This window comes from Lontra canadensis, unplaced genomic scaffold (assembly GCF_010015895.1).
Source record: "Lontra canadensis isolate GAN:19392208 unplaced genomic scaffold, GSC_riverotter_1.0 scaffold8, whole genome shotgun sequence".
Taxonomy (NCBI): domain Eukaryota; kingdom Metazoa; phylum Chordata; class Mammalia; order Carnivora; family Mustelidae; genus Lontra; species Lontra canadensis.
In genome coordinates this window covers 736,090-804,618 of record NW_022631002.1, presented here as the reverse complement: position 1 = coordinate 804,618, position 68,529 = coordinate 736,090, and the positions used below count along the sequence as shown (strand labels likewise).

General features: G+C 60.2%; 1 protein-coding gene across 3 annotated transcripts; it reads left to right on the top strand.

The window, feature by feature from the left end:
- The first annotated feature begins 18,667 nt into the window (after positions 1-18,667).
- ACSF3 (acyl-CoA synthetase family member 3) lies at positions 18,668-67,907 on the top strand. Of its 3 annotated transcripts, XM_032853761.1 has the most exons (10): positions 18,668-18,684; positions 23,972-24,655; positions 25,834-25,989; positions 37,882-38,036; positions 38,996-39,141; positions 44,515-44,627; positions 54,743-54,869; positions 63,160-63,294; positions 63,888-63,999; positions 67,337-67,907. In XM_032853761.1, the coding sequence occupies exons 2-10, from the start codon at positions 23,990-23,992 to the stop codon at positions 67,503-67,505; spliced, it is 1,779 nt and encodes a 592-aa protein (XP_032709652.1). In that variant the 5' UTR covers positions 18,668-18,684; positions 23,972-23,989; the 3' UTR covers positions 67,506-67,907. The 3 variants fall into 3 exon arrangements, with proteins under 3 accessions (XP_032709652.1, XP_032709654.1, XP_032709653.1); XM_032853762.1 differs by lacking the exons at positions 18,668-18,684; positions 25,834-25,989 and having other exon boundaries at positions 23,874-24,655; XM_032853763.1 differs by lacking the exons at positions 18,668-18,684; positions 63,160-63,294; positions 63,888-63,999 and having other exon boundaries at positions 23,868-24,655.
- Positions 67,908-68,529: the final 622 nt, after the last annotated feature.

Sequence of the window (68,529 nt, the reverse complement as noted above, 5' to 3'; positions counted from 1 at the left end):
CCTGGGGCCGGCCCACAGGTTACTCCGCGGGGCCTGCAGGGTGGCACGCAGCCCTGACAGGAGGTACAGGCCTTGCAGTGGCAGCTGCGGAAACGAGGGCGCGTCCAGCTGTGCGCCACACCCCTGCCTGGTGGCCTTCACCCCGCCCCGGTTCTCCAGGCCCCTTCGCGAGGCCGCCACCGCCCTCCGCCCGTGGGAACACCGCTGCGTAGAGACGAGGCGCCCGCAGCGTGACCCTGACACAGCCCTCGCGGCGCGGCGGGTGTGGGCACGTGCACAGGTGGGCCGCGTGGCAGCCTGCGGCCCAGCACAGGCGCCCAAAGCACCGCTTGGCAGGGCGCGCCAGCTTCCGTGGCGCGGTCCCTGGGTGGCGGACGCCAGGCCACCAGCGTAAGTGCAGAGCGGGGACGAGGTGAGCACCATGGCGCCCTGCCCTGCGGCCCTGCCTGTGCCCCAGCATGTGCGATGGCCGCTGTGCGCGTGCGGGTGTGGCCGCCACTTCTAGAACTTGGGGCGAGTCGGCGAGCTCACGTTGTGCCCGGCGGGGAAGTGCGGCGGCCCGACCGGGTCCGCGTCCCGGCCCTGCTGGGAGCTCGCCGCGGAGGGCGAGGGAGAAACAGGAAAATAGTAACAAGTAGGCAAATGGGGTGAGAGGCCCACGCCCATCCCCTAAGCTATTCCTCCAGGTTTTCTGTAAGTTTGAAATTTCTGAACAAAAAGCTGCAAAATAATGCACATTCTGCCCCCAAAGGACGTCGTGGGTGAGGACGTCCTCCCGGAGCCTCCTCCGCGCGCGGCTGCTCGGAGCGTAGAGTTTCCCGGCATGGAGCGGCCCTTGGGTTTCCGAGCGCCGGGACGGGCCACGTGCACCGTCCACTCGGGTTCAGGGGGTTACTTCCTGCGGTCACTGTCACCGCCACAGCCACCGCAGGAGCAGTCCGGCTTCCTGTCCTTCTGGGTTCTCCCGGCTTGGTTTTCATACCAGGGTGAAGCGATCTCCGTAAAACCAATTAGAAACCTGTTTTCCTTGTCTGCGTAGGAGAGCTCGCCGGTAAAGCCTTCAGAGCCCAGAGCCCTCCTGAGTAACTTCTGAGTTCTGTCTTCACTTCCTTCCTTGGTTGTGATTATTTGGATTTTCTGCATTTTGGGGGGTCTGTTTAGATAACATACGTGTTCTAGAAAGTCCCTACGTCAGGATCGAGCTGCGTGCGCTGTCTTAGCGGCTCGTAAACTCCCGTGATGGGTGCTTGTGCGTACCGACGTCACTCTGATCCCGAGTCCCTTACCCCGTGGTCACTGATGGCCGGGACTGTGTCAACATCTAGAAACCTCATTGTGTTATGTTTCAACATTTTGTAATGACAGGTTTGCTTTCCTCTACTCAAGAAGGTTACGTTTCAAATTCCAGCAGGGAATTGTAACAAGCCGTCACCTGGTGATTATTAATTGTGACATACTGCAGCCTGTGAGTCCTGCCTGGGTGATGTCTGAGGTGTCCAGCCGTCCTGGGGGGTGGGACTGGGGGGCCGCCTGGGACACACATCCTGTGGTGCCAGGCCGACCAGGACAAGCTGGCCACCGAGGCTTTCTGTGTCACCTAAAGTGGGATTTGTCTTAGTACTTGCTATAAGGGAACTTGGCAAGAACGTGTTTCCTGAGTGTAGGTCACAGAGTTTAAATTTAGATCTACTTAATTAATTTAATTAATAATATTTCTCAGTTCCTCTATGTCCTTTTTTTTTTTTTTTTTTGCTCATTTGACTAGCCAAAAACTGAGGGAAGTGTGTTAACGTGTGGCCACTGCTACTGTACGTCAGTGTTCCCACGTTTCTCAGGCCAGTCTACCGTATAGCACTGCTCTTCCGTGTGAAAGTTCATGACTGTGACACGGACAAGCCTTTAGTAAGATTGACCAAGCTGGAACGAAGACAATTCAAATGCCGACACCAGGATGGGTGAGGGGCCCTCCACAGGCCTTCCACCCTCTCAGAAGCTCACCCAGGAATCGGGGTGCCTTGCGGCCTCGGTCGGTTAAACGTCTGACCCTTGATTTCCGCTCAGCTCATGATCTCGAGGACAGGGGACCGAGCCCGGCCTCCAGCTCCCTGCTGGGTGTGGAGCCTGCTTGGGATTCTCTCTCAGACCCCCACCCCCACCATGCTCACACTTCTCTCTCTCTCAAAAAAAAGCTTATCAAGGAATATTATGAAAAAATGTCATTCATACATTCGTCACCTTGGAAGAAATGGACTAGTTCCTTGAAAAGCACACACCGTCACAACGCAACCAAGATGAAAAAGACCATCTCAACAGCCTATAACCGTTTAAGCAATCAAATTCATAACCAAAAGATAAATTTCCAAGTCCAGATGCTTTCACTGGAGAATTCTATCAAGAATTTAAAGAATCAACACTAAGTTTTCTCAAATTCTTTTGGAAAACAAAGGAAGAGACATTCTCCCAACAGATTTTTGAGACCACAATTACCTGGTTATCAAAACCAAAGACCACACAACACAAGAACAATATCGCTTATGAGTTTAGATGCAAAAATTCTCTACAGACTATTAGCAAATCAAATCCAACGTATAAGAAAAACCCTCAGGTAGGGTCCGCTCAACTCCACAGGTTCAGCGTTAGAAAGCTGACCAACAGTCCAAAGAACCGTGGTTACGTCAGTAGAGACAGAAAAAGCATGTGGCAACCTTCAGTACCCACTCACGATTAAAAAAGAAAACTCTCAGGAAATTTGGAGTAAAGGGAGAAATACCTCAGTGTCGTAAAGAACATCTACTAAAAATTTACGGCTGTCAGCACAACCCATGACGAAACACTGAACCTTCCCCTCTGAGACCAAGGACGAGGCAAGGCTGTCCACTCCCCGTCCTCTCTCTCAGCACAGTTCTGGAGGTCCTAGCTGGAGTCATACAGCAAGAAAAAGAAAAGGCACACGAATTAGGAAGAGTTAAAACTGCTCTTACTTGGGGCGCCTGGTGGCTCAGTCTGCTAAGCACCTGCCTTCGGCTCAGGTTGTGATCTCTCCAAAAGATGAAATGCTAAGGGAAAGTTTGACAAAATATGTACGAGATCTGTTTGCTGTGTCTTCCAAAATGCTGCTGGAAGGGATCAAAGAGCTAAGCCAATGGAGAGACGCGTCCCGCTCGTGGATGGGGAGCTCCAGCCCATCAGGGCATCGGTCCTCTCCCACATGAAGCCTTAGGGTTAGCACGAGTCCATTAGAACTCCAGCAGGGTGTTTTATAGACATAAAATAGACAAGATTATTCTAAAATTTACGTAGAAAAGCAGAGGACCTAGAGAGTTAGAAACAGTCCTGAAAAGGAAGAAAGTAACCTAAAACCCTCACATAAGCGACGGAGTCCGGACTGCCCAGCGTTGGTGTAGGGGCCAACGACGACAGGTGAACAGAGGAGACCCACATGGACATGCCCACATGGTTGCTGAGCAACGTGTGAAGGCCATTCGTGGGGGGCGGCAGGCTCTTCCACAGACGGAGCTGGAGAACTGGGCCTCCCGGGCACACATAGGAGCCTTGGCCTAAGCCTCACACACGCTATAAAAATTAACTCAGATCGAGTGAGAATAGGCCCGTCTGTAGTGACAGAAACGGGACGTTTGGTTCCCAGGGCTGGGGCTGGGGCGCGGCCGCCGATGGGCACCGGGGGGTCGTTTGGGCACCCCAGAAGCGGGCGGCGGCGGTGGCTGCACGTGGTGAAGGTGGGGAGAGCCTCCGAACTGCGCACTTTAAAATGGTGACTTCCATGTTGCGTGCGTTTCATCAGAATAAAAAAAATGACTCCGAAACGGATCACGGTCTCAAATCCAGAATGTGGAGCTCAGACTCCGAGAAGGAAGCACGGGAGAGGATTTCCTCGGCTACACGGAGGTTCTTGTTCTCAGAAGCGACAGCAAAGCACGGCCCGTTAGTGGGGAAGACTGGCAAACTGAGCCTCGTCGACATTAAAAGCCTTTTCCCCGTGGACTCTCGTTGGGAGGATGACAGACTAGCTGCCCACCGGGAGGGGCCTCCGCAAAGCAGGCATGTGGCGGAGGGCTGGTGGCCGGGCATCCGGCGGCCCCCGGACCCCACGCTCTGAAGGCAGGTGGGCGAGAAAGTGGGGGAGAAGGACCAGAAACCTCCTGGGAGAGGCCGTGGCAGGTGCGCCCACAAGAGGACATCCAAGGTCACTAGCCTCAGGGAGAGCAGAGTACTGCTGCGGTCACATGTCCCTGTTCACATCCCAGCGGCGACAGCAGAGGACCGATGGCCAGAGTGCAGACGCGCCGGGCTCTCCGACGTGGCCTTTGGGACGGGTGGGCGGCGACTCTGGGTGACCCTGCCCTCTGGGGCGTGTGTCCCAGAGGGACGGACGCGTCCGTTCACAGCGAAACCTGTGCCCTGATATTCCGAGCGGCTTTGTTAGAGTCAGAAACCGGGGCCAGCCCAGAGGCCCTCTGGCAGGGGGTGGTCAGACCGGCCGTGCCCCGGCCCTGCCAGGAGACACTCCCTGGCACTCAGAGGAGCGGCCGTTCCCCCGCGCAGGCGCCCCGGTCACGAGCGGGGTGTGCTGCGTGAGTCCCTCCGTGTGTCACTCCTGAAGGGACAGAACTGGAGACATGGAGTCGGGCCGGGGTGGCTGGGGACTACGGCGAAGGCCACGAGGGCGGACGGGGTGCCGCGGCTTGCAAGGGGCAGCTGGGAAAAAGCGGAGAGAGCGCGCACGGGGTCTCGGCGTGACTCCTGACAGCCGCGTGCGGGTCCCCGCCGACCACAGCCGCAGGGCCTCGAGAGCCTCTGGCCGCCCGGGGGCCCCGTGTGTAGGCCGAAGGCGTGTGAGTGTGCGTGTGAGTCCCGAGCCCCCGCTTAAGAGTTCCCGGTTGTGACGACCCTGCCGTGCTTCGTTCCGACTCCCGAGAAGAACCGGCCTCTCCTCCCCTCATAACCCTGTGTGTGGAATTCCGCTTCTACCCCGAAACCTGTATTTCCTCTGCTGTCTGTCTCCTGGCCTGTCTTACCCAACTTAAATGTTAACCTTTCTGGATTGCTTTCTCTTAGACCTTTTCTTACAGATTTGAGTTTTTTTACTTTTTTACCAAATCTGAGAGTGTTTGTCTTTGAAAAGGAGTTAGATGTATTTATAGTCACTGTCCCAGCGGCCGGTGACGAGCGCGTTGTCCCCCGTTGTTGTGGGCGCTTGCCCTCTCGGTTCCGTCTTGCCGCAGCTGCCTAGAGCTGCTGGGGAGACGCTCCCCGAAGTCCGCTGATTGCAGAAGACACATCTGCTGACCCGTAGCTCTAATGAGCTGCCCCAGGGACGGGTCCCCTCCAGCCACCGCAGCAAGTCCCCCAACCCACGCAGCTCCTGCCCCTCCGCCCTCCTGAGGCCAGCCTGCAGGATTTTGGGGGAGATCTTAGGAAAAGGAAGACTCACTTGGCTGATGCTGTTTTTTTAGCACATTGAATTCTCTTTTGTGAAATCGTTCGTGGCTCCGGGGGCACCTGGCGGCTCAGTCCGTGGGATGTGCGGCTCTTGGTCCCGCAGTGTGCGTCCGAGCCCCACGTTGGGGGCAGAGAGGACTTCAAGATAAGAACTTTAAGAAGATTGTTCATGGCCACGGCGTCCTGTGTTTTAACCCCGTCGGAGTGATTATTCGGATTTGCTTCTGGGTTGGAGCTTTTGCTCTCAGACTGTCCTCAATAACCCTCCCGTGTTCTGGTGGGATTTCCCCCCAGTTCATCGCCTGTCAGGTTCCAGCTCCCCGAAGGCATGATTTCTGACTTTCTTATTTGTGTGTAAAACCTCGGAATCGAGTCCTTTTCTCTCAAAACCGAACACGGCCCTACTGTTTCCGGAACTTATTTTAAGGGCACGACAAATTTAGTGTAACATTTAAAATGTTTCTCTGCCTAGAGAATTGATAGAATCCTTTCTTCAGCCTCAACACCTAAGATAGTTTTTCCTCTGATAATTATCTGAGATTTTTTTTTTTCTTTCATTGAGCTGGTTCATCTTTACGTGAGAAGCATTTCCTTCCTACCGTGGCGTGCTGCCCTGTCCCACCGGCCTCGGCTCTTTGGGGGAACGTCGGCCACCCGTATGGGGACTGCCTGCTGCCCACACACTCTCCACCTTCTGTCCTGAGGTTCTCGTGGCCTTCTGGCTTGGCTCCCAATGGTTTGCTCCCCTGGGGGTGCTAACACCATTTCTTACTAGCTTTACTGAGCTGCGACTGACATACGATAAAATACGCGTAGTAAAGCTGTAGGGTTTAAGTTTTGACATATGCATTCAGAAATGGACCCATAGCCACAGCTGAGACACGGGATACACCCACCTTTTGCAGCCCCTCCCCTCACCATCTCCCACCCAGGGGCAGGCTTGGAGCCTGGGGGGCTCGTGGCTCATGGGCGAGCAGGGGAGGAAGGGCCCCAGGGAGTGCTGTGGACACAGATGGGCGGGACCAGAAGGACAAAAGTGACCCGTGTGTGTGGCCAGAACAGAGCGGCCGGTTTGTGGCCTGAGCTGGTCTGTAACCGGTCCGGGGGCGCTGAGCTCCGCAGGCGCTAGAGAGAGGGAGGGTCTGCAGAGCACATGCCAGGGTCTGAGGACGTCTGTAGGGACTCCTGTGCCCTGAAGAGAAGCTGTGACAGGCTGGCCTGCGGGTAGCCCCTCAGAGGCCAGGCCCCCCAGAGGGACGGCACTGCTTTCTGCTGAGGTCGTCTGATGTGGTCGTCTGACGTCCTGCCACGTGGAGGGCTGTGGTCCGTGCAGGGTGGAGATGAATGTTTCTGCGGAGGGACGCGCTGGGGACCCAGCCTGGAGGACATGGGGGTCCTGAGCCTGGCGTCGTCTTCAGTCCCTTGCAGCTATGAGGTGACCCAAGGACAGTGCCAGGACCCCTGGCGTAAAGGGTCAGCTCCACACACCTGAGGAGGACGGGTCCCCAAAGCCCAGCACTGTCTGAAGATTGGTCATTATGGGGCCACTCACCGGCCATGTGCCTGGAGGCAGGTGTTGTCCCTGCTCTGGGCCTCAGTCTCCCCCTCTGCACCACGAGGAGTACTGGGTGTCTGAGGGGTCCTCACCCCAAGTCCCTTCTTGGGGTGGGATGCTGGGGCATCCATGGAGCCTCCAGAGGGAAGACTGGGCAGGAAGAGGCTGAGAAAGGCCAGGTGTCGGCACTGTGACCCCCAGGTGTGGTCTGGCCAGCCCAGGCCCGGGCCAGAGAAAGAGGAAGGGAGACTGGGGATGGGCAGGCTCGGTTCACGGGAGTTTCCCCCATTAGATACCCAGTGGGGCCCCGGAAACAGAGGCTGACCTTCATTCAGGCCGATCTTGTGACTCGCCCGGGCCCATCCACCCTAGATCATGAGACCTCGGGACAGCTGTCCACAGTCTGGGATCACATGTCACCGGAGGGCACCCACGGCCCCAGCTCTGACCCATCTACTCAGCAAGGGGCCTAGAGCTGGGGGAGGGGTACAGGGGCTGCCCTGGGTCACAGGCCCTCCTGTGGCTGTGTCAAAGGACCCACGTTCCTGGCTGCACCTGGGCCCGAGCTCTGCAAGTGACCACAGCCCAGCCCCGTCCACTCCGCTGCCAGTTGGGGTGGGGGTGGGGAGCAGCCAATGGCAGGAAGGCAGGACCTCAGAGGCACCAAGGGTCCTGCTGTACCTTTCTGGCCCTAACTGGGCTCTGGGCAGTGTGGGGCTCGTCTGGGCTGGTGGTGATCAGAGCCCGTGACCTGCTGCCCACTGTCCGCATCTGTCTCTCTCTGCAGCTGGCTGGGACTGGAGGTCCCTCGCGCAGATGGCACGGCTGAGACGGAGCCAGGGCTGGTCCCCATTCCTTCCTGCCCTGTACAGTCACGGTGGGGAGGTTCTCCCTTCTCTCCCCTCCGAGTGAACTCCCTCCGGGGGGCCCTGTGGCGATTCAAGGAGAAACTTACCCAGTGGTAATCTTCTCTGTGTCTGCTACGCGTGGCCCTGAAAGCTTTGCACACCTCCTAGTGCGAGCCCAAGGCTTCTAGCGCGGGCATCACGGCTTAATCCTAAGACCACGGCCTCAGAGCCCTTCAGCCATGCCCCTTTGTGGGTGGGGCAAATGCAAGAGCCCCCACCCCCCCCCAGGTGCCCAGGGCTCGGGCCACTGCCCTTCGGGCTTGCGGTACCAAGGCCTGGGCACGTTGACCTCTGGGTGGATATCGACCTCTGGGTGGACACTCAGCTCTGGGAGCCCCTGAGCCTGTGGGGACATCAGAGGTGCAGCCTGACCCCAGAGGTCCCACCACTGGCCCTGGTGACTCCAGGCCCAAGGCACCCAGCCCTCAGGGAGCCTGCCCCTTGCTACCCTCCGTGCATCGTTCCCAGCCACCCAGAGAGGGCGAGGGCTTGTCTGGGGTCCCCCTGCAGATCCAAGGCCACACCTGACTAGGACCAGGCCTTGCATCCCACAGAAGGAGTTTCCCTCTGGGCTCTGAATCCCTCCATACGAAGCCCAGGGAGGCCTGGAGACTTCGGGGGCATGCAGTAACTGCCCTGAGGATGGCCAGGGCCACATCCCATGAGAGGGCTCAGCCTCCAGCCAGGCCGCTCTGCCCTGCTTCTGGAAATGTCTGTGAACTTGAAGGCATGCTCCTAGGAGTCACTTGCTTTGCTCTGCACACACTGACCCTGCCTTGTGGCCGGAGAAGTGGGTGGTGGCTTCCTAGGACGGCTTCATGCGGCTGTGGTGGCTGTGCCACCCGTCCTCGCCCTGGGGAGGAAAGGCTGCTCTGCCTGTAGCCCAGAGGGGCAGTCCCAGCTGTGCCAGCGGGAGCACCGGCGGCCCCTGCACTGGAGCCCGTGTGTGCAGGGCGTGGGTGCTGGGGTGTTCTGCCCCCCACCCAGGACTGGGAAGTGAAATTGCAGGATGTGCAGGCCACAGGTGGGTTTTTCAGGACGGACATGGGGGGCTGGTCTCCTGCCCAGGCACCGGCGTGGACTCAGGTGCCCTCACCAGGGGATCCTGCAGGGCTGGGCCCCAGAGGGTGTGAGAAAGATGCCCCGGCCGGCCCATGTGCCGCTCCCCCTCGGTCGCTGGCTGGATGGGCTTAGAGCTGCTCCCCGACGTCAGCGTCTTCCGGGGACGTCCCTGCTGGTCTGCACTTCTCCAGGAATTACCCTATAGCTCACAGCCACAGCTCCTGCCGTGGGGAACCCCTCACCCCGTTCGCCCCCTGTGGCTCTTACACAACCTCGGGTGTGACCACTGACAGGTGTCCTTTTCATGGGACTGTGTCCATGCATCTTGAAGTGCTTGTCCTGTCTGTGGGGTCACCTGGGTGGAAAAAGTGGGTGACAGGAGGCCAGCCCATCCCTCACCCCTGGCCACCGTCCCCATGTCTCCAGCCAAGGACAAGGAGCAGTGACCGGGAAGGAGGGCCGCGGCAGGTGCAGACCGAGGAGGGTAGTGGGGGTGGGGGTCACACCTTACCCAAAGAGAGTCACATTGAAAAATCTGATCATTGGGTGCCCGGGTGGCTCAGTCCTTTGAGCGTCTGCCCTTGGCTCAGGTCATGATCTCAGGGTCCTGGGATCAAGTCCCGCATCCAGGCCGTCTGCTCACAGGGAGCCTGCTTCCCCTCTCCCTCTGCCTGCCGCTTCCCCTGCTCGTGCTCTCTCTCTCGCTCCTTCCTTTTCTCTCTTCCTCGCAAAAATAATCTTTTTAAGAACTGTGCTCATGGTGCTGGTCAGAAGCCGGGTTTGACCAGACATGCAGCTCGGGCCCGACCCCGCTGTCTGTAGGCGGAGGGAACCTCCGCTGCGGGTGCGGATGGGCACCCTACCCACCTCGCCACCAGCGTCGGCAGATGCCAGCATGAGACGCCCACCCCGTGTTCTGGACAGACCTGCCCCGGGGGCAGAATTTTGTCTGGCTTTTGGGAGAAGGATGTCCCCATGATCCCTGTGGCTAAAGTAAGATGAGGGGTTGGGGAGGGGACAGCTGCTAGGGGAGCCCTGGGGATGAACCAGACCATGCCAATGATGGTGCGGCTGCGCCAGGCCCCGGGGCTGTAGCCTCTATGGAAGGCTGTCATCTGGTGTGTGTCCCCAGTGCCGCAATTCCCAGCAGGACTGCGTGCGGCCACACATAGGCAGACGTGGGGCAGGCAGCCTGGGCCCTGAGCACAGGCGCTCAGCACTGCCCTACAGCTGTGGTCCTCGTTGGCCAAGTGTGTTGGCTGGAGGAGCTGGGCCCCACTGTGTCAGCGCTGCCTCTCATCTCCCCAGCCAGAGCTGGAGACCCACTCCGGGTCCGCCAGGGCACCGCCCACACAGGAACTGCCAGCCGCCCCAAGCCCAAAGTGCCAGCCATCATGGGCAATCACCAAGTGATCACAAGGAGGGATATGGGTGGTCCTAGTGCCAACGCTGAGCTCATGCGGAGGCGCTCAGGCCTGGCTGCTGAACTGGAGTTGCCCTGGGAAGCCCGGGGAAGTCCTGATGCCCAGACCCCAACCGGACCAGTCCTGCCAGTACAGTTGTTGTCATCAAGGTCACAGGGGATGACTCAGGAGAAGGTCAGGGAAGGCATGTGAACAGAGGCCGGCTCTGGCCAGTCCCCAGTGGTTCTCCCAGCTCCACCACTCCTGACCCTAAGGCCTTGGCAGGACCCTGTGCTCCCCAATTTAGTTTTCCCATCTGTAACGTAGGTGCTTCCTAAGTCCCTGAGATGAGATGAGGAGACATTATGGCCATGCCTGGCAAGAGAGGACACCAAGCCAATGTGCACTATCCTATCATGGTGCGGGTTAGCACTCTAACCCTCACAGGCTTCTGGGAGCCGACGCAGTCCTACCTCCACAAGTAGGTGAGGAAGCTGAGGCACTGAGGCTCAGCAGTTCTCCCGAGGCCGTGCAGCTCGTGTGCAAGAGAGCTGGCAGTCTATGGGTACAGTGCTGGCGATGGCCGCCGTGCTGATGGCGGCGGTGGTGGTCATGCTCATGGCAGTGACGGTGGCGGGGCTGGGCTCTGGAACAACTGGGAAGCTTCCCGACAGCAAATGGGCTCTGAAGACCAGGGTTGACCCTGAAGCCCACGCCATGTTCCCATCCCTTGGCCCCACAGCACCACTCTGGGCAGCCTGAGACCCTCGTGGACCCGGGAGCTGTGGCGAGTGGAGGAGACTCTTGGCTCCTGACCCCTCCGGAGCTCTCGGCTCCTGTCTGACAGCAGGAGAAAGGGCCGTGCAGGTGTCCAGGGGTCCAGGTGTGTTGTCTGTCGCAGATGCTTCCACTCCGCTGTCCGGGAGCCCTGCAGCGCCCACCTTGTGACACCAGCCAGCTCTGTTGCGTGGGCGCCTGGCTCCACACGACCAGGCCTGCTGTGTGTCTTCCCGGAGGCAGGCCCACGTTCTGTGCATCCTGGCAGGTCACGCACCCTCTCTGATCTGCTCTCAGGGTGAGTCCTCCTAAACAATGGGGAACCGGGATGTCCGCTGTTAAGAGGCCGGGCCTAAGGACGGTCCACCTGCAGACCTGGCTAGCATACTTTGCAGACTGTCCTCAGAAGCCCAGTGGAGCAAGAAGAAAGGGACAAGGGATAATTAAGGATCGAAGTGACCAGCTAGAAGCTTCTTGGCCTCACCTGCCTCATAGGCCCCCCTGTGCACACCCCACCTCTGCTTCAGCGAGTCCCCTGGCATCCCGACTCCTGGGTAAGCCCCTTCTGCCGTGCGGAGACCTGCAGGGAGATGCTGGCGTGCTCTCGTGAGAGAGAAGGGAGGAGGGGACGAGCAGGACAGGAGCCCTCACTGAACACGAGTCTAGCCTTGCTTGCTCTGTGGACACCCCCGTCCTCTTGCACACCATGTTGGAGTCTGCTCCTACGTTCTCTTCCAGCGGCCCCTGACCTCACCTCCTTTCCCCTGGAAGGGCCTGTGTGCACGCCTTCTCCCAGGACAGCCGCTGTTCTGCGGTTAGCAGGGTGTCCTGGCTTCTCCAGGCGGTCGGGGCCCGTGGGAGGGGTGTGTGCACCAGGGCACTTCTCCCTGGAAATGCTGCCTGCAATCATGGAAGCCGGGACGGCCCTCAGCCTGTTTGCCGGAGCTGCAGAGATGGGTGAGGCCAGAGGCCGAGACCCCACAGCCTCGATGTCTGCAGGCAGGAGCCGGTGGATGTCTCTGCTCACACGGAGAGTAGATTCATGTCCTCCACCTTCTTGTTCCACGCGGGCCCTCAGTGCACGGGACAGGGCTCACCCCCACGCACCCATGCAGAGACCAGCCTTCTGGAGCACCTTCACAGACCCAGCCGAAAGAGGGGTCACCGCCGTCCTGCTCATCCCCGAGCCCGGGCCGGTTGACATGAGTTTACCACCAGAGTGAGAGAAGTGGTGTGCGTGCACTTAGCTAGTCATAGAAGGTTCTAAAGGATGAGGCCATGGAACCGGTCCTCCTGGCTGCCTCATCAAGGGCTGTCTCGGGGGAAGTGAGCTTCCCAACAGCGCATGGAAGCCACTGAGGGCCCGGGGCTGTGGCCTCCCCTGGGCTCCAGCTCCCGCTTTAAGGCACCGCAGGGCAAGGATGGCTCTGGAAAGAGTGAAACAACGGAGTTCATCTGAACACAGGGTCCACCTGCCGTGGGCAAGAGCCTCCCCAGCCTCCAAACCCTGCATCTGGGGAGCCCCACAGTCCGTACTCACAGTGCTGGGGTGTGTTGTAGGGCCTCAGGTTTGAACCCCAGCGGCATGGCCCTCCTTACTTCTTCCTCCCTGGTCCCCGCTCAGCAAGGATGGTGGTTAGTTGACTGGGTGTCCACGAGTCAGCTCTCCTCCCCTGCACCTTCAGGTAACTTCGAGCGTAAATAACGGAAAACCAAACTCAGAGTGGCCAAAGCTGTGCCGGTTCAGGGGCAACACGGCTCCTGACACACTAGGTGCCCTGGCTCTGCATGTCCCGGACTCAGGCTGTCAGGCTGTTGGCTCGCTCTTGGGGTGGTGCTTCTCACAGCCACAGAATGGCTGCGGTGGCTCCAGACATCACAGACACAGCGTCTGCCATGGACGGCTTGGGGCTGCTTCTCACAGTGCATCTCATTTTCGTTGGTGAGAACAACATCCTCAGGCTTGGACCGGAGTCTCGACAGGGAGAATGAGCCCGCTGTGACTGGTTTGGGCCAGTCATGATCTGCTCTCTCGGGGCAGGGGGTCTGAGACCCATTTCCCTGAAGCACAAGACTCTTGGGGAAGGCAGGAATGTGAACAAAATCAGGATCCAGAGGAAAGGGGAGGTAGAGCTGCACGTTTGTCCAGTGGGCATGGACAGAATCTGCCAGAGCTGTTTTCCTGTTTTCCTGGAATGAAGAGGTCATCTGTGGGTTCCTACCAATGCGTGTCACCCCTGATAGTCGGTCCCGCCAGAATCAGCAGCTGGAGCTCTGGGGTGAGCAGATGTGAGAGTCGGGAGGTCTTCATCCCCTCATCCGTGTCTCCTGCGTGCCTCCCGCACACGGGCATACCCGAGAGCCAGGCGTGGCTGTGCCGCGACGGGCCGGGCCGAGCACCTCCCTCCCCGAGTCCTTCAGCCCAGCACCCAGCGCCCCCTCAGCCGCCCTCCACGGCCTTTTCCGGCCCCCGGCTTCTGCTGAGCGTGGGCTGCTCACAGGGGGTCTTGCCTCCCCTCCCCCACCCCTCCCCGTGTCTAGTCCTGCTTGTCCTTCCAGCACCGATTCGGATGCTGCTCCCGGAATGCCTTCCTTGAACCCACCCATCTGGACGGGGGTCTTCCTGACCCCTCCTATGCTGCCACGCACATGTTTGTATGAAGTGATGTGGGGGAAACTACTTACTCAGCATTTGCCATATTGAGGGCACAGGGCTAAAGGCTTTACATGGAAAATCGTAACTTTTGCAATGTCCACTGGAAGTAGGCATTCTTATCTCAGGGAGAAACAGACTCCGAAGGTAATTTGTCAAATGTCACACAGCCCTACCTGATCGGAGCAGTGCTTCATTCTCTATTGCTGTGTTCACGTGAACTTAGTGGCTTAAAATCACAAGTGTTTATTATCTTGCAGGTTTCCAGGTCAGGAGTCTAGGAGTGGCTCCGCGGGGTGGGCTCAGGGGCTCCCCGAGGTCCTGCTGGAAGGTCGGCACGGGCCGCTGGCTGGTCTGGAGGCCCAGCCGGGGCTGGAGGCGCCGCTTCCCAGTGGGTGCTGATGCGGCTGTGGGTGGGGCCCTGGGGCCTCGCATGTAGCCTTACCCGGGGCTGCTGGGCCTCCTGCAACATGGTGGCCAGTGGCCCCCAGGCAGGCGACTGACAGCGAGCAGGGCGGGATGCTAATGCCTCGTGTGAGCTCGCCCACAAGTCACACAGCCATTCTTGTACACCCGGTGTTGACAAAGGCCAGCCCTATCGCTTGGGATGGGACCTGCGTGGGCACAGGTACTGGGAAGCTGGCGGCCGCTGGCAGGATCAGAACAGGACCCCCACTGCTGACTAGCCCACCCCCTGTACATACATCCAGGGCCGTGGAACCCCTCCTCGGCCAACACCCACTCCCGGTCCAACCGTCGCAAGCCGACAGCGGGAAGGGAATGTGTCCCCTTTCTGTGGAACCTGCCACCGGCCAGGCCTGTGTTTTGCTTTGATCAAGTGAAAAGCTGTGACCCAAGTGCCCCCAGCAGTTTGGGCTCAGTGAGCTGGAGGTGTGAACAGAACCAAGGGGGAGGGGGCGGTATTCCTAGCCCGCCTCTCTGCCCATTTCCAGGATGCTCCAGCTGGAACGGTTTCCTCCGGGAAGCGCTGGGGGTCCGGAGTGGACAGGGGGCCTCACGGTGAGGCCGGGCTGCCCACGATCCCGCCCACAGTGTTGGGGTGCCACTCGCCCCACGCAGAGGCCATGAATCCAGTCTGCCCTCTGGAGGGGCCACCCCATTACTCCAACATCCACGTGCTGAGCACCCGCTCTGGGCAGTCTGTGGAGGGGCCGCTGACCGAGATGCTGATGGCCAGCGACGGCGGTTAGTGTCTCAGAGCAACTGTGAGCGTCCTGGCCTTGAGGTCCTTGTAGTGGGAGCCCACCAGGAACGGGTGTGGGGCCGCCCTTACCGTTCTGCAGACGAGAAGCCCCAGACACCAACAGCACCCCGTTATGTTCGTGGGGGCTCCCCATTGGACGTAGGAGCAGCCTGGGCAGGTCAGCACCACACAGCCCCACGGAGGCCCTGCCCACCGAAGACTCCCTCCTCAGGGCACCCCTCCTCCCAGGACCAGATCTACCTGTAGCCCAGGTTTGGGACAGGTGGGACCTCCCTCTTCAGGAGGGATTCAGGGCTTCAGGAGAGGGAGGGGCTCGCCTCTCCAGGCTGATGCGGGCCTGCCAGCTGTAGGACTCAAGGTGCGGGGAGCATGTGTGAGCTCATGGGGCGACATGGGGCCCTGCAGGAGTTCACCCTGTCAGAAGACGCTGGCTGCCATTTCTCACGCTGTCCTACACTCAGGCCACACACACTATGGGACATCCTACTACACGTGCAATTTTGTGTTCTACCTCTTAAATGTTCTTTTTTTTTTAAAGATATTATTTAGAAAGAAAGGGCACACATGAGCAGGAGGAGAGGCGGGGGGAGAGAGCTTCCTGAGCAGACTGCACTGAGCACAGAGTCTGACTCAGGGCTCGATCCCACAACCCTGAGATCATGACCTGAGCCGAAATCAAGAGTCGGTCCTTAACCGACGAAACCACCCGGGCGCCCAGAAAGTATTTTCACGCTATTTTTATTCAACCACACAGACTGTCGTAGGCAATTCTAGGATTCTGTATGGCTTTCCTCTTACCCTTTTCATGGTGACAGTGTCTCGTTACTCTGCTCCCCTAACTCGCCAGGCCTGCCATGGGACATGGGGTGTCTCCTGGTTTGCGGCCATCAGGGGTAGCACGGCCGTGAACAGCTCCAAGGACGAAGCTTGTGGAGAGGACTCCTTCTTTATGGAGGAAGTTGGTGTGGCGGCATGTGGGATGCAGTCTGGTCTGAAGCGAAGGGACACGTGTGTCTGGATGGCTGTCAGCCTCTGCCGCGACAAGGTGGGAGGCATGCAGCGGCGGGGGAGGGCGCAGCACGTGGGTGGGTTCTGTGTTGGAAATCCCAGCTCTGGCACATGGTAGGCACATGAGTGTGGACAAGCACCGTGACTTCTCTGAGCCTGTTTCCTCATCTGTGAGATGGGGACAGTACAGCCCTTGCCGGATGGTCACGCAGACACGCCAGTCCAAGCCCAGCGTCTGCTGAGAGCCGGCGTCCTGGCCAGGCCATATCAGCTGCTGTGTCCTTGTGCAGCAGAGAGGAGGCAAGCTCTCCTGGGACTCACCGGGGCTCTGCCTCACACCCTCATCTACCCTAACTGCCTTGCCAAGACCCCACTTCTTAACATAAGGGACAGTTTGAACACAAGAACTCGGGGGGCAGGGAGGATAGTCAGTCCATGACCGCATGTGGCATATGCCTTGTTCACGTGTCTGTGTACTCACCACTCACCCCCTGCACGCGCCCCCTCGCCGATCTGCAAGCCTTGCCCTGCAGGCAAGCCCTGAGCTCCAGGAGGGCGGGGCTCTATGTCTGTGTCTGGAACGTGCCTGGGGACATGGGGGCATCTGCACACCCGGCCTTGTGAACTGGTCTTGTGAACTGCCTCGAGGCCAAGGGGAGGCCGTGGAAACACTGAGGGGCCATGAGGATTTACTGTGCCTGGTGGACACCCTCCCTCGGGGGTCCTCTTGGTGCACTTGGGTGCCAGAGGCAGGAACACAGCCCCTGTGGCCATGCTGGGCAGGTGCTCCCGCTGGCTCAGAGCCAGGAAGTTTACATGAAGTGCTTCCTTGTTCCCACCCCCTTTAAGATGATTTTATAGTGGAAAAAAAAAAGATGATTTTATCACAGTTACACCCAGTTGGAGGGACCACCCTCCCCTTTCTGCCCACAGAGGAGGTCCTGCACGACCTCCACCAGGTCCCCGTCCCTGTTGCTCCTGTGGTGGACACACCGCACTCTCTCTCCTTCCAGCCGTGCCCTTCCTGTACCCCATCCCTCCTTCTGAGACTCGGCCATAGACTTGGTTAGCTCAACGTTTGCAGGGAGTGGGCACCTTGTAGATGTGTCCACGGCTGTGAGTCTGTAAGTGCTGCGGGGAACAGCCCTCCAGGATACCATGATCTCTCTGCCTCTGCTGTGTGTCTTCCCGTGTTCTCTGTATGGTCACCCTTTCTCCTGATCCCTTTCCTGTGTGACTGTCCCTCTCTACGCCCAAACTCTCCCTCCCTTGTTCAGATCTCTCAAAGGAGCGTGTGTACCAGATAATTTGCCAGTGTCACCTTCCCCCGGGGGATGGGCGCTCCCACCTGTCGGGAGGGGGTCCCCGCAAGGAGTGGGAGCAGGACGGATGCTGGGATCTGACCCCGGCTTCCACCGGAACGGGCAGCAGGAGCGCAGCGGGGGCTATCTCCGGAAACTGGCGTGAAGTCGGGGTGTCCGGGGCGCGGGGCGGGGGGTGGCTGGCTCCGCAGGGAGTTCGAAGGAGAACGGAGCGGGGTGGGACGGGCGCTGGGAAGGAAGGAGGAGGCTGTGCAACCGGCCTCCAGTCTGCTGGGACCCACAGCCCTGCAAGCTGGAGACCAGCAGCCCCGACTCCCGTCCGCTGAGGACTGGCTCCCGGTCTGCGGTCTGGCTGTGTCCCGCAGCCAGAGGGCGAGGGAGCTCCCTGGGGTCTGTTGTCAAGGTAGGAAGGTCCCTCGAGGCCTAAGCACCTCCCAAAGGTCCCCCTGCTGAGGGCACAGGAGTTCCTCAGCCTTCTGCGTCCTCCTCAGCACCGCCCGGGCGTTAGGTCGCGGCCTGAGCTCTCGGGGACACCCACTTCGGTGCCAGACACGGCGGCACCGCTGTCCCTGGCCGGTCCCCGCGGGCGACTGAGCCCGCGGCCTGCAGTTCGGGTCGGCCTCGTCGGCCCCGTCAGCCCCGGTCAGCCCCGCTCCGCTGCTCACCCGGAGCAGCTGCGGCCTCAGCGCCCTCCCGCACCCTCCCCGCACCCCGCACCCCGCACCCCGCGGCCGCCCGCCGTCCGTCTCGCTCCCCGAAGCTCGCTCCCGACAGGACCTCCGGCTCGGCCCGTCCCGTCTTCCCTCTGCCCTTTCCGCCGCTCGGTCTCTCCGCCCCCGCGTCCGGAGGGTTGGCCCCAGGGCAGCGCCGTCCTCGCGGGAGCCCCGCACGCCCCGCACGCCGGAGTGACCCGGGGCCGTCGGGCTGTACACGGCCTCGCGCGGACGCGGTCGCTGACCCCACGGGAGCCCCCGGCCCCGCCCGGCCGCGCCCGGCCGCGCCCGGAACCCGCCTCCGAGGAGCCGCACGCGCCGGGGAACGCGCTCGGGCGCCGGACGCGGTTGGTGCGCGCGCAGCCGGGCTTCCGGTTCCGGCTGCGGACCGGCCCGCGGAGGCGCGGGAGGAGGAGGAGCGGGCGCCGGGCCGCCGAGGTAGAGCCGGCCGCCCCCTGGGCCCCGCGGGTGTCCCCGCCCCGGGCTCCGCGTCCCCGCCCCGCCCCCGTGGCCGCAGGTGGCCCTGGTGGAGTGCGGGGACCCCGCCCGAGGCGCGGCTCCGGGGGCCGTGCGGGCGGGCGGGCGGCCTTCGGCCCGGGTGAGCGGAGCTTCTCGTGCCGCGCGAAGTCGGTTGTGTTCCGCGGGCGCGCGAGTGTGGGTGCACCTGCGCACGCCGTCCGGCGGCTCCCGCGCCGGGGGTCTGGGGACAGGCGCTCGGGAGGCCCTGTGAGCAGCCACCTCCTGGGAGGCGGGCGGCCGTGAGCCCGGTCTCGGGGGTGCGGGAAGGGGCGGGAGTCGGAGCCCCGGGGGGGGGGGTGTGAGCCACCGGCAGGCGTGGGGGCGCCGGGACGCGACCGCTGCGACGAGACGGCCCAGGCCCCAGCACCCTCTTCAAGGCTGGCCTGGGCAGTGGCGTGGACGCCGGCCCCGGGATGGCAAGCTTCGTCCCTCCGGGCGGCCTTCGGAGCCGGCGGCCTTCGGAGCCGGCGCCCCGCTGCCTAGCACGGATGCGGGTTTAAGCGCGCGTCTGTCCGTTTTGGCCGTAGTTTTGATGTAGTGTCCGTGAATGCCCGGCCCTTAAAAATACGACCTTGAGAACAGCCCCGAAACCGGAGGCCTGGTGTGGACAGGAGTGCCTCCCAGCACGGGGAGAAGGTGGTCCTCGTGCACCCGGCCGCGGAGGCAGCCGGCCCCAGGACGTGGTCTTTGCCGCTGGCCCCTTCCGTGCGGCCAGGCCGCCCTGCACCGGCCGTGTGGCGGGTCTTGTCAGGACGTCCCCCGCGCGGAGGCTAACGGGAGGAGCCGCCGCCGGGTGTGCGCTGAGTCCGAGCCCGCAGGGGGCACCCCCGTGTCAGGAGAGGCTTCCGCGAGGCGCACACGCTCTGGCGGTCTGCCTGGGTGGTCAGGCTGCCCGGTCGGCGGGTCTCTGGCCAGGCTCCGGTGCAATCCGAGAGCAGCGTGTCCCCCTCTGGGAGAAGGCGGGCTGGCCCAGCTCCCCAAAAGGCAGGTTTCTGTGGTCTGGGCCGAGGCTCTGACGTTGCGGCACAGCGACGCTGCTTATCCTGGGCCGGGCGTGTTGAGAGCAGCTGCGTGAAGCCGGGTGGCTGCGACGCGGAGAGCCCATGGCCTAACTGCATGTCCTTCGTGGCCATTCCCTCTGGGCCGAGCCGCGGGGAGTGACGGGAACCCCATGACCACAGGAGGCCCCGCGGTCGGAAGGTGGGGCTCTCCTGAGGGGTCTCTTGGTCTTTCTGGACCCGGAGGTGTTCGCGAGGGAGACACACAAGTCCTCTGCCCTCAAGAGGTTGGTATCTGTGCCTGTTCAAGGCGGATCCTGATCCTGATTGTGCCTGTTCCAGCCAAAATGAAGATGTAGCTCTGTCCTGTGTGTGAAGGAGTGAGTTCTGGGTCACAAACCTGAGTGACTTGAAGCTGTTTTGAAGGGAGGGCCCCATGCCCCCCACACGTTTGCTGGGAGAACAAATGAGGGCAGCCTCTTTGCAGGGGACTCTGGCCGTGTTTACCCAAATTAAGTTATTTTTGTTGTGAGGCCCCCGGTGAGCACTGGGAGGGCCTCTTCTGGACATCCGCTCGGGAACCACCCACTGAGCTCAGGAGCCCCCACATTGGCTCAGCGGCCCTCTCCTGCCCCCCCACCCCCAGCTGCAGCTCCGCTGCCCCTCCCAGGAGGGCGTGCCTGCCACATCCGCTCCCGGCCGTCCCTCCAACAGATGGCCGCAAGCGTGTGTGCGTGTGCATAGTGTGTGTGCCGCGGGACGGACGTCACTGGCCGCACAGACGTCCGTGAACCAGGAGTTCTAGCCAAGAGGAGACTGCTGTTCTCCTGCTGTCTGCTTCTACCGTTTGAGAAATCGGAGAGCTACAGACACTTACAAACCCGTAGATCCACCATCCAGAACAAATTTTTTTTGTTTTTTTTCTTTGTTGTGCGAAAGAAGATACTAATACTGAAGTTCAAGCATCTCCAGTTTTAAGAAACAAGTGACATTTATTAGGCCTTTAAAAAGTCGGATTATGAAGGTCGTACATGTTCATTTCCAAAAAACTGGAGAAGACGGGGAAGTGCTGAGAAAACACGGACATCCCCTGCACCCTGTAACTTATGAACACCTGGGGGTTTACCTGCCCGTGCCTGGAGCTCTTGCAGGACACGGCCTGGCAGGCAGCTCGTGCCCTCCCCGGCTGACCTCCGTAGACCCCATGTGGACCCTTTGGAACCGGTTCTCGGTATCATAAATGGTGCTGCCGTGGACCTCCCCTCTGTGCATCTCTGATTGTTTTCTGAGGGTACATTTTAAGGAGAACAACCTGGGAGCAAAGGGCATGTATTTTCTGAGGTTTTTAAATTTTGTCTTATCCTGGAAGTGATACTGAATTACCCTTTGGGAGGGCCGAGTTGGTGCCCTCGTCAGAGGGGCCCCCCAGGTCCTGGGGGCAGCCTGGCTGCCAAGGCCTCTTGAGATAACTCAGGTGTCAGCCTCTCCGGGCAGCTCCCCATCGTGGACACTCCTTGCCACTTGTCCTACAGCCGAATGGGAGTGTGGGGGGACCCGCCAGGCCTGGGCTTGGATCGCTGGTTCTCCCATTATTTTGTGGTGTCGGGCAGGGGACTTTCCCTCTTGGGTTCTCTGGGGGTTGTTGCTGTGACCGCCTCTCGCGGCTTCCACCCCCAGCCCTGCTTGCGGAGTCGGCCGAGGCCCCACAAGGGAGGAAGATGGGCGCAGCCCTGTTTTCCAGTTCTGTGTCGCCAGCGTGGGCTCCAGCTTCTCACAGCTGCCGTCTGGCTCAGGATGGTGCTGCTTCTTGGGCCCTGGCAGACGCAGGCGGCTTGCTCCCCTCTCCCAGTGAGGGAGGCAGGAGGTGTCTGTGCTTTGAGATCCTGGAGGGGAGGCCCCCCCGCCCTGGGAGACCTGACCGGGCACCACCTCTCCCAGGAGAGGGCTGGGAGAAGCAGCTTTTCTGGCTGCCGGGGTGCCCTGCTCCTTAGCACCCCAGAGGACACTGTCCACTCCACCGCACACCCCGGGACTCTCCATTGTACTCTCCCCAACAAGAATCCGGCCAGAGAGGCTGGTAGCAGGTTTTCTAGTTGCACACTCTGTTTTGTTTTCCGCACCGCCTGTAGGAGGAACAGGAGGGTCTGCAGGAAGTGGGGACAGGAAACCTGTCAGGCTACGCTGCTTTGCCCCTCACCAGCTCTCTTTCTTCCTGAAACTGGCATGTCTGACGCGCTCGTGGCATTACTGTTTCCTTACCGCGTGTCAGGTTTCTTTATGCTAACAGAAGTCCGGAGATGTGGAACCAGCCCCCAGTCCACCTCTGAACCCTGTGTGGGGGTCGGGACAAGGGCGCAGAGAAGTGGTAGGACGCCACGGCTCCAGAAGACCGCCTCCCTCATCTGGGAGTGGCGTGGCTCTGGTGCATCTGAGGGCTTGCCGTCCGGTGGGGGCTGTGGGGCATTGAGGAATATTTGCCCGGCACCTCGGAGCAAGGAGCTGCAGCTGAGAGGGTCCTCGGAGGCCCGAGGGGTCTGCTGCGGCGTGGCCAGCCTGCACAGAGACTGTGTGGAGCCCCAGCTGCCCCAGAACCAGCAGCTCCCCCTGCCCTGGAGCGTCTGGTTAGGTAATTATAGAGCGTTGGGTATAATCTGTTGTTAAATTAAGAACAGAGAACAGAACTGTTTAGTACGCATAACAAACAATAACACATTAGTCCCCCCACCCCCGTAGCAAGTTTCTGGGAGACAGAAAAACGTGGATCTCTGGGGGAGGGAGCGTGCCGAGCTGGGGGGCGTGGGAGACTGAGCCTGAGCCGGAGGGAGGCAGCAGGGGAGCCTGGCCCCTGCCTGCCCAGGCGTTCCTAAGCATCTCTGTTCTGCTGGGCCTGCCGCAGAGGAGACAACACTTACAGCTTCTGTTCTGCCATTCACGGCTGGCAGGTGTCCTGTTGGCTGGTGGCATTCAGACGTGCTGTCTGGGGTCCCCGGGGCCTAGCTGCCCCTGGGAACGGTGGGTGTGCAGTCATGAGCTGACGCGGCTGCCGGCTCTGGTGTGCTCGGCTGGGGGGGGGAAGCCCCAGGTGGGCTCCGTCTGTGCCCGCCTGCTGGCTGAGCAGTTTCGAATTTTCTTTTGCGTGAGCGAGGGTCAAAGGTGGTCTCCTTGTTTACCGAACAGGGTGGTTGAAGGTCAGGTTGAGAGGCACAAACATGGCAGAGTGTGGGAGGGGCATCTCACTTGCCGTGTCAAATGGTTCTCAGTAGAAATCCCTGGGGAACACATGAGCCCAGAAAGGGGCTGAGCCCAGGGAGGGCGGCGCAGTGACCCCGCGCGCCAGAGGTGACGGTGGGGAAGAGTGAGCACACCAGAGTGGACGGTAGTTACTGACCGTACCGGCCGCCTGGCTCTGGGAAGGAGTCTTCCAGTTCTGCTGGAGGCAGGGTCCAGCGTGTCTGTGGGCCCCCGACTCTGGAGAGGAGCTGTGCCCGCAGAAGCAATCTGGAAAGTGTGCGTCTGCTCCTGTTAGGTGCCGACGCTCGTGGCTGTCCCTGTGAGGTGCTGTCCCCACGCAGGACATGGGCACGGAGCCAGACCAGCCCGCAAAGGCCACAGCCCCTTTCAGCAGGCTCTTCTCCTGGCCGGCCGCACTGGGCGGTTATTTTAGTAGTTAGACTAGCAGGGGGAGAGGGAGGAGTCCCGATTCAGCTTAAAGCTGGACTGACACTCCAGGGACATGTCCGCACACCTGTGTCCCCACATGCCCTCCCTGTGGGGGTTGCGTGGAGCAGAAGTGAGCCACGTGTCTGGGTTTGGCCCGTGTATGGACAGAAAAGGGGTGCTGAGCTGTCCTTGGGGCTTTCCCCTCTTGGCTAGTCATTTTCCAGCTCAAAACCATTCTTCAGGGCGCCTGGCTGGCTCAGTGGGTTAAGCCTCTGCCTTCGGCTCAGGTCATGGTCTCAGGGTCCTGGGATCGAGCCCCACATCGGGCTCTCTGCTCAGCGGGGAGCCTGCTTCCCCCCCTCTCTCTGCCTCTGCCTACTTGTGATCTCTGTCTGTCAAATAAATAAAATCTTTAAAAGAAAATAAAAACCATTCTTCAGAATTTAAGGGCACTGAATTCGCCTTTCCTTGGTTTTACCGAGTTTCATTGTTTTAGCATCTTGACTACTTTTGAAGTCCATCCCTGAGAGGAGACAAGAGCTGGAATGTTGGGCAGTGAATGAACCCGGAAGCTGTCACACGGTGTGCCTCGCCTTCTGCTGGGGGAGGTTACCTCGGGAGTGCAGTGGGCACGCTCCGTCGGGTGGGCAGAGGTGAGAACAGACGGGTGACCATGCTTGCTGTTCCTCTCTTCCGGCCCCGCCCCAGGTCCATCAAGCTGGCGTGATGCTGCCCCATCCCGTGATGTCCTTCCCGCGCCTGCTCTGTGCTGTGGCCTCCCAGCGGCTGGCCCCCTGGAGAGGCAGTGGAAGCAGCCCCCTGCACACGACCCCAGCTGTCTGTGCTGACGGGAGCGCCCCGGTGTACACCCGCGCCCTGGCTTTTGCGGACAGGATTGCTCTGGTTGACCAGCATGGCCAGCACACGTACAGGGACCTTTACAACCACAGCCTGCGCCTGTCCCGGGAGCTGTGCCGTCTCCTCGAGCGTGCTGACGGGGACCTCCAGGAGGAGAGGGTCTCCTTCCTGTGCTCCAACGATGTCTCCTACGTGGTGGCACAGTGGGCCTCGTGGATGGGTGGAGGCATTGCTGTCCCCCTCTACCGGAAGCACCCCCAGGCTGAGCTGGAGTATTTCATCCAGGACTCCCGGAGCGCTGTGGTCCTCGCCAGCCAGGAGTACCTGGAACTCCTGCGCCCGGTGGTCAGGAAGCTGGGGGTCCCCCTGCTGCCCCTCCCACCCACGGTCTATGGTACGGCCCCTGAGGAGCCTGGGGCGTGGGGGGTGCCTGAGCGGAACTGGAGAGACCGAGGCGCCATGATCATCTACACCAGCGGGACTACGGGGAGGCCCAAGGGCGTGCTGAGCACTCACGGCAACATCAGGGCCATGGTGAGTGCTGGGGGCCGGGGGGGTGCTGCGATACCGGGGCCCCTGGGGGGGGGTCTGTCCTGCCTTTCCCAGGCCACCACCTGTGGCTGCCCCCATTCTAATGGCCCTCCCTAAAGCCTGTGGCCGGAAGTGGCCACCAGTCCTTCGGACCTGTGGGATGGGTGATGGGAAAGCGGGGGCCCCCTGCGGGCTCCTTAGGGCTCCGTAGCCAGCAAAGAACAGTGGGGCCCGCGTATGATGCTGAGGGTTTCAGAGGCAGCAGCTGGGGTGCAAACATTCAGACGCAGGTTCAGCACTGAAAACCAGCCTTCTCTCGAGATCTGAGTGCAGGACTCGGGTCCCGTGTTCGGGTGCTGTTCTCCTGTTCCAGGGCTCAGCATCTCAGCCGAGTTCCCCAGCTGCTTTACTTACCTGCGATTTCTGTCCTCCCTGCTTCCAAAATACATGATCCAGACTCTCGTTCTCTAGGAGCAGTAAAATAGGAGACGCTCAGAACCAGAGGTGGGGTGTGAGGTCAGTGCCGTTGAGTCTCAGCGGTGGGGTAAACTGAGTCCGGGCTGACTGCAGCCATGGCATCATTGGTAGGTTCTCTGTGTCTCCTGCAAGACGTACCTCTTGTCTGCAGAGACCGTCTGCTGCCCAGTGCCTGTGAGGGTGCGTCTGTCCCTGTGTTTGCCCGCAGTGGTCGTGGAGGCTTGCGGGCATCCTCACAGGTGACTTTCAGAAGATTCCAGTGGGCGTGTTTCACGGTGCATCTCACTCAAAGCTCAGGACGTGGTGGGAACCCACCTCCGAGTGCTGTGACCGTTCAGCTGGGGTGAGGGAGGCGCTGAGTCAGGAGGCAGAGTAGGGCGGGCGCTCGGATTCAGGCCTGGAACCCCAGGGCCCACTGGAGCCGGGATCATGCCTCTGCCTGCCTGGGAACGGGGCCACCGAGAGCACATGTGGAGGCCTTGGGGCCCCCACATCAAAGCTCTGACTGTGTCCAGTTCTGTTCTTGGACCTGGGGGTCTGCAGACGAGCCAGTAGACCCTTGGGCACATGGCCACCGTCCCCTCCAGATGCTGTGAAGGGCTGGCCAGCAGAGTGCGAGCCTCCCAGCTTGTCTCCCTGGCTGTGGAGGCCCTGGCTGGCCTGGTGGCTTCCATCCCGTCTGAGGCTGTGCTATCATCCCACAGGTGACAGGGCTGGTCCACAAGTGGGCGTGGAGTAAAGACGACGTGATTCTCCATGTCCTCCCACTGCACCACGTGCACGGCGTGGTCAACAAGCTGCTGTGTCCACTCTGGGTGGGGGCCACCTGTGTGATGCTCCCCGAGTTCAACGCACAGCTGGTAAGTTGGGGGTCAGGCTTGCGCCATGGCTGGATCCGGGTGCCTGTGGACCAGGCGCCTTCCTCAGTGGTGTCAACTTTGCCAGCTGTGTGAGTCCCTGTTGGTGCTCTAACAAATGATCCCAGACTGGGAGAGCCTAAAACAACACCCAGACTTCTGAGAGTCTTGGGGAGCAAATGTTGGGAGTGTGGGCGGGGCTGCCTGCATCTAGAAAGGCCGTTTCTTGCTGCTTCTGGCATCGCGCGGCCCCGTGCCCTTGCCTGTCAGCCGCCTCACCACAGCTCTGTCCGCCGCATCTGCACCCCGTGAGCATAGGGGTCTGTCTGCGCGGCCAGGGCACCCTGCTTTCTCACAAGCCTTAGCCGCGTCTGCAGAGTCCCTTTGCCCCACGAGGTGGCGTATCCACATGGATTAGAACAGGACGTTTTGGGCCCATTGCTCAGCCAAGAACACCAGCTTTCCTTTGTTCTAGAGCAGGAGGTGCAGCTGGGGGCCCTTGGTTGGTCCCCGATGTGTGCGTTTTTGTAGCGTCGTGTTCCGTCCCCTCCCAGTCAGCCCGGCCAGGCAGCCCCTGGGCCCCCCGGTGGAACAGAGCACAGCGATGACGAGGCCACTTTGCAGGGAAGACAGACCTGGCCAGGTGCGGACCTGCCACTGGACTCTGAGCCTCAGTTCCCCATCTGTGGTGGTTGAGGCCGGGCTCCACACAGACCGCCCCCGGGGAAAGCGGCTGGGCCTGTCCTGGGAGGGGCCGCCCAGCACGGCTGGCTGACTGCGTTTGCTCCGCAGAGATGCTGAAGCATGGCGCTTTGAAACGTGCGTTGACTTTTGCTACAATTTCTGTGATGAACAGAGGTTTTAATCACAAGGAAGATGTTGAAAAAGAACGGTTAGGTCATGTCGTGCTACTTTTCAAAACACCAAATAGCCAGATCGCCAAGGTGAAGAGCCCAGGGGACCCCCGAGGCCAGGCTCCTGGTGTGGATTGGTGGCTGTGTGGGGGCTGTCCCACAGGGGCGGACCGTCCCCAGCTGGAGGAGACCGAGCTCTCGCTCTGGTGGGCGCTCACCCAGCACTCCAGCTGCCTGAAGGCTCCTGGCCCACGGACGGTCTGTTAGGGAGAGCGCCCAGGTTCCCTGCCCGGCAGCCCTCCCGAAGGCGCCTCAGGGTCCCTGGTCGGCAGCATTCAGCAGCATCCACCTTCCTGTCTGCTGTAGACCCCATCCTCCCTTTGCAGCCCAGAGCCTTAATCCACACATGTGTCCGGAGTGAGGCTCTGGGGGCAGCTGGCCTAGACCCAGCTCAGCCGTGCGGAGCAGCACAGCCCAGGCAACCTTCTGCCTCTCTGACCCTCGGTCTCGGCCTCTGAGGAGGAGCATCAGCGTGAGCGCTGTCCCGGGGATGTGCAGGAGCGCCCAGCACGCAGCAGGGGCATCGCAGCCGACACGGACACCTCTCCCAGGAAGACAGAGCATGGAGAAGGGGACCCTTTCTTCTCTGGCGGCTGCTAGAGTTTCAGTCCAGGAAGAGCTTTGTCTCAGATGAGCCAGTGAGCCTGTCTGCTGACGGCCGGTGGTAGGAGTTAGAGAAGGAGCCACTGTGGACTGGGCAGAAGGGGCGGAGGCCCTCAGGCCCAGGCGGTTGCTTCGGACCCGTCCCGAGAGCCCAGGGCACGGCTCCAGGAGGGCTCGGGGCCTTCTGTCCGCCCCTTCAGCCGCCACAGCTTCGCCTCCAGCGCGCGTCTGTTTCTGAGCAGCAGAGTCCCGAGTGGTCTTATGTGGACAGAGGGTCTGCGGCTTGCAGATGCCCTTTGGGGCAGCAGGCTGGGGCGATGTCCGCGTTCTAGACATAAAAGCCTCCCAGCAGACGTGATGTGTGACCCCTCCCCCCATGCACGCGCCCCTTCTTGGCAGGGCTCTGACCCAGGGCCCTGCTCTCCCCAACCCTGACCGGATGGCTGGCTGCCCTGACCTGGACGAGTGGCCAGCCTTTCTCGGGACCCACTGCCGTGCTGCCCAAGGTCCCCCCCGTCCTCGGCTTGGTTTTAGAGGCAGGAAGAGGGAGGGGCAGAACCAGATCTCTGGAGACCTAAGCTTCCAGGTTCCCTTTAAACAGAGGGAGAGGCCGACCCACCCTGACTTGCAGCCCCAGTGGCTGACAGCCGACACTGCCGATGTCGTGAAAGTCCCCATGTCCTAGCTCCTGATTTGGGAGTGACGTGTGTGCACCTGGTGGGGGTGGCAGGGACACCCTTCGGGGCAGCAGTACGAGACCAAGCAGACCTTTTCTTCCCCAAACCACAGACCCAGGAACCACAGAGAAGGAACAGGAAGAAAGCGCTGCCCCCCCAACCCAAGCCTGGTCTCCCCCCAGGCAACTCACCCGGACCCCCACAGCCCGCTAGCCCGGGCCTCGTCTCCGAGGGCGCACCGTGTCCCCTTGCCTCCCTCCCCCTCCCTTCCGACACTCGAGCCTCTCTTGCAGTAAATGTGCCCACAGCCGTGATCCCCGAGGCCACTGCCCTCCTCACCGCGGTCCCGCTTCTGCCCCTGCCCCTACATTGGTCACCACCTCTGGCCAGGTGTCCTGCACATCTCCTCACTCCCCCTAGGATGTCGCCCCTTCTGTTCGTGGGGTGTCCCGAGGTCGTAAAGCAGTGCAGGGTCTGGGCGTTTGTGGGTGAGTGGATGACACGTGGACCCTTCTCGCTGTGTGAGCAACAACAAGGGCTCACTGGTGGGTAGCCGGCTCAAAACCTCGGTGCGCCGTCTCAGTACGTTGTGAGTGTGTGGATTTGTGGCACAGGCATTCAGCCGTGGAGGGGGTACAGTTGTTGGTTTAATAAGTTTTTTAGTATCAAGTAAAGAAGCAGTGTAAGTAGATACAGTGTAGCAGCTGTCCACTTAAAATCCATCCTCCTGGAAACAGTAACTTCCCTGCAAAGGTCTGGGCGTGCACACATTTGTGTCTGTGAACGTTTGTGCGTTTTCTCAGTTCATTCTGTGTGTCCGTCAGCAGCTGTCCGTGTAAATCAGCAGCGACAGCTTCTTCGCTTTGCACCGTGTGGGGTTAGGAGACGGTTCGTAGCTTCTGCTGAGGAGCTCCGCGTAAGGTGGGGGCCGGGTTTCTGCGGTGGCAGTAGACGGCGTGGGGTCCTGGGCTCTGGGGGTCTCCCCGCTGAGCCCGGCATGGGCCAGCTATGGGGTGACAGGCTCTCCGTGGCCCATGATCGGGCCTCGTGAGATGGCCTTGACGTGAGGGCAGGCGGGGGGGGTGGGGGCGGCCAGGAGCCGCTGTCACAGCCTGCGGAACATGCCAGCTGCCGATGAGGCCGTGTCCCTCCTGTGTCTCCGTGGATTCCCTCTGGTTGACGCCCCAGGATCTCCGCCTCTGGCCAAGGGGGCAATTTCTGCCAAAGGCACTAAATCAGGGTGGTGCCGTGGGACCTCCTGGGAACCTGCCTGGTGGGCAGAGGCTGTGCCGGCCGCCCCAGAACCCTGGTCACGTGAGGTTGGGGCTCTCAGGGGCTCAGCCATGTAGGCTGCTGGGGTCCCCACCCCTGCCCAGGACACTCTCCCTGGAATAACCATGCTGCCCCAGGAGACCTGTGACCCCAGACCAAGTTCATTCTGGGATCTGAGCAGTAGGCATCTTGGTGGGGGTGGGGGGTGTCTTCAGGCTGAATGTACATCAGGGTGTCTGCAGAGTTGGGGGGAGGGGGGCAGAGTGCACGACACTCCCATAGTCTCAGGTTGGAGCCGTAGCGTGGGGGCTTCTCGGGCAGGGTGTACCCACAGACCACAGGAGCTGGGGCCTCGTCACCCACTTTTGGCTGGAGCACCTCAGAACGCAAGAACAGCTTTCTGTGTTGTTTAGGATTGCCAAAAAACGAGTGATGGTTTGACCCTTGGGGTCACTGTGTTCAACTGGTTAAGCCTTCCCTTTGGTCCCCCACCTGCCTAGCAGTCCCACAGGGCTGAGACCTGAGCTCTCTTTCCCGTCCTGGTGACAGAGCAGAGCGGAGTGGGGAGAGGGTGAGTGAGAGAGGCGCCCGGGGCCCTCGCAAGGCTGCCTCCGTGGTGGGTGGCGTCCCGGCTCAGCAAGTTTGCAAGCTCACAGGGGTTCCTGTGGGCAGCCTGATTTGGGAACCACTGTCTGATCTGCTATGGCAGCTCACGGCACAGCAGGGCTTTGCGGTCCGGCTGCCTCAGAAGCGCTCTTGCCAGTGAGAGGCAGGCTCTAGGGGGACTCGCTCTCCGCACGGAATCCCGAGGTGGACGAGTGTTAGTTTCTGGGGGGTTGGGACAGCGGGGAGGAAATGTGGCATTTCAGGACAGCCGCTGCCCCCTTTGCTGACTTGGGTGAGTGCTAGGACAGGCGCCCTCAGGAGGTGGCATCTGGTTGTCACCTGTGTGCTGGGGGTCAGAGGCCAGGCTGGAGGACCACAGCACCAGTCAGCACGTGTTCCCTCCTTCCTGTAGCCTTGAGGGACCTTCCTGTAGCCTGGGGACCAGATGACGGCTCCCCAGAGTGGATGGACAGTTTAGGGGGCCTGTCCTCCCCCATCTTGTGCCAGGCAGCCTGTGAGGGAGGAGCCCCCCGCCATGGTACCTCCCCTGGGATGTGGGAGTCTGTCCCGTTGTGTGTCCTCTCGTCCACATGCTCCTGGCAACAGGTGAGACCTTGGTGGGCAGAACGAGGTCTGGCCAAGGGGAGGGTGTTGTCGGGGCTCACCAGACCAGGAGCTGGCAGGGTCTGCACACAGGTCAGCCACACACGTGAGTGCCACGTGGCATTGGGCAGTTCCACCTTAGCCGGATCAGGACGGCCACACTCTTTTCAGCTGCCCTTATCCCAAGGCCACATCTTCCCCAGTGACAGGCAGCACCAATTTGGCGGACCCATGTGTCTTTACAAGCCAGTGGGAAGTAAGAGGCTACCCAGAATTTCCAGCAAATCTGCATTCCAGAGCTTGGGGGGTGCCCACAGAGATCAGTGCCATGATGTGTTGGGGGAGAGGGAGCAGCGGGTCAAGCTCATGGCCACACCTGGGCTACAAGGGCCTTATCAGGCAGCCGTCCTGTCCCCACGGATTCCGTCCTTGCTCGCTGCCCGGTACGCTGTGATCTGGAGCTGTTAGCTCTTTCTTCTCCACTCAGCTGCAGGAAGCTCGCCGCACCCATTTTTTATCTTCGCTTCTCGCTTGTCTGCTCAGTAATAAGAAAGTGGGCTTGTGTTCACCCAAGTGAACTTCCTCAGTCATACCAAATGTTGATTGAACATCAATTCGTAATATCTTCTTGCTAATAAATATTAGTTCATTTCTGTGCTTGGGAAGAATTGTACCGTATCAGCTTTAGGGGCCTTTAGAGAGATCACCTAATCTAACCCCCTTCATCAAGTCTTAAAACTTTCTAAAGTCGGTTGTGTCTCAGAGCCCTGCGAGAGCGATGACTGCCGCGCACCGTTACCCGGCCTCGGCGGCTCCAGGCTCAGGGTCGCTCTTGTTCGGCTGGAAACGTCATCTCCTGTGTTGGGTCGATCGAAAGGAACCGCAGGTATCAGATGATTTCTGCATCCCTGAAGCTAAGGATGCTTTTTCTTAGAGTTGTGACAGTGCCGTCATCATGGAGCGACGAGCCAGAACCCCCAATGTCAGGTGTCACCAGCAGGGTCCTCAGTGCCAGGGCTGCCCGTGGCCTCCAGTGTGTCGGGCTTAGATCCCGGTGGCGCCCGGGTCCTGCTGGGTGTGGCTTTACCCACAGGCTTCCCTCTGCATCTTCCTGGCGTGTTTTGTTTAAGAGGTCGCACTGCGTGTCCTTTTGCAGATTGCATCCCGATGGTGTCATTTAACATGTTCCCTGTCCCTTATATCCCCTGAGATTTGGTGGCTGCCGTGAGAGATGGGATTCAGGTTCCCATTTTGTGGTGGTGAGGGGGAGACTTCCCGGTGGCGGGTGGCCCACCTGCCTAGCAGTCCCGCAGGGCACCTGCCGTCTGCACTCACTGACGCTCACTGCCGAGAGCTCGGGCTCAGGGTCTGAACGGCGGGGACGCTCGCTTCCGCGGACGATGATCTGCGCACGTTCAGGCGTATGTGCATCAGGCACGTGCCGCATCTGCCTTTACGCCTGTGCCTCCCGTGCTGCTGTCTGCACCCAGGTGAAGACAGAGGACGTTCTCCTCGCCCCGGAAGGTCCTCTCCTGCCTCAGCACCTCTCCCCCACACCCACCAGAGCTGACGCTGGCCCGGCTCTGTCGCCGTGGGTACGTTCCGTGTACTCTTTGTGTGAATGAACACGACAACACGTGCTCCCTTGTGCCCTGCAGCTCATGGCGCTGCACTGGGATTCATCCTTGTGCTACGTTGCTTGTCACTTGGTCTTTTGTGTTGCTGTGTTGTGTTCCATCGCTTATCCCTGCGGCCACGGAGGACTTTGGGTTGTTTCCAGTTTGGGGACATTATGAATAAAGCTGCTGTGGACATTCTCATCAGGATCTCTCTGTGGGCGCTTCTCCTGGGTCTGTGCCTGCCAGTGCCAGACACTAGCTGGGCTGGACCGGCAGACTTCTCCAAGACAGCGAGGGTGGGGCTTGCTCCCTGTTGCTCCGTATTCTCATCCACACTGGGCATTGTCCGTCACGTCCGCGGGTGTGTTTTCGCTTCCTTTTGTTGGGGTGCGGTGTGCATGCAGTGTGACTCACGGATCTCAGTGTGTGGTTCACCGTGTCGCGGTGAGTGTGTGGGGCACACCAGCTTGGATATGAAATGTTCCCGGCCCGCTGGAAGGTCTGTTGTGCCTCCTTCCAGCCCCCCCACCGAAGACCACCACCTCGTTGCATGCTCTTACTCTAAGGCAGCGGATCTGTTTCTGAAGCTTGTGCGGGATGGACCCACGGCGACTGTGCTCCTGCGTCTCGCGCGTCCCCATAATACCTTTGAGGTTTGTCCACATTGACGTGGCAACAGCTGATTCCTTCTCATGACCCAGGGTCCCGCAGCCGGGCATCGCTATCCTGTTGCTGGACATTTGGGATGGTTTCCGTTTCGGCTTTCGGAGAAAAGCTGCCAGGAGCATTCTGTGGAAGTGTCTTCGGAGATGTATATATTCATTTCTCTGGGGTAGACGCCAGGGGTAGGATTACGGGGTCGTGGAGTCATGTGCGGTTAACTTGTTTCTGTTCTGTGCTTCTGTCCGCAGGGCCAAGGGCCAAGGGCTCCACCTGCCAGCGCTCAGCTGCTCGGACTTGTTACGTTTCAGCCGCCCCCCGGGTGTGCGGTGCCCCCACGTTTGTTACAGAATTTGCGTTTCTCATGAGCACCTTTCTGTGTGCTTGTTGGCCACGCGGAGGTCTTCTCAGATTGGGCCGGGACTTTGTTACTGACGCGTAGTGTTCTTCGTGTTCTGGATGGAGGCCTTTGTCAGAATGACGTATTGTGAATCTCCAGTCTGGTTTTTGTCTCGCAAACCAGTGTCGTTTAACGGTGTCTTGTGATACAGAGAACTTTCACTTCTGAAGCACCGATTTGGAAGCAATAATGGTGTGGCCGCCATTGACTGGCTCAGAGTCTTGGGGAAGGCATTAACATTTCACAGTTAAGTGTGATGCTAGCTGTTGGTTTTGTCGATGCCGCCTGTTAGCCGGAGGACGTACCTGGCGCCTCCTTGTCTGCCGAAAGCTTTTACCTTCGAGGTTGGAGTATTAGATGGCCATGTGTGCTGTGATGATCACGTGGCATCTGTCCCTTCGTTTGTTGTGTTTCCTCCTGTCACTGTGGTCTGCTCACACCTTCCATGTTTCCAGCGTCCTCACCCGGCAGCCCTGGGGCAGATGTCCTAGGGTTGGGATGTACTGTCGCTTTCTGTATGTTAGATTTCATTTGCTGATATTTTGCTCAGGCTTCGGCACGTGTGTTCATGAGGAGCGCGGTCTGCAGCTCTTTCGGGACCTTCTCGCTGGGCTTCCATGTCGGCACAGTGCTCCCTTGGGAAGGGCTTCTTCCTGGGCCGGTTGGTGTGAGGCCGAAACTCTTCTTCCCTTGAGTGTCTGCTCGAGCTCGCCGTGGAAGCCATCCGGGCCAGACCTCTCCAGGAAGGAATCGAACCCTTTAACAGATACAAGACTTCCAATGCTTACATTTTGTTTCTAGTGTCTGTCTCGGTAAGTTTTGCTTTTTAAAGGAAATCGTCCATCTCATCACAATTGTGAAATTCACTGTAAGTTCTCTCCTTGTGCGTTTAGTGCCTCTGGGGTCTGTGGTGATGTCTCATGTAGCTCTGAGTGGGTCGTTTACGTTTCCCTTCTTTCCTCTTGGCCATTGTCGTGTCAGAGGCTTTTCTCTAATGCACCTGTGCTTCCTGCGTGTTTGACTTCTGTCCGTTCCTCCCTCCTTTATTTTCACAACATGTCGTCGCTGTTGTTGCTTGAAGCAGTCAGGAGCCCATAGCGCCGACACTGATTGCCAGGCCTCTCCCGTGGCGCTCCCCGTGTGCTCCTCTCAGCCGTGCCCTTGTTGGCTCGGCTCACCAGTCTCCCAGCTTGTTTCCCTCCAGTGTTCATATCATGTTTTTCTTGCAGCTCTGTCCAGGTGTGATTCACACACCCTGGAAGTCACTGTTGCAAATGATTCAGTGATTCTTCATAAATCTAGAGTTGTCCGCCATTGTCTCACTCCCTGTTCCCACGCCACCCCTGGTGACCGCCTTCAGCCTGTGTCTCCGCACAGTCCCTTTCCTGGACAATGCATGTGTGCTGAGCCCTACAGCTTGCAGTGTTTTATGTCTGGCTTCCTTCTTTCTGCAAAACATCTTAGAGTTTCACCCACGTTGTAAGATATGGGGCAGTGGTTGCCTTTTTGTTCCTGAAGAGCACCCTGTTGTGTGGGTACGTGTGCTCTGTTTGCCCAGCAACTGTCTCGTGGGCTGTGGGTTGCTTCCAGTTTGGGTCTGTTAAGAATAATGCTGCTGTGAAAATTTGCACCCAGGCCCTTGTGTGGACATGTTTTCATTTACCTTACAGAGATATGCAGTGATGGAATTGTCAGATTATAGGGCAAGTTTATGTTTCGTATTTTAAGAAACTTCCAAACGATTTTCCACATGGGCTGTTGTTTACATTCTCACCAGCAGTGCGCAAGGACCCTAGTCTCTCCACATCAGACCAGCCCTTATTCTCGTGTTAAGTAATTGTTCCAGTTCTAGCAGACAGGAGGTGAGATCTGCTGTGCTTTCAATTTGCATTTCTTTTTCTTTTTTAAAGATTATTTATTTGAGAGAGAGTATGTGAGCAGGGAGGGCCAGAGGGAGAGGGAATCTGAAGCAGAGTCTGTACCGAATGCAGAGCCCAACATGGGGCCTGATCTCAGAACACTGAGATCGTGACCTGAGCCAAATCCAAGAATTGGACACGTAACTGACCGTGCCGCCCAGGCGCCCCTCGATTTGCGTTTCCTTAATGAGCAGTGATGCTGAGCGTTTTTTCACGGTCCCAGTCGCATTTCTGTATCTTCCTTGGTGAGATCTTCAGACCTTTGCCCATGTTTGTGTCAAGTTATTGATCTCATTGAATCGTCAGCCTTCTGTGTGCGTTCCACACGTCAGTCTTTCGTCAGACGGATGTTTACAGGTGTTTTCTCCCAGTCTGGTTTGTCTCTTCATTTTCTTAATGGTGTCTTCTGAAACACATGATTTTAGTTTAGGTGAAATCCATTGTATCAGTTAATTTCATAGATCATGCTTTTGGTGTGATATCTGAGAAATCTTTGCTCATCCAAAATCATGGAGATATTTTCCTAGAAGTCGTCTAGTTTGAGCTCATGCATTTAAGTCTCTGGTTCACTTTGGGTGAATTTTTGTGTCTGGCAAAGGTCTGGAATCCGTCCCTCTGCAGGTGGCTGCTCAGTCCCCCTTGTGCTGTCTGTTGGAAAGATCAGTCTTTCCACAGCTGAAGTGAGGGCTCTCCCTCTTGTCCAAAACCAGTCGGCCACAGGGCGCCTGGCTGGCGCAGTCGGCTGAGTGTCTGACTCTTGGGGTTTTTTGTGTTTTGGTTTTTGGGGTTTTTTTAAAGATTTTATTTATTTATTTGACAGAGATCACAAGTAGGCAGAGAGGCAGCAGAGAGAGGAGGAAGCAGGCTCCCTGTGGAGCAGAGAACCCCATGTGGGGCTCAATCCCAGGACCCTGAGATCATGACCTGAGCCGAAGGCAGAGGCTTTAACCCACTGAGCCACCCAGGCGCCCCGTGACTCTTGGTTTTGGCTCGGGGCGTGACCTCAGGGTTGTGAGGCTGAGTCACCCAAGGCTCAGCGCTCAGCCGGGCGTCTGCTTCTCCCTCTCCCTCTGCCCCTCCCCCATGGTCACTCGCTCACGCACACGCTCTCTCTAAGATAAATACACAGAGTCTTTACAAGCAGACAACGGGCTGTGCAAGTGGTGCTTATCCTGGGCTCCGGTCGGTCTGTCGATCTGGGCCTCTGGCCTTCCAACGGCACCGCGCCGCTGTGGTCACTCTTATCTGGAGCAAGGTCAGGAGTTGAGAGGTGTGAGTCCTCCACGCTTATTCCCCCTTTCACACTCCTCTTGGCTCTCTCGGGTCTCTACCCTGCCGTGTGAGTGCCAGGTCAGCCGGTCAGTTTCTGCGCCAGGGCTCCGTGGGGATCTGGGGGGTGCGTTGACGCTGCAGCTCAGGTTGGGGAGACGCACTGTCTGGTCTGTGTCGAGGCCACGAGCCCACAGACGTGGGGTGTCCCTGCCAGGCCCACAGCTGTGCCGTGTCGTGCTTCCTCTGTGGCCCGCGTGCTGCTCGCTTTGCTCTGTCTTGTCCTGTCCTCCTTCTGCGTGGACCTTTTCCGTGAGCCTGTGTCTCACCGTTGCTGTCCTTTCTTCTGTGCTGCCCCGTCTGCGTCCGAGTCTGTCCGGTGAATTCCTGACTTCAGATGACACGTCTCTGGTTTTGTAATGGTTCTCTTTTGTATTTCCGCTTCGCTGATGAAACCCTTGATTTTCCCTCATTTTGTTCATCTTTTCTACAAAATTCCAAGGCCTGTTTCTTGTAATGACCTTGAATTCCTTGTCTGATTAACTCCCACATCTGGATCTTCTGAGGGTCGGCCTCTGTTGACTTTTTCTCCATAATCATGGGCCACTTTTTCCTGTTTCCCTGCAAGCTTTGCAGTGTGGTAGTGCTGATTGTTGTCTTTTAAAAAATGGTATTATTTCCCCTGATACACCCGCCCTCCAGGCAACCCTTCCTCTTAAGGGTCAGGGTGCATGGGATTGGCCCCTCGAACACTTTGGAGCGAGGTCTAGTCACCGGAGGCTCACTTGGCAGTGATGTGGTGAAGACAGAGTGGGATGCCGCTCCAGTGTCTCTCAGCCTGGGGGGGACACCTGCCAACAGGGAGGTCTCGGGGCATCTCTGTATGGACACAGGGAGCATCTGCTACCCAACAAAACACAGAAGGCACGTGGTTTTTTTCTCACCTCACCGGATGGTCATGCGTCCACCATCTCCGCATGTCTGCTGGGGCCAGGCCCAGGGCCGACCCACAGGCTCACCAGTGCCACCTGGGAGAGGGGGAGGTGCGTCACCTCTCCTGACAGCAGACCTGAGGCCGGAGCTGTGCCCCTACTCTCTCCCTGCAGACTGTCCCCCCTCACATGTCACCCCACAGCCGGACGCCAGTGTCCGGCACAGGGGACTCCCACGGGAACGACCAGAGTCACTCAGGTGACATGCCTCATTGTGGGAGCCGCGTCCGGGGCCTTTAAAGCTGAGGGAGGGGGGCGGTCTCTGTTCGGGGAACCGCGCGGGAGCCAGCCGTGTCTGTCCGCATCGGAGCCTGTGTGAGTTTTCTCACGTCTCCCTGTATCCCTCCTGCTTCCTTTCTAGGTTTGGGAAAAGCTCTTAGGTGGTGAGAGTCCGCGGATTAACGTGTTCATGGCGGTGCCCACGATCTACGCCAAGCTGACGGATTACTACGACAGACATCTCACCCTGCCTCACGTCCAGGCTTTTATCCGCGCAGTTTGTGAGCAGAGAATTAGGTAAATGGAAGCGGCCCCCTCTCCTGCCCCAAAGGCCTTAGAGGGCAGCTGACATCACATATGTTCAGCCGAACAGGCCCAGGTGGTAGGAAGCAGTATTTTCCAGCCTTTAAAGCTGTAGCGAGCTGCGTTTTCTGCGTGTCTGTCCGTGTTCTGTCTCTCTCTGCGTCTGTCTTTGTCTCGTGGTCCAGTTGGAAGGACGAGGGCTCAGGCCCCCCGTTCTGGCCCTCGAGCCCCCCTCCCCCATGGAGCGCCCCCACCCCTACCCTGCCCCTCAAAGCCCCGTTGACAGACATGTGCTGGACCTTCCGGGCCCTTCCGTGGCCTGGGCCTGTTCTGCTGTCTTACAAGCCCACAGACACAGCGCCCTTCAGCCTGATGCTTCCTCGGGTGTGAGCCCTGAGACCGTGCACACGAAGGTGGGTGGCTTGGTGACTTCTACTGGGACCAGAGCCACATGACACGCATTCCGTGGCAAGCACAGCCTCTCACGGCACATAGAGCACGTGGCCTGGCTGGTGTGAACGGGCCGTACTCGGTGTGGTGCGAGTGACCGGTGTCCCGTCGCGAGCCCATCAGCTGCCTCGGTGCTCGGCTCTGGGCTGTCTCCGCGGCTGCTCCTCCTGCTCCGCAGACCTGGAAGCAGTTTACCCACAGACCGAATTCTTACTGTCATAGCTGTGGTCTCGGGCCGCTTACAGACCGCGTATTTGTCGTGCGCAAAGAACGCCTCCAAAGACCCTAAAACTGTTTTTTTTGCTGTAGTTACCTGTTCCTTTTGAAGACCTGTTTTGCTCGATGACGCCCCCACAAACTCTGAAAAGACCAGAGTTCGGGTTTAGCCTCCGGCGGGTGTTCTCGTCGTGAGCTCGGGGACACTGGTGTTGGGTGGAGAGCGTGGCGCTGTCCAGCCCAGGGCCGGCTGCAGGAAGCTGAGGCTGCCTCTCTTGTGCTCACAGGTTGATGGTCTCAGGGTCGGCCGCCCTGCCCCTGCCCGTGCTGGAGAGGTGGCAGGGCATCACGGGCCACACTCTACTGGAGCGCTACGGCATGACGGAGATCGGCATGGCCCTGTCCAACCCCTTGACCGCCGCGCGTGTGCCAGGTACAAGCAGCCTCCTGGCCCTCAGCTGGGCCGGGCCGGGGAGGACGCTGCCTTGCCAGGCCAGGGAACCTCCTTGGGGCGGCTGTGGCCTGTCCTTTGTGGGCACTCACATTTTTCCCACGTGGCCGGTCAGGGACAGGACAGAAAGGTGTCCCTCCCCGGTGACAAATGGGAAGAACGGGAATAACCAGGACCATGTGCTCAGCAGAGTGCCTCCCGGGGCAGGCGCTGCTTCCATGCAGGCCTCGTGGGCTACTGGCCGGAGCCTCCCGTGCAGGCACCTAGAGCCATGCAGGGCATAGGGGCCGTCGGGGGGGTCCCCCGTGCCTGGATGATCTGCTAGCAGACAGGGCTCCGTGCCCTGGGCTCACTGTCCAGCCTTCCCTGAGATGCTCTGACATCAAGTCAGACTTGCATGTCCTGGCTCCTTAGCAGGGACCCTGCCGACAGAGCTGTAGCCCGAGGTGTGGATGTGCCCCGCTCTGCTCTCGGCACTCTCCTGGTCTCCACGCGGCGTCCCCCCAGCCCCGGGGGCCCACAACACAGGAGAAGTCACAGCAGCATAGCTCTGACTCCGTGATTACGTCCCTGCATCTCGCACACACAGTCACGCTCACCCTGCCCATGTCTGCTTCCGTGAGGTTCTGAAAACAGGTTTTGAAAAGCCGACCCAGGATTGAGATGAGGACGGCTGCGACGGCTTAGCATCTCCTCCACGCCAGGCCAGGCCAGCACGCGCCTGTTCTCTCTTGTTGTAGTCTTGCTGCTTCTGGAATGTCACACAGTGACTCGTACAGGACATGGCCTTTGGGTCCTTTAGCGGGATGTGTCCAAGATTCACCCGTGTGGACGCGGCTTCCTTTCCCTCACTGCGTAGAATCCCGTGGTGTGGACAGGCCACTGTTTCTTAGCCTGCTCCCCCGCCAAAGGACACGGACTTGTGTCTGGGGACAGTTACCGGCAGAGCTATTGTAGACATTGTGTGTGCAGGTCCTCTGCAAACACGTGCCTTTATTTCTCGTGGGTCAACACCCAGGGTGGGGTTGCTAGTCAGAAGGTGGGTGAGTACTCAGCCTCCCCAAAAGCTGCCACACTGTCCAGAGCAGCCCCTGATGCAGGGGTGACCTTACCCCGTTGACACAGGCTTTAGGCAACCATACAAGTGGCCGGGGCTGCACGGCTAGCCTGGGGCGGAGCGGGCATCCACACTGTCGCCCCGGGACACCTGCTTTGCCGGGAGTGCATGGTGTCAGGGGAAAGGAGGGAGCAGAGAGGCATGGGGAATCCCCTGGTTCATTAGAGGAGCAAACACAAGACCAGGCGCCAGGATGGGAAGCAGTGTGCAAGGGAGGCCCAGCGGGGGCTCACCCTGGTGCTGGAGGGAGCACCCCCAGCTAAGCAGGGAAAGCAGAGGTCAGGACAGAGGTCCCACGAGCGTCCCCGACTCACCTGGCCTTTTCCAGGAAAGTAAAACACAAAGGCTCCGATCCCCAAGGTTTGTCGGGCAGAAATCCTTGGGTCTGAGGTGGTGGCTGCAGCTGTGACCCGGCCTCAAGGACACCGTGGGGTACGTGCGGGCGTGGGTGCAGTCCCTCCTCTTGCCTCGGGATCAGATGCCCGTGACCGTGTCTGAAGCCGGCCGCCAGCGGTCGAGTGCAATGCTGGTGGTTCGGTTTAGAAAACCAAGTGGTGTTGTTTCTGGAGAAACCTGGTTGAGGGCTTCCCTTGGCATCTCGGGTCTTGTCCTGCTCGATGCCGGGGCTGGGCTCACGATGCAGGTGGGACGTGGCCAGCCACCCCCGGGCCCCACACCTGCTTCCAGCTCAGGGTCCCTCCAGCCCGGCCCCTCCTTCCGGCTGCCTGCATGGCCTCTGAGCGTGGCTCTCACGGTCCCTGCAGTGAACACTGGGTCCGTTAAAGGTGCTCAAAGGCTGATGGGCGCACAGGGCAAAGCCAGCCTTGAAAGAGGGACGTGCTGCACGAAGAGTGTCGTTGGCCGCGCCAAGCTCTGGGTGGGATCTTCTGACTGATCCTTCTCTGCATCCCTGGCGGGTACCACGAAGGGGCATAAATAATTCATGGCCTCGTGCGGCCAGGCCTGATCAGCGGTAAGTGGAGGTAGAGATCAGAGGCGTGAACAGCTCCTGCGGCGGGCTTCGTGGCGCGCTGCCAGGGGCTCCAGGACCTGAGCTGCCCCTTCCCGTCCTCTCGGGACCAGCTGCAGAGCGGCCTCCCTCCCTAGATGCTGGACAGGGCCGCAGGCCAATTACGCTTATCTGGGGAGAGCCAACAGCGGTTCGGAGAGATTCAGAAGAACGAGGTGCACCTCTGACTGTGGCCTACACTGCCACCCAGGTGGACACCAGGAGGGGCGCCGTCCTCGCGGGGGCAGGACAGGACAGGAGGGGGGGCGCTTCCAGGTGGACACCAGGAGAGGACAGGAGGGGGACGCCGTCCCCACGGGGGCAGGAGACAGCTGCTGCTGACAGCCCTGCTCCATCTGGCCCACTTGGGCGGGTGGACGTGGCCTAGAGCCAGGGCTGCCCCGCGCGGACTGTAGCGTCTCCCGTGCAGGACCCTCACCCGGTGGTACCTCAGGCCTACAGGACTGCGGTGGTTGTCTCTGCCTGGAGGTGTCAGTCGTGTCTGGTGCTGTCACCAGCTAGGGTTCCGTCAGCACTTTCCTCGCAGGTCGTAATGGCTGTGACAGCATTCACTCTTGAGACGGGGAAGGGGCCAGAGCGGAGCAGGAGGAAGCTGGGAGGAGGGTTTCTTCCTTTTTAAAAAATATTCGAAGGAGAAGGCAGTGGACGGAAAGGCGGGAGGAGGACGGTGAGTGGGGAGGCTGGTGCTTTTGGCTGAGGAGGACGGTCAGAGAGGACCCTCTTCTGGTAAGAAATAGACATTTGGTCTCTCTCCATAGCTGGTGCAGAGGTCCTGGAACGGTTGGAATTTCCTAGGTAATGGGAGCCACAAGGGGGTCTTAGCTGTTCACAGAAGCCCCCTCCCCAGCACCTGAGTGTGTGCGAAGGAGACAGCCTGGGACCAATGGGCCGATTGGAGGGGCAGAGCCTCTGGGGAGAGGGGCTGTGGGCTGAGTCCGTGGCCGCTGGCTTCGTGAGTTGTGGGATCTCCATGGAAACCCTAAGGATGCTGGTGCACAGACGAGGTGCTGGGGGGTGCCCTGGGGGCATAGGAGCTGGGGGAGCCCCCTTCCTGGGCATCTCTTCCATCTGCTGCTCCTGAGTCACGTCCTTCATCAGAAGGTGGTGGTGGGCAGCTCAGATCTGTGGGGTTCCGGGAGAGGGGGCGTGGGACGCTCCGGTCAGTGGCCGAGCCAGCCAGTTGGGGGTCATCTGGGGACACGCCGCTGTGACTGGCTCGGACGCAGGCAGTGTTCAGGTGGTGCCCTTGCCCTTCTCCGGCTGGCAGTGGGGCCCGCACACATCCCCCTGCAGAGCTCGGCAGGACAGGGGAGGAAGAGCTGGCCTTGATTTCTGAGCGAGGCCGGGCTCCTGCGGAAGGTTCTCTGTTGCAGTGGACGGTGCTCGTTCTTTCTGATTGCCTGCTCAGCGGCCGAGGGGCTCTGCCTCTGCCCGGCCTCAGGACGGGGTCAGTCAGCCGAATGCCACACTCCATGTGCCCTCGGCACTCCCGCTCCTCGTCCCAATGATGGGAGCCACAAGGGGCAGCCTTGTCAGGGACACGGGGCGGGGTCCACATGAACTGTCTGAGCCCCTCCTGGCTGGCCCCCATCCCACACCGGCCTCCTCCCAAACCTGCTCTGTGGCTTTAACATGTTTTCGTCATGCGTCACCACCACACACTGTGGTCACTGAGGGCTGACACCGAGGTCACCTGCTGAGCTCCGGTCCTAACACACCAGCACTTGGGAGCCGTGTGAGGACCTCGGGCCCTGGCCCAGCTCGGCATCCCACAGGCAAGGTTGTGGCCCTGGCCTGCTGCGGAGCCGTGGTCAGCCCTTCTGCATGGGCCTGAGGCCGGGGGACAGCAGCGTATGCAACGGAGGAGTTAAGCTTGTCGCTGAAAAGAATCCACAAGGAAAGGAACTGTTCATTTAATCTAGAAAAGGAAACGACCTTGACGTCACCCGAATGCGTGTCTGGCCCGCGTGTGGAGCAGCGTCTGGTGTTCGCTGGCGGTGTAAGCGAGGCCAGAAGTGGGGCTGGAGGGGCTGGGCTCACAGGACGTCACGTCTGGTCCCCGTGTCTCCTTTGAACACTGTGGATGACACTCCCTCGCTTCCTGGCCGGCGTCTCACATGTCCCGGTGCCTGTGTGGCCACAGGCTGTGAGCACTGGCACCAGCGGAGGCCTGGGGAGGGCCGGGTCCCAGGCTCCGTAGGGAAAGTCCAGACCAGGCTGGTCCGCGCAGGCAGGAGTGGGGGTTGCGGGAGGGGATGAGCTGCTGAGGGCTCGGGTTTCCTTCTGGGTGACGGAAAGTTCTGGAACTAGATAGCAGTGGCGGTTCCCGCGTCGTGAATGTGTAGAAAGCCATGAGTTACGTGGCTTTGCAGCTTTGTGATGATTCACTGTGTCTCACGTACATTTAACTTGGATTTGCAAATCCTTTGGAAGCAAACCGAGAAGACGGAGGGCTGGGAGGGATCTGCCTGCTGTGCTCCCCACCAGGCAAGGATGTGGCTTCTGACCAGAGTGGAGGTACGAGGCCACCGGGGATAGGACAGCTGAGAGCCCTCGTTCCAGCCCCGGCCTCAGATGCAGAAGACAGGCCACCGGGGCAGTGCGGTGCCATCCTAGCATGCGGCTGTGGTCCCGGAATCCTGAGCAGGTGTCAGGTGGTAGAGTCAGTGCCCCGGGCATTAGTCCCGGGACAAACGCTCACTGATTCCAGGGGTTAAGATGAAGCACCTGAAGTCCTTCACGTGGGTCCTGTCAGAGGCTGAGCCTTTGGTGTTGGGGCCTCTGCCCACATTGGTCCTTTGTTAGGGGGGTTGTGGGGACTCAGGGCACGGCAGGCCACTCCACCAGGTGCTTTGGGAGCAAACCGTGGGCGCCTAATAAATGAACCAGCGTGCTGGCGGCCTTCTCCACCTGCCAGCCCCATCCCTCTTGGGCCTTCCTTGTGCGGGTGTCCTCCGTGCCCCCTGGGCCCTTACTGCCCAGCCAGCCACTAGTGGGGAAGCGGCAGCAGCCCCAGCCTCCAGCCCAGGTGCCGGGAGCCTCCCCAAGTTGGCGGAGTGTCCGGAGCCGGGCCTCACGGGCTGTGGGCGGCTGTGAGCGCTGGCAGCCATGGAGCCGGGCGGCCACCTGCGTACACTGAGCCGAGCCCTGTACCCTTGGCTCTGGGGTCTACGGCTTTCTGTGCAGCCCTCTCCTCTCTCTTCTGCAGGCTCCGTGGGGACCCCGCTGCCAGCCGTTGAGGTGCGCATAGTCTCAGAAAACCCGAAGAAGGAGGGCTGCCCCTACGTGCTCCACGCAGAAGGAAACGAAAGGGAGACGCAGGTGGGCCACATACGGGCATCGTGTGGCCGTGACCACCCAGCCCCAGAGGGTGAGGGTCTCTGCTTCTGGTTTGAATCCCGCTCGCGCGGGGTTGGCTCCTTCCGGACAGCAGAGCTGCTAGTGTTTCCAGGCACTGTGGTCGTGTGGACGGTGCTGGGCCCGACCTCCAGTGCTCTGCCCCGCTGCCCCCAGGCTCCGTCCACCGGGGGCACCGTGAGGTGGGTCATGACAGCCTCACAGAGCCCTTGTTAAAACGGAGGTTGTTGTAGGCGCTATCGGGTTAAAAGTACCGTGCTGGTGGGGCCCTGTCTCCACTCAGTGAAGCCGGGGTGGGTGTGCCAGCTCTAGGAGCCTCACGAGGCCGGTGTGGGCGACTCCCAGAGCCCTGAATGTGGAGGTTGCTCCGGCCGCTGGAACGACCGCTGGCTCTCGTTGCTCCTCTGAGTTAACAAGGGTGAAGCAGGAGAAGGGGGTCTTCCTGTCTTCCGCAGAGTGTCCCGTAGCTACAGTCGGCTGATCGCAAGTGAATAACAATCACAGAAGACCTTGGGGGCCGGGGGGCTAGGATCCTGATGAAAAGGAGGTGGTCTAAGCCGATGTCCGGGCTGGACGCCCCGTGGGAGTGGTCTCTGGGAGGAGAGGTGAGCCGCGTCTCTCCCCGCAGCCCCGGCTCTCCCATTCGGCACTGGTCCCATCTGTGGTCTCCGCGTCTGTGTCCGAAGTGGGGGGTCGAGAAGGCGGCCGAGCACACAGGTGGGTCAGGGTGCTTTTGGGTGTGAGCCTGTAATAATGTTCACAGTGACATGAGGAAGGTGTTCTGCCTGCCTGGGACCCCTCACCTGGGCCCCGTGTGGAGGGCCAGCCTGTGGCCCCTCTCCAGGCCCCCCGGGCCACTCCTCCCTGCTGGTGACAGGGCTCCAGGCCTGCCCTTGCTCCCCTCCCTGGTGCACGGGCAGGCTCCACGCCGGTCGTGCCTATGCCCCCATCCAGACCCACCTGCCATCCATGCGCCCCGCCCCACCCTTCCAGCACCATGGGTGTCCCTGACGCGACCAGGATGACCTGTGTCATATCCTTGGGGTCTCTCACCCACCATCGGTTCCTGTTGTCTGTTGAGCAGGTGACGTCAGGTACGGGGCCTTCACATGGCTTCCGTCTGGGCTCAGGTGACGCCTTTACTCCTCACAGTGAGGGGACCCAGAGCTTGGCAATGCCACCAAGGCCTGAGGGACAGGCGTGATATCCACGCTTCTCAGGGACAGGGACGCCTGAGCAGGAGCATGCCGGGTGCTGACAGGGAGTGGGAAGCACAGCGATGCCCAGGACACTTGCCTTGAGACCCCCCCGGGCCGGTCTGCTGGAGGCACCTTGACCTCAGGTTTTCTCATGCATTGCTTTTGGCCGGCAGGCAGGCGGGGGTCCTCATTCTGGGCCAGGCACGGTGTCCCCTGGAGCCACCTGGCCCAGAGGCAGTGTGGAGTGAGGTTTCCCCCAGGCCTCTGCAGCCCAGGAGCCCGTGGTGCTTCTCTAGCCAGAACTCAGGACCAGGAAGCAGGAGTGAGTGGCCGGGGGGCTCTGGGGGCTCGGCCCTGCCAACGGGAGCTCTTGCGGAGGACAGGATCAGAGGGGTGGTTGGGCCAAGCGGTGCTTCCCAGACAGGAGGGAGAATCCACTTTGGCTCCCACAGCCCCAGAGCAGGAGGGGGAGGAGCACATGCCTGGGGCTGGAGTCTGGGAGAGGCCTGACTGCTCAGGAGGGTGGCTCACTTGTGGGCCCCACAGGGCACAGTCTGGGCTGCCACAGTCGGTCCCTGTGTGGTGAAACTGGCATGTCTCAGCCGGGTCCCCATCATGGGGTTGCTCTGGCTGTGGCTGCTTGATGATGTGGCAGCCCAGGGCACCCCATCATCCCTGCCGTGCACAGCTCTGTTCGGCAGGGGTCAGGGTGCTACACACGCGGGCCCCCCCACTTGGACGGGCCTCCTGCTCTGCCTCCATGGTCTCATCTGGCTTCTGTCCCCTCTCCCTGTGGGGCTGCAGTGAGTCCCACAGCTGCCCTTGGGACCCCGTGCCTGTTTGCCACGGTGCGTCTTCCACAAGCCATGGTCGCCCGCCGGCTTCACCTTTAAAATGCGTCTCTATCTGTGTATTTGTCTTCCAAGCGTTCACTCTCGAGAACCCAGTGCCCGCAGGCTGCACCGGGTCCGTCAGCGGACAAACGCCACACGGCAGAAGGTAGCTGCTGGCCTTCACCCAGGAACATCTTCTGTGGCTGAGGCTGCAGACACGCTGCGCCTGGTGTCCGGGCTGGAGCCGGGTGGCCGCGGCGAGCTCAGCTTCCCTTGATTTCCCCTTCAAAATTAATTATCTTGTTTATGCATATGCACGCTGTCACTGTGGTCAGCAGCCGGCTCGGCTGCCTCTTCTCCCGACGGCCACCAGCATCTCCCGGGCTCCCCACCTGCGTCTTCTCCCGCCCCTGCCTGTCACTGCCATCTGTCACAGCTGCGTACCGCCAACTGCTGTGTGTGACCCACAGCAGGGCAAGGGCTGGGGGCGGAGTGCCTGAGGGCCCCGCTCTGGCCCTGCGACGGTCGGGGGGCCGGCCACCAAACTGGCCCACAGAGGCACTCACCTCGGACAAACAGCAGCCCGACAGCAGCTGTGTGTCCCTGGTCTCTTGGGAGGCAGTGGGTGGACCCCATCTCTAGCAAGAAGCAGGTGGGAGGAGGCACTGCCCCCAATGGGGAAGCTTCATGAGGAAGAGGAAGGCTGGTGGCCCTGACGTGCCCCATGAACTTAGCCACCCCGTGCTTTGCTATTCCTGACAACCAGAGCCTGCCCCCAGAGGCCCCTGAGAGGTGTGCTCCTTCCTGCCATGGGCTTATCCTGTGTGAGTGTCCAGACCCTCCTGGTGCAGCCCACATCCTGAGGCCTGAGAAGTGGGCAGCCACTCACCAGGACGCAGCGGGAGCCCGCAGCCAAGGAGAGACCCACAGGCTCGAGAGCTCTGCCTCGGGTTCTGCCTCCCCTCGCCGGCCTCCGTGGTCCAGAGCCCCCCTGCCTGCCTTCCCACGCATCCTCCCACCACAGCCCCCTCCTCAGAAGTTTGGAGCAGACCCCTCGTCATGAACGTGGGTAGGTGTTGGGGGCCTTGCCCGTACCTGCTGCTGATAGAGAAGACGACGGTCAGGCTGCTTTCAGATGAGAAGGCTTCCTCCAGGCCTGGGGCTTCTCTAGCACGGCCCCTGGTCAGAGTATGATGGGGGTGGGGCTAGTGCAGAGGTGCGATGCCCAAAGACCGGAGGCCCCTGTGAAAACAGCAGCTACGTGTGTTGCCTGCCGGGCACCCAGGTCTGGCCCTCTGCCCCCTCCGGCCTGCACCCGCGTGTCCTTGGGAACAGCTGGGGTGCCCAGAGCTGCGCACCTGCCCAGCCCCGCTCTCTTCCCAGCAGAGGTGGGTGTCACCCTGCGGGGCTCTGGCTCTGCTTGTGACCTGCTAGTCCAGGCGACGGGTAGTCTGAGAGGATGTATGTGTTGTGCAGGATTCCCTCGCTCATTTTTCTGGTCGTGCTCCCCTCAGATGACTCGTCTTCCCTCGTGGCATCACCGCTCTCCTGTCTCTAAAATTCATGAACGTCAGCGAGTGAAATCAGATTGTGTAGTCCAGGGTCTGCGGTGTCGGGAACGTAAGCCAGTGTGTGACGGGATGTATGTCTTACAACCTTCATATTGCTGCTTGACTTTTCTCTCTCCCTGGAAAAAAAATGCTTTGTCTTTTTCCTTTTGGGGGCAGAGGCATATCTTGCTTTGCACTTGCTTTGCCTCGAGCCAAGGTTCCCTGGCAAATCAGGCAGGAATTAGGACTGGCAGAAGCGTCTGTGTTTGTGGTGTTGGACCTGTGGCGGGCATTACACCTTCAGCTGGGTCTGTACACAGGTTGTATGCTCCACATCGGTCCGTGTGTCTGGTTCTCCGACACCAGCCTTGACCACTGTGGCTTTACGGTGAGTCTCAGAACGATGGTGCTGTGACACTAAGTTTATTCTTATTCAGTTGTCCTCGCTACTCTAGTTACTTTGTCTGCCATACCAGCTTATTTTTAAAAGATTTTATTTACTTATTTGAGAGAGAGAGCAAGCATGAGCAAGGGGAGCGGCAGAGAGAGAAGCAGACTTCCTGCTGAGTGGAGCCAAATGTGGGGCTTGATCCCAGGACCCTGGGATCATGACCTGAGCCACCCAGGCGCCCCACCCGCCAAACCAATTTTATAGCTTGTCTCTATCTATAAAAAGGCCTCTTGGGGGCACCTGGATGGTTCAGTCGGTTAAGTGACTGCCTGGGGATTGAGTCCCACATCGGGCTCCCAGCTACATGGGGATCCTGCTTCTCCCTCTGACCTTCTCCCCTCTCAGAAAGGAGAGATAAATAAATAAAAATCTTTAATAAAAAGAAAAGTCCTCTTGGGATCTTGATCAAAATTGCATTAAATATGGGGTGCCTGGTTGGCTCAAAACATCCAACTCTTGGTTTTGGCTTAGGTCGTGATATCAGGGTTGTGGGATCGAGCACCACGTCAGGCTCCCTGCTCAGCACGGAGTCTGCTTGAGGTTCTCTCCCTCCTCCTCTGCCCCTCCCATCATTCATGTTTTCGTTCTCTCTTTCATATAAATACATATTTTTTACGATTGCATTAAAGACGAGCCTGGGTGGCTCAGTCGTTAAGCATCTGCCTTTGGCTCAGGTCATGGTCTCAGGGTCCTGGCATCGAGCCCTGTGTCGGGCATCAAGCCCTGTGTCGGGCTGCCTGGTCCTTGGAAACCTGCGTCTCTCTCTCTCTCTTTCTGTGTGTGTGTGTGTGTGTGTACTCACTTTCTCTCTCTCTTCCTCTCTCAAATAAGTAAATCTTTTAAAAAAATAAGAACAAATTAAAAAAATAAAATTGCGTTAAACCTGTAAATCAGTTTAGGGAGAATTAACATCTTCGCTATGCCGAGTCTTCCAATCCATGAACATGGTATGCCTCTGCGCTCACTTAGGTCTATTTTGGTGTGTGTCCCACTAGGCTTATAACCAGGTATTTCTCTTGTCTTCTCCTTCCACCATCCTCCTCCTTTCCTTCTTTTTCAGTCACTGTAGGTGTGGGCTTTTCTGTTTGTTTTTGAACTGTTCATTGCTGGGGTATAAAAATATAATCAATTTTAGTATATTGGCTTCATATCCTTTAGCAATCTTGTTAAATTCTCTTTTTAGAGTTAGAAGGTATTTTTGTAGGTTTTTTAGGACTTTTCATATCAACAGTCATGTTTTCTCCAAGTAGGAGTAGTTTTACTTCTTCCTTTTCAATCTGTATGTTTTCATTTCTTCTTGTCTTAATTGCCCTGATGAGGATTTCCAGTGTGATGCTGAATGGGAAGAGTATTAAAAATAACATTGGCTGGGCACCTGGGTGGCTCAGTGAGTTAAGCCTCTGCCTTCGGCTCAGGTCATGGTCTCAGGGTCCTGGGATCGAGTCCCGCATCGGACTCTCTGCTCAGCAGGGAGCCTTCTTCTCTCTCTCCCTCTCTCTCCGCCTGCCTCTCTGTCTACTTGTGATCTCTGTCTGTCAAATAAATAAATAAAATTTTTTAAAAATAATAATAATAACATTGGCTGTAGGCTTTTTGTAGATTCCATTCTACTAATGATATGTTGAGTTCTTAGCGTGAATGGATGAAATATTTTCTTTTTTTTTCCTGGAGGAGGGGAAAAGGGAGAGGAAGAAGCAGGCTTCCAAGGAGCAGGGAGCTCAGCATGGGGCTCAGTCTCACAGCCCTGAGATCATGACCTGACCCGAAATCGGATGGTTCCCCAGCTTAGCCCCCTGGTGCTCCTGGATGGTGTATTTGCAGATGCTTTTTTACATCAACTGGTTTTTCCTCATTAGGCTGCTAATATAGTAGATCACATTGGTTGATTTTCTAGTATTGAATCAGCCTCACATTCCTGGGACAAACCCCACTTGCTTGTGGTGTGTCATTTATTTTAGATGTGCTGTATTGGGTCTGCCAGCATTTCGCTGAGGGTGTTTGCATCTGAGGTTTCCTTTTGTTGTGCTTCTTTGTCTTGTTTGGGTATCAGGGTAGTGCTAGCATCATGAAGTGAGTTGGGAATGATTCCCCCCTCTTGTGCTTTCTGCATATAACTGGTATTGTATACTTATTGAAATGTTGAATAGAATTTACCAGTGAAACCATCTGGACCCAGAGGCTTCTTTTTTGGAAGATTTTAACTATGATTTCATTTTCTTAATCGTTATAGGACTATTCAGGTCCTTTAATGCATCTTGGGTGAATTTTGGTAGAGTGTGGTTTTTGAGAAATTGATCCATTTAAGTTGTTGGATTTTTGCACACAGTGTTTCTCAGTGTCTCCTTATTTGTCCTTTTGTGCCTGTGTGGTCTGAGGTAGCGCGTGCCCGTTTCTCTTGTGGACACTGTGTGGTCTGAGGTAGCGCCTGCCCGTTTCTTTCGTGGACAGTGTGGTCTGAGGTAGCGCCTGCCCGTTTCTCTCGTGGACACTGTGTGGTCTGAGGTAGCGCGTGCCCGTTTCTCTCGTGGACACTGTGTGGTCTGAGGTAGTGCGTGCCCGTTTCTCTCGTGGACACTGTGTGGTCTGAGGTAGCACCTGCCCGTTTCTCTCGTGTAGCGCGTGCCCGTTTCTCTCGTGGACACTGTGTGGTCTGAGGTAGCGCCTGCCCGTTTCTCTCGTGGACACTGTGTGGTCTGAGGTAGCGCCTGCCCGTTTCTCTCGTGGACAGTGTGGTCTGAGGTAGCGCGTGCCCATTTCTCTTGTGGACACTGTGTGGTCTGAGGTAGCGCCTGCCCGTTTCTCTCATGGACAGTGTGTGTCTTCTGCTTCTTTTGTTGTTACTCTTCCTTGATGTTTATCTGTTACTGAACTTTTTTCAAAGAACTTGGTTTTGGATTCCGTGAATTTTCTCTATTACTTTCCCCTTTCCCAATTCACGCATTTACCGGCCAGATCTTCCTCAGCTCCGTGGGGGCTTGCCCTCCCCCCCACAAATTCTGATGTGTTTTCATTTCCATTCACTTTGAAATATTTCCTGATTTTCTTATTTCCCTTAAGACATCTTGGACTCATGGATTATTTAGAAGCGTGTTGTCTGTTTTCCAAGTGTTTGGAGATTGTTATCTTTCTGTTACTCGTTTTTAGTTTAATTCTGTTATAGTCAAAGCTTGTTGGATACAATTCCAGTTCCTTTAAATTTGTGAAAGCATGTGTGTGCCCCCAAACGTGGCCTTCCTGGTGGACGCGCATGCTTCTGGCAGTGCTGCAACACAGACATCAGGCCACTGACCGCGGTCGGTGCTGCCCGGCCCCACTGCTCCGTGAGCGTCGGTCCAGTTCTTGGGTGGGAGGGTGGGGGGATATATGTGACTCCTCCACCATTATTGTCTGTTTCTGCTTTTGCATTTTTGCTGATGTATTTTGAAAGTCTCTTACTTGGTGAATGCACGTGTTTAATTGTTCTCTCATCTCGGTGACCTGACTGTTCCGTCCTCAGTCCTTTGCTCGTATGTTGACTTTGTCTGGTGTTGATAAAGCTGTGGTCAGTGTACTTTGTTCTGATTGGTGTCCGTGCTGTGTGTGGTCTTGTCCCCTTGCTTCTCACCTGCCTGTGGCGCTGCCCTGGAGGTGAGTTTCTCACAGACGGTGTAGGGTTGGATCACGTACGGCTTTCCAGTCCAGTCCTCAGTCTTCCAATTGGCGCGTCCAGGGCAGGGCTTAGATTTGACCTGGTGGTGGAGATGCTCGAACTTCTCCTGCCACCGCGTGCTGCCCCCCACGGTAGCTCCCTCGGCTCCCCATCGCTCGGCTGCCCTTTCAGGCCTCTTTGAAATCATTCCTCAGTGTTACACTGTCATTCAGTGCTCGAGCTCCTGACCTTACGCTCTTGGACGGGTTTCGTAGTTCTGGGGGCTACGATACGTATTGAGACCTGCTTAGACCAGTCCTCACCAGTCCTGGAGAAGCAGAACTCCTAGGGTCAGAGAGAAGACGTTCAGTGACCCTTGTTGGAGGTGGTGAGGTGGATGGGACTCAGGACCACGGGGAAGCTGTGGGCCCCCCGCAGCCGGGTGTCCCAGCTCTGAGTGCCGCGCGGGCCCGTGGACGTTCACTCCCGAGCAGCGGGTGGGGTCAGTGGGTGGAGACTTGCTGAGGGGACACATCAGGGCTGAGTGGGGACTCTGGCTAAACCGACCTGCCAGGATCTCTTCTGAGGGCAGGCTGGGGTGATCAGATGTCACCTGGGGGTGATAGCAGATTTGAGGGTGATGGGGTACCAGGGTGGGGGGCTCCTGCTGAACTGACGGAGCGGGGTTCTTGCTAGAACTTGATGTCACAGGAGGGGCCCAGGTGGCCTAGGAGAAGCTTCGGGAGCCCGACTGCAGCCTGGTCAGGCACAGAATCCTGGTCACTTTGCCATCTCCCTGTGCGGCCTGGTTGTCACGTGGAATCCTGCATGGAGGGTAAAGCCTGTGAGACAGTGTTACGTGTTTGCTTTCTGCCTTCTGAACTGTTTTAAAGAACTCGTGAGCAACAGAATGGTCAGTGTTACTCACCCAAGTATTTACTGATTCTGTTGGTTTTATTTCATTTCTGAGTTTTCATGTTAACTCTGGCATCGTTTCCCTTCTGAGGAACGTTGCCTGGTAATTCCTTAGATGAGACCAGCTGGTCACAAGTTCCATTGTTTCTTCTGTATCTACAGGTGTCTTTGTCTTTTCCTCCATCCTGAACGTTACTTTCTTTTTTTTTTTTTTTAAGATTTTTATTTATTTGTGTGAGAGAGAGAGAGCGCATGAGCCGGGGGGGAAGGGCAGAAGGAGAGGGAGAAGCAGACCACTGAGCAGGGAACCTGACATGGGGCTCCATCCCAGGACCCCAAGATCATGACCTGAGCCGAAGGCAGACGCTTCACTGACGGAGCCCCCCAGGCGTCCCCTGCTCATTACTTACCCTGGATCTGGGATTTGGGGCTGATGCTTGGAAGTAGGTCCCCATCTCCGGCAAGAAGATGGTCTCGCCTTGGCAGTGGATCAGACAAGGGCAACAGTGGGAAAATGGGTGAAATAAAGTCTGGTTTGGTTGGGAAACAGACGTCCTCCAGGCAGGCCGGATGGCAGGTACAGCACTGGGCCCTGACGTGGGGAGTGGGCTGCGACGTCAGTGGAGAGCTGCAGGGGCGGGATTGGCTCTGGTCGGCCACCCGCCGTCGGCCTCAGAAGTGTGGACTGCGTCCAGGCCTCAGACAGTGAGCCCGACAGTTTGACAGCCTTTTCGAAGGGATGGTTCTTCCCCAGAATAAGTTCATTCCGGGTGGGAGCTGAGCTTCAGACCGGAGGGTCCCTGGCCTCCATTCAGTCACCTTCGCTCTGTGTGAGGACGGCCTCCCGCAGGGCCTCCGCACGTGCACGGGCTCTGCGCCTTCTTCTGGCTTCGCTGGAGCCCTTCTCCGTTTCCTATAAAGCCCCACCTCCCTCCTGCGCTGCGCTGCCCTGCCCTGTGGTCACAGCGGAGACGTGAACCCCCCCCGCCCCCGCCGCTCCCCAGGACCACGCGATCTGGGTGCCCTCTGTCCCGGGCACCTGAGCCCGGCCCGTCCTCTCTTGAGTGGCTGCGTGCTCAGCTCCCTTCTCCCCAAGCAAAGTGACCACCTCCACAAGGCCCCACGGGAGCCGCCGGAGCCGTGTGTGTGCTGTGGCGGCTGGCCATGTCCCCGAGCCTCCCATGGCCATGGAGTGTGCAGGAAACACCCTGAAAAGGGAGAGTCTTCGACGCCAGGAGCACACTCTGAGAAGTGGACGGGCAGCTTGAATCCAGCCAGGCCCTGTGACATGGGTCAGCGACCCCTGGCTTCAAGTCTAGAGGATGAACACGGAGACACACACTCCCTGCCGTGGTGTCCACCTGAGGTCTAGTGTTGAAAGATGCATTTTCAATCATTTCCAACGACGTGTCCAATTTCAGAAGAGGGTGTGGTGAGGGGGGTCACGAGAAAGGCAGGTGGAGCCCCCATCCTGAGAGGGGTCCACTGTCTCCCATGCTGCAGGTGACCCCAGGGTTCAAGGAGAAGGAAGGGGAGCTGTTGGTCAGAGGGCCATCTGTGTTCCGAGAATACTGGGACAAACCAGAAGAAACGAGACGTGCCTTTACCTGGGATGGCTGGTTCAAGACAGGTAGGAGGGGGACCCGTGGGGGACGGCCTGGACACCCCAGGATCTTCTGTCCGGGGCAGAGATGGGGTGGGATGCACTCTGTCTCCTGTCTTTGAGGCTGCGTCCTCACCCTGCCCCAGGGCCCCAGCAGCCTCTAGAAGGAGGGCTGGATGTAGAGATCCTCCTCGGCCCTTCCCCCGCCTGCCCCGAGCCCCCACTTTATAAATCGTCTCGCCCATCCCCACCCCCCAGGATCCAGGTCCTTCTGGCAGAATTTGATTCCTTGTTCTTTTGGGTCGTTTTCCATTATTCTCCCCCAACACCCGGGGCCCTTTGCTTGGTGTGCCAGTGGTCCCTTCTGGCAGGACCCAGAGCTGCTCAGGGTCCCCCGGCTCCCTCCTTGGCCCCAGTGGTCCCAAATGGGGACTTGGTGGCAGACACTGAACATTACGGTTGTAGCTCACTGAGAACGACCTCCTGGCGGATCGGTGGTCGGGTTCTGGGCGGTTCCTCCTTTCTTCCCACCCGTCTGTGTGTGTGTGACTTTTGCTGACAGTGTGTCGTTGCACAGTCATCTTCGGACAATATTTTCCGAAAAGAGAGCCTTGCTTCATGCGCCACCGCGTGTGGCCCCACCGTCAGAAGTCTGCCTCCGTCCCTGTCCTGCGGGGCGCAGAGCCTAGGAGCGGCCGGCGGGGGGGGGCGGGCGGCCGTGTTCCTTAGTCTCGCGGCCACACAGCATTTGCTCAGGCGCCTCGCTGGGCTCGGGTCGGCGTGGGAGATCGTGTGTCCACTCTCCTCTGCTGCTGTCACAGTCCTGAGGTCACTGAGTGGCAGAGCAGGGACTCGTGGACCCTGGCAGTCTCGGTCTGTGGCGGCTCCTGACACAGGTGAGGGTTTGGTTTGAAGGCGGCCGGCGGAGGGTCTTCCTGGTGGGGGTGTCAAGGACCCCCTTCCTACCTCCCTGCCAGGTGGCACTGGGTCCACACTTGGTGGTCCTGGCCAGTCCTGCATCCGCCCCGTGGTCCCGGGGCATGTCTGGGGTTCTCGGCTCTGTGCCTGACAAGCGTGTCCCAGCGGCCGCTAGGGGCGATGTCCAGGCTCCCCGTCCCTCCGTGCCGGGCACAGGACGCGGGCGTGTGATGGTTAGGGAGGGCTGGCAGCGCGGATGTGTGTCAGCCTTCAGAGCGAGGCTGGACCTTGGGAACCTGACGGGGGAGCGAGTGTTCTGGGGTCGGGCCCTGGGAGCCCCGGTCCCGTTTCTCGGGACGTCCTGTCCCTGTGCGCGGGTGCGGTCAGCATGGGAACACACCCAGCTGATTTCCCTGGTGAGCGCGGCGTTCCCGCGAGCTAGTCTGACCGCGGGCCTCTCCGTCGTCGTCCCTCTCGTGCGGGTTTGGACGTCCCTCCCGCAGCCTCTGAACGGTCCCAGTGTGGCCATCATCTTTTATTTTTAAATTCAGATAAAAGGGTTTTTCGTTACGGGCACGGGATGCCAAGCCCTGTGGATTTGCTGGTCGCAGCTCGCTGGCGCCCGGTGGCCCAAGGCCAAGTGCGGGGCCGTCAGCATGAGAACGTTCAGTCGCTGCTGATGAATGTTTGCGCTGGAAAGGAATAGCGTGCATTAATTATTGTAAAGAGATGTCTTTAGGAGAAAATGATTTTGAAATTCAGTTTAATTTCATTGTAATGCGCCGCAAACAGGAAGGGAGCGTGTGCGTTTAATTGGCTCTCGGGGGTGAAGCCTGGAAGCCGTGTGCCTTTGTCACAGGCCATTAGCGACACAGGCTGCATAATGTGCGGGTGCAATCAGCTCGCAGCTGCCGCCCCTGCAGGGAGAGCGCGATATTAAATAGAAATCAGGATAAATTAAACTTAACCCTTTCCCTGGCCAGCCCCTCCTACCACGGGGTTCTGGCGGGAGCTGGAGAGCTGCTGCGGGGGGCCTGGGGGAGGGCCTGGCCCACCTCTGGACGAGGGCAGAAAGGTCACCAGCCAGTCCTGCCCTCCCCACCCTGCCGCCGTCCCCTCCTCCCGCAGATGCGCGAGGAGCCCCTCGGAAAGCCCCAGCAGTCGTGGCCGCTGCAGAGGAGACCCACCATCACCCCCAGAAACTCTGCCCAGCGCCACAGGCATCTCCCAACCCTAACTCACGGGCACAGCAGCGCCCCAGAGAGAAGCCGTTTGACACACACACGGCCCCGGCGCTAGCCCAGGGCAGCGGGACAGGGGTTCCGGGCGCCCTCAGCCCTCAACCCCTTTTATTGACCTCACTGCCAGAGCAGAGGACACAGAGTTGAGGACACGAGGATGAGAGCACGGGATGGAGGTGACATGGGCGTGAGGACGCCAGACGGGTGAGGACACAGAGGTGCGGGCACGGGACGGAGGTGAGGACACGGAGGGCATGTGGGACAGGGATGAGGACACAGGACGGAGGTGACACGGAGACGAGAGGGAGGTGACCTGGGAGGGAGGTGAGGACACGGACGGAGGGGGACCGAGTGAGCAGACGTTACAGTTCCTGCTGCCTTTGAGGCCTTCCGCCGAGCGGTTCTGTATTAAAGACACGGCTGAGTGTCAGGACGCAGACAGCCTGTGACTTCCTCTAACGATGCTCCGTCGTCCACTGTCTCGCGCCAGGACGTGGGCCTGGTAAACGGCTCACTTGTTCCACGTCGGTGCCCTGGTTGAGGGGACAAGGGTGGGCGGAGAGGACTCTGGGAGAAGCCGCTAGAGCATCACGGGTTCCTGCCTTCTCCACGGCACGCACGTGACGTCCCTCCCAGAGCCCAGCATCCCGGAGACTCGGCAGAGGGACGGAGGGGGCCCTGGTGGGCGTCGGCTCTCCAGAGCTCTCCAGAGCCACGCCCCCGTGGCTCTCTCGCGGTGCCCAGGCAGCCCTGCGGGGAAGGGCAGAGGCGACCGGCAGATCCCAGGAGGCAGAGCAGCTGGCCGTGAAAATACGTAAGACGCGGTCTCACTTCCTTACGACGAGCGAGAGAAATACAGAGACAGAGATGGACTCCTGTCACCGAATTTATTATTTTTTTTAAAGGTTTTATTTATTTGAGAGATCACAAGCAGGCAGAGAGGCAGGCAGAGAGAGGGGGAAGCAGGCTCCCCGCTGAGCAGAGAGCCCGATGCGGGGCTCGATCCCAGGACCCTGAGATCATGACCCGAGCGGAAGGCAGAGGCTTAACCCACTGGAGCCACCCAGGCACCCCCTGTCACCGAATTTAAAAGATCCTGACCGTGAGGCAGCTGCGTTCCCTCTGCAGGTGGGCCCGTGGGTCAGGAGTGTTTCTGGGACCCGCATCACAGGGGCAGCCGAGAGGCGGGCAGAGCCAGGCACGGACCTCCGCGGTGTTACTTGGGAAGCGTGAGGCGAGACCCCTGCACCTGGCCGTGGGGGCTGCTGCCCGTGTTGGGAGGTGTCCGGCCGCAGGGGTCGGGAGGCCTTTAGAAACCGGGTTCTGGAGAGCGACGACGGGAACGGGTGACGTCTGTGTGTGTACTGGGCTCCCGCAGCCACCGGCCGCAGTCACCTGGGAGAGGACCCCTTCCTTCCCCAGAGCTCTTTTCGCTCCGTCCATGGGCACGGCTGCTCTCAGGGCACAGTGGGCACAGGCTGGTCCGACATCATGCCTCTCCGACAGACGCGGTGTCTGCTCTACTCCCGCCCTGCCTGGCCGCAGCTGGGGCTCTGCTTTCCTTTTCCGGTAAGAGAGCTTCCATCTTGGCCGGTGAGTCACAGTTAGGAACTGGGCCAAGGGCTGCATGTTCGCAGGTGTGGGTGCGTGGAGGGCACGGCCGCCGTGACCCGTGCACCTCGCTGACCCGGGAGGCAGGGTCGCCCCTGCAAGGACGCTCGGCGGGACCGGTGGTACAGTGCGCACATGGCCAGGCTGCTGTGCTGGCCGGTTTGTGCATGGAAGGTTTGGGCGTGCTCTGCCGTATTTTGTCACCTGGCTTCAAAGTCCTTTGTTTCCCGGGGTTCTTCTGCCCTTGCGCGGTGTGGCCCTCTTGAAGCTAATCTTGGACCCGCAGGAACGGGCCTCTGTGTGCGGTGACGTGGTGCCCAGTGGTGACAAGAGACGGTGTTCCCTCTGTCGACATCAGGCTCCAGCTGCACGCGGGCTGGCTCCTGTGGTCGCCGCACCGTCCCCTTGTCAGTCCCAGGCCCCTGGGCTCAGGGTGATTGTGTGTAGGCAGAGTGACGTGCGTGGCTAGAAGAGCTGCTGGTTTTACCAGCTTGAGAGCAGTAGCCGCTCACACCTGGGCTCTGAGGCCACTCCTCACACCCATCCTCCCCTCGGAGGGGCCACGTTTCGTGGCTCCAGTGCCATGTATGCACCGTGAGGCCTGAGTCTCCTGGGGACTGGGGTCCTTCTGTCCTCTTGTTTCCCTGAGGTCCGCCCTGCCTGCTTGGGAGTCCCCTGTGCCCGCCGTCCCACCAGGCCCCTCCTGCAGCTGCCTCCTGCCCTTCTGCTCCGGAGCCTGGGGCTGTGTCCCCAGGAGCCTCCTGACGGCAGGTGTGTGGGCGCAATTCAGCGGGGGCGTGTGTCCCGTAGTGTCTTTGCTCGGCAGGCGAGGTAGACTCCAGGGTTAGAAACCGTCCTTATCCGTTCCCCCTTCCGCGGCCGCGTCCTTCCTGGCACCATACGACCTTTCCCTCCAGGAAAATTTGGAGAATTTTCTCGATCCCAGGGTCCTCGTCGGACAAGCCGAGCGCCTTGGGTGCTCTGACTCTGACGTCCCTCCTCCTGCTGGCGCTCAGGACACCACGTCCTGCGGTTCTGGGAGCCGTTGGGCTGATTCTCTGCCCTGCAGAGCCTGGCCGTCCCTGGGGGCTGAGAGCGGGAAAGAACAGGGGAGGCCGAGCTGCCCCATGGCCGGGGGAGCCGACCCAACACGAGCTGCCCCCGACCTGCCCCCTGTCCCCCAGCCCTGTGTGGGGGCGATGCCAGGAACAGCCCGTGCCAGGCTCACGGGGCCTGCGGGGCCTGACGTGCAGGCTCGGTGGGGGCTGGGTTCTCAGCTGCCCCCCTGCACCCCCGCGCACCCCAGTTTCCGCCCTGGAGAGCAGGGCAGGTGTTTCCCAGCAGGCGTAGGGTGCTGACCCCCGGCGGACAGATGACCGCAGCGGCACAGGAGTACGCCTCACGGCAGGGGTTCCTGTGCGTGCTTCTGGGTCCTGAGTGAGCGCAGAATCCTTCCTGAAACTCGCAGGGTCATCGTGTGTGTGCCGACACCGGGGTGACTCAGCTTTGGGTGAGCCCCCCAGGGGAGGCAGAGACTTCTCCACAAACCCAACAGCGGTTTCTTAACGTCTTTTCTTTGCGGTCGGGAGAGATTCGCGGGCAGATGTGGGTGGCGAGCTGGGCGGCCCTGTGCACGCCCATCCCTCTGCCCAGTGTCCGCGTCCTCGTCACCAGCACGACACCAGAGCCCATGCTGGGGCTCATCCAGGGTCCACCAGCCTGACACGCCTGTGCCCAACTGTGTGTGCTCACTGCCCTCATCACACATGTGCGTCCGCGCTGGTTCGCGGCCTCGTGACTGTCCCCCTCCGCCCCCATTGCTTGTCGTCCAGGGAATGGCATGAAGACAAACCCTACAAGCAGACCCTCTGGGGACTGGCCTTTTCCCTCTACATCACTCCCTTGAGATCATGTCCCCTGGCCAGGGCTCTGTGTGCCGCACCCGATCTCTCATGAGGCAGGCGCTCCGGGAAGGCACGGGACAGTATCCTGGGAAGTTCCAGCCGCGTGGCGTGGGGCAGTCGGAGCAGGCCCATGCCGGGTGTCACTGCTCAAAACAGGGCCCTTGGGTGCCGCCGGCCGGGCTCAGCCCACATCTCCCCAGCTGCAGGGCCAGACGCTGGCCGCAGGGCAGGCAACTTGGTGTCCCAGGCGAGGCAGGGACCTCCATCCCCAGGCTGGGCCTCAAGCGCATCACGTGATACCAGAGGGAAGGCTCCAGGTGCCCACGGGAGCCCGGGCGGGGTGTGCTGGCCAGGGCGTACCCCGCCTCTGAGCGTGTGTGTACGTGGGTTGGTGTAGCCATCGCGCCCGTGTCTGGGAGGCGGGTGTTTCTTCCCGCTGCGGGTGGCAGGCGCCACCAGGCCCACAGAGTCCACGAGGACTAGCAGCACCTCCCTGATGTCGTAGCACATCTGTCCCACTGTCCTGCTCTGTTCAGTTTCCTGGAACCTCCCCATACCCTGTGCTCGGGGCTCTGTCCCGCCGGGGAGCACAGCAGGTAGCCGGCCGGTCGCACCCCGATGTCAGGCTCTGCACACACGGCTCCCACCCTCGCTGCCCAGGACCCCTCTTTCTGACCCCCGTCCCAGCCCTGAGCACGTCCTGCCCTCCGGAAGTGGCTGCCTGTGGGTTAGAGACTCGTGGGAGTTTGGGGGACGGTGCAGGCCTTCAACCATCTTCTCTGCTGGGACACAGCATCAAGCAAACAGAGCAGAAGGGCCAGGAAAGGGCGTTGAGGGCCCTTGTCTCCGGGACATGGAGCAGCCTTGCGGACTGGGCCTCGGTTCCGAGCGTGTCCCCTGATCAGCCTGCGCACCCCTCCCCCGCAAGGTCGCGCGCTCAGAACGGCCGTGGCTGGCTTCTCTGGGTCTCCAGGCAGCGTGGAGAGGGGTCCCCGGAGAGCAGGGCAGGCCCATCTGGGGAGGCGAGCCAGAGCCTGCCACCACCTCCCCTGGCGGTCAGGGCAGGACTGGAAGAAGAGCCTCGGGGGCAGCTGCCGTGTCGGGGAGACGCCCCCCGAGCCTCAGCAGCTGTGATCTGGGCAGGCGGGATGCCTCTGGCAGGACCAGAGACAGGAGCCTGAGCCCGGGGCAGGGTTCCTCACCCGGCAGGGCCTCTGGGTGAGTGGAGGTGCTGGGAGCAGGGCCAGGAAAGCCCTGGAGGGACCCTGGGCTGGTGCAGTGTCTGTCCCAACAGCACGAGCCAGTGACAGCTTGGACTGGGCCCATCGGTGCCTTTAAGGAGCAGGTGACTGGCGGTCAGGAAGCTCTCGGGGGCGCACACAACCGTCCGGTGGGGAGGGGACGCAGCCAGAGCAGGGGCTGCACCCAGATATGGGGAGCACAGTGGGCCTCGTAACACCCGCAGTAGGTCTCCCACCCCAGTCCTCCCTGTGTCCCTCACCCCTGCAGCCTTCCTGCCAGCCAGCCGCCTGCGTCCTGCGGCCACAACGCCCTTGAGGCACTTGCAACATCTCTGGCTCCCTCTGCCTCCTGTCCGTGAGAGAACGCGCCACGCCCGCGGCCTGTCCTCTTGGAGCCTGGCCCTCCCACGCCACCATCAGTGAGCCGGCCACCCGCCCACGCACAGCGTCTGTCTGTAGACGGGCTCGTGCCCGGGGCGCAGCGGGTCGGGGAGCGGCAGGTGACAGATGGCGCCTTCCTGCGTGGATGCCGTGACTCGTAATGAAGCCCCCGCTGTGTCCCAGCTGATGACCCCGTGCTCAGGCCGCGGGAGCACAGGCGGGCGGCGCCGGCGCTGTTCCCAGGGGCCTGGCGGGGGTGGCTGCACAGGCACGTGCATCCACGTGCACACGTCCACACACACACATCCATACACGTGTCCACACACGCATGTCCACGTGTGTCCACACACACACTCAGGCCCACCGCCCCTGCACCCTCCCTGCTCTGGGCTGGCCCCCGCTGGCCCCTACCCCACTGACCATCCCACTGCCCAGCATGGCCTGGAAGAGGACCGGTTGGGCTTCCGGCGGGGCCAGCATGCGGGGAAGCCCGGTGGGAAACCACACCGTGGTGCGGAGGGACAGGAGGGTTTCGGAGAGTCCGTGTAACTGCTTGCAGCCCGGGAGACCCCAAGAATGGGGGGGTGCTGCAGTGAGGTGCTCTCCACTAGGACCCTGCCATGACCGGGACCCCACAGTGGGCTGGCGGGAGCAGCTGCCTCTTCCCTCTGTTGCACGGGCCTGAGAGAGGGCGGGAAGGGACCGAGCTGGGCGGTGACAGCCCAGCCGTCCTGCCTCGGAGCCCTGGTCTTCACTCCGTCAGCCGCTGGGGACACTGCTGTCTGCACGGGGCTGTCCGCGGTCAGACCCCAGGCTGAGGTCACAGCCGGTGAGCCTCATGCTTGCCGCCTTGTCCCGAAACAGCCCACAAGCACCGCCGTCCCAGCACCGTGTGGGGGTGTCGGTGCCCCAGACACGGGCAGCTGGCCTGTGACAGCGGGGACGCTGCTTCCACACGTGTGCCCCTCAAAACATGCGGGGCCCCGGGACGCACGTCTTGCTGACAGAGCCCCGTCCTCAGGTGACACGGCAGTGTTTAAGGACGGCACCTACTGGATCCGGGGCCGCACGTCCGTGGACATCATCAAAAGCGGTGGCTACAAGGTCAGCGCCCTGGAGGTGGAGCGGCTGCTGCTGGCGCACCCCAGCATCACAGGTACGTGGCCCCCAGCCCCGTGGCAGGGACCCCCGATGGCAAGCTGGCTGCGGAGCCCCCATCCTGGAAACGCTTCAGACGTGCCTCCAACTGTGTTTGCTTGTGGACACACCCGGGCAGGTGACTCGCCCTTGGGCTGCACCCAGTGGGGACCCTCTGCCTGCCGGCTGCATGCCCCCCACCTTGGCACTGCAGCCAGGGTCCCGGCCTGACCTCAGCAGCTCCGGCCTGCTCGCTGTGACCGTGGGCTGAGCCCCCTGCTTGCGCCAGAGTGGGCACTGGTGCTTGCCGGTCCAGGAAGCATGGAGCCTACCTAGACCTGCCCCTGACCTCAGGTCACAGGCTGAGGACCCTGGAGATGGCGGAGGCTCCCCCACAGGGCTCACTGGTTGTTGTCGCCATCCCTGGGCAGTGCAGGGAGGGCAGGGACTCAGGAAAACCAGCCCCACCCTGAGCTCCACCTGGGAGACACGCGGGGACCAGGCCTCGCCCCGTCCCTGGGAGGACCAGCTGTGTTGAGCCCATGCTGACCCCACCCCCGTGGGCATGTCCCCAGCCTGCAGCAGTCAGCATAGCATCCCCTCTGTCCACAGATGTGGCTGTGATTGGAGTTCCAGACATGACGTGGGGCCAGCGGGTCACTGCAGTGGTGACCCTTCAAGAGGGACACTCGCCGTCCCACAGGGAGCTCAAAGAGTGGGCAAGGTAGGGGCAGGCGGGGGCACTCGTGGGGCTGGAGAAGGGGACGGGGCGGGTGACTTGGGTCTTGCCGCTGTCCAGCTCAGGGTCGAGGGGTTGCCTGGAAGGTCAGGTGACATTACATTCCCACGGCTGCCCCCAACGCACGAAGGGCTGCTGCAGGGAAGCCGCGTAACGGTCGCTGGGGACAGAGAGAGCCAGGACCACAGGGTGGGCAGCCCAGCCACAGCGCAGGGGCACAGGGTGTTCTCCCGGCTCCGGGAGGAACCCACAGGCACAGAGCCTCCATCCTCCCTCACCCACCCACCCACCCTGTGCTGAACATGGCCTTTGGGAGCTGGGGCCCCAGCTCTCCCCTGGCCTGCGCCCCCACCGCAGCCCTGTCCCGTCACCCTGCGTCCCTGCGGGCCCAGCTTCATCTGACGTTAGACCATCCCCAGACCTCTGTGTCCACGCGCCATGGCTCCAGGGCTTTCTCCGTGTGCCGACACCCACAGGCTCCCTTCCCCGTGCCTGCGGTGCCCCACGGTCAGTCACGCCAGAGCCCGAAGGACGGCGGGGGTGGGGGCTACGGGCAGTGTGGCCATGGTCCCAAGCTCGACGCAGTTACTGATGTCCCCCAAATTCTTGATTTCCAGTCTGGGAAGTTTCTCCTTCCTCTGCTGTCTCTCTGCACCCCTCCTTCCCAACGTGCCTCCCTCCTCGGTGCTAAAGGTATTTTTGGTTCATCCAGCACGATTCTGCAAGGAGCAGAAGCCCTTGTTCCATGAGGGCCAGCGTGGCTGTGTGATGTGCTCCACTGGGTTTGCCGACGCACACGGGGAGCTGGTGTTCTAGTCGCCGTCTCGGTTTCCCTTAAACGCCAGTCACCAGTGTGGAGCTGTCCGCCGAGAGTCGGGGTCCGGTCACGGGCAGCCCATGCACACGGGTCAGGCTTGGGACCGTGGCCACGGGAAGACCTGAGGCGGGTACTCTGTGCGCTTGGGGTGGGGGCAGGCGACACCCCTAAGAGGTCAGGGCGGGCGGCCGACTGCCATCTCCAGGACAGTGAGGCCGACGTCCAGGCTTCTGTGTCCTCAAGCCAGGCAGTCGCTGGGTGGCGACACCGAGGCCACACAGCCCATGGCGGGCAGGTCCGCCTCTCCTGGACGTGGCCCTTAGTGAAGTTGTGGCCCTCCCTGTCGGCTCTGCGCTCCCACGTTTTTCTTTCTGACGATGCCTCCCTCAGCCGGTCCTCCCCAGGCCGAGTCGGGAGCTCAGGCCACATGTCCGTGCGAGGCAGTGAATGCGGCGTGGAGCAGGGCAGCAGCAGGTCTGTGCCCGGGACGCGGCCCACCCACTACCCTCCTATCCCCGAGATACCAAGTCGGAAAGGGACGTGGGGTTTACACCCAAGGAGGAATCCGGGATCCGTGGTCTTGATGTCCAATGAGCCCCCAGAGGAGTGGTGGGCTTCAGCTTAGCGTCCCGTCCTCGCTTTGTGTAGGCCGCCCCTCCTCCCAGGAGAGCACCTGCTCCGCAGCCCGCGGCCCCGGGAAGACTGCTTTTCCCCAAACAGTGCCGCTCCGCCGCTCACTGAGCTCAGCGAGGCCTGGCTGGCCCCTGGCGTCTGCCGTGCGAACACATTCTGGAAATGCCGGGGCCCCCAGCCATCCTTCCGGACGCTTCTCTATCACTTTCTAACTTCTGTGCCTTTTGTAAGCGGCTGCAGGTTAGGGTTCCTAACGCCGGGCTCTCACGTACCGCCCCCACCTGCGCAGGCCGCCCGCCTCCGCGGCTCTCCCCCGACGTTCGCCTCGTTCTTAGCATGGCTGGGCCTGGAACGGACTCACCCGCTTACCGAGAACGGCCGATCAGCACGTAGTTTCTGCGCTGTGCGTGTCCTGTCCTGCGTTCTTGCAGGGGCGCAAGCTGCAGGAAAGGAAACGGAGAATATCACAAGGGAGACCAAACGCATTTTCAGTCCTCTGCTATGTTTATCAAAAAGTCCCCACGTAACCGGATTCACGCGACTCAAACCAGTGTATTTCTGTCCCAGCGTCGTCTCTCCAAAAGGGTTCAGTCCTCGGGAAATGAGGTGTGTCCCAGCCTGTGCCCCGGGGCCTGCCCGCTCCTGTCTGCTGCCCGACCGCCCGGGGACTGTCGGCATCTGTCTGAAAATGCCTTGAGTTTGGCCGCGTTCTTGAGGGCGCTTTGCTCAGGTGACGGGGACGGCGCTCCGCTGGCTGCTCACCAGGCCGCCCAGCACGGGGACCAGCAGAGTCTCGGGGCTACTGCCCTGGGCCCTGGCATCAGCTCGCTGCTGCCGCAGGGGAAGCACACACCCCTGGACACACGGGGTTTGGGCAATGAGGCCGGGGTGCTCCTCGGAGCTGAGTTTCTTGATGCCAGCTTGTGCCACCAGAGTCCCTCGGACAGTCCCGTGGCTTATCCCACCAAGTCCAGCCCAATCCTCCCGTGTGCCACCGGCTATCTCCCATAGCCGCCGGCACTGTGGGCGGGGGCACCCTCTGCCTTGACGCGCCAGCAACTGAACCCCGAGCCGTCCCACCCCCGTGTTGGCCTGAGCTGCTGCCTTCAGCGCGAGCCGCCCCAGGCTGATGGCGCCTTCCGTGGGCTGTTGCTGACGTGCAGGGTCGGTGTGCGCGTGGACCCCGCCCACGAAGGGGAGGAGCACCCGGCGGCCACGGCTGAGAGTCCGGGTCTCTGTCGCCGCACATGGTGGGCTCAGCACAGTGCCACTCCTGTGGCTGAGGTCGCCCCCACAGTTTACGGGCCGCAAGGCCACACGCACCTGCCGGCCCCAGACTCACACTGCCTGGTGGTTTGGACGGGGCCTCCTGAGAAAACCGGTGCCTGCCACCTAAGGAGACGTTTCCAAGTAGAGCCTGGGGGTGGCCAGACCCGTCCACGGGGCCCCTTGCCGGAGAACACACCATCTAACAGGGCCCCCGGGGGGGCATGGGCAGCAGAGCAGCTCTTGGACCAACAGACTAGCCTCTCCCACTGCTCAGACGGGGCTCTGTGGGGAGTGCTGCCCCAGCCCACGGGACCACCAGCCCAGGGGTCTGCCCACCTGCCTGCTCCTGCATCTGGCCGTGGCCTGCTGTTGTCATAGTCAGCCAGAGCGGGACCTGCTCTTCTGTTCCAGGAGGCCTGGCCTCTGCCCATGGGTGGACCTGGAACACGGGCCCCCACGTCTCCATGTTCGCGTCCACAGCAGCAACACGGGGCGGGTACAGCACATGCTTAGGCTTCGGGGACCCGGGGGACCAGGATGCTTATCCCGGGGAGCTGTCCGGGCCCCTAGTACCTGCTGCTCAGAGGCTGCTTATCTCTGCAGGGGTGTCCTGGCCCCGTATGCTGTGCCCTCGGAGTTCCTGCTGGTGGAGGAGATCCCGCGGAACCAGATGGGGAAGATCAACAAGAGGGACCTCATCAGGCAGTTCTACCCGGGTGACCAGGGTGCCCCGAAGCCGGGCACCAGTGAGCCAGCATCCCCTTTAAGCTAGAGGGCCTCCCGCAGAGGGAACAGAGTGGGGCCGACAGAAGTGAGGGCACGGCGAGGCCTCGTCAGCCCCAGCTGGCTTTCGGTCGGACCTCTGCTCCATCCCCACCCCACGCTGGCGCCTGGCCCCGTGTGCTGTCTGCCGGGCGGGCCCCCGTGGGGCTCAGCAGTGTCCCCAAGGGCAGCAGGCCTCCCAGCAAAACTCAGGAAACTGTCTGTACCACACCCACTCCACGTGGCCGGGCTTCCAGCTCCCGTGGCCTTCCTCGTGGTACCTGGACCCACATGCCACTGGAAAATCAGGTCGAGCTGTGTGGGGTCCTCACTTAATCCAACTGATCTGACATTGTATCTCTCAATACTGAACATTTTGATTCCCAAAAATATTACGTAATTATTTGGTTTATGCTATGATTTTTACCAAGTTTCAAAACAGTCGTCGTCTTCAGCTGAGGAGGCAACAGAAGGACGTTGACTCGTCTTTGGGGCGCATGTCTCTAAGGACGCAGAACACAGCCCCCTTCCTGCACCAGTGCAACCACACGTCACGAGGCTCCCACGAGGCTCCCCCTGGGCTGGGATGGCCTCCCACCCACACACATCCAGGCCTGCTCCCTGCGGGCACGACCCTCTGCTGGACAGCTCCAGGCCCTCCTGCCCCCCACTCCAGCGCATAGCCAGGCACAGGGGCCTGGGGATGGGCCATCGGTGGCTTCGGTCCGCCTGGAGGGGTCCTGTGGGGGCGTCAGCCGCCCACTCACCCCAGGGCTGAGCCTGTTGGAAGGCGGTGGGCGGGTCCAGGGTGCCTGGCGTGTTGCCTGCTGGGAGCGGAGGGGAGACGGCCTGTGTGCCTGGTGTGTCCAGATGGTGGATGTCCAAACTCACATGAAGCCCCAGGGCAGCCAAAGCTGGGGCCCACAGGGTGGGGAACAGGCCCGAAACAGCCTCAATGCTGCCTCAGTTTCCCTGTTCATGACATGAGGCTGGCTTTTCTGGCTCTGACCAAGGACTGAGGACTTCGCTTCCCT

Excerpts from the sequence above, each read along its gene's own strand:
- ACSF3 (XM_032853761.1), top strand. The coding sequence starts at position 23,990 with ATGCTGCCCCATCCCGTGATGTCCTTCCCGCGCCTGCTCTGTGCTGTG. Across the intron at positions 24,656-25,833 it reads ACGGCAACATCAGGGCCATG|GTGACAGGGCTGGTCCACAA; the intron begins GTGAGTGCTGGG and ends ATCATCCCACAG. Across the intron at positions 39,142-44,514 it reads GACCGCCGCGCGTGTGCCAG|GCTCCGTGGGGACCCCGCTG; the intron begins GTACAAGCAGCC and ends TCTCTTCTGCAG.